The 60,948-nt window shown below is 40.4% G+C and overlaps 1 protein-coding gene across 2 annotated transcripts; it reads left to right on the top strand.

Moving 5' to 3' along the window:
- Window positions 1–252: 252 nt before the first annotated feature.
- On the top strand, window positions 253–53,084 carry tacr1a (tachykinin receptor 1a). Of its 2 annotated transcripts, XM_076890648.1 has the most exons (6): window positions 657–783; window positions 866–1,031; window positions 20,416–20,610; window positions 41,734–41,884; window positions 44,611–44,807; window positions 47,640–53,084. In XM_076890648.1, the coding sequence occupies exons 2-6, from the start codon at window positions 883–885 to the stop codon at window positions 47,983–47,985; spliced, it is 1,038 nt and encodes a 345-aa protein (XP_076746763.1). In that variant the 5' UTR covers window positions 657–783; window positions 866–882; the 3' UTR covers window positions 47,986–53,084. The 2 variants fall into 2 exon arrangements, with proteins under 2 accessions (XP_024660253.1, XP_076746763.1); XM_024804485.2 differs by having other exon boundaries at window positions 253–1,031.
- The last annotated feature ends 7,864 nt before the right edge of the window (window positions 53,085–60,948 follow it).

The raw sequence follows: 60,948 nt of genomic DNA, 5'->3' as shown, positions 1-60,948 counted from the left end.
GTCTTTTATTTTTAAATTGCACCAACAATGCCAAAAAAGATTGTATATATTATTATTTTGTACATCATAACTGTAACTGTCCATGAAGGAATTATAGTAAAATTACATTAAATTAAGTATTTAGGCGTAGTAATCAAGTCACCTGGATTCATCCGTAATCATAATTACACAGCCAGCATGTTGGACGGGAGCGCAGAAGCTCTCTTCAAAAGCTGGTGTGCAGCCGCTCAGTCAGAGTAGAGGAGCAGCAGGAGGACAGCACACAGACACGGAGAGAGACACAGACGGAGCTGAGCTGTTACCATTGCCAGACTCGTTCTGGTGCGCGTAAAAGACGCCTTTCTGTTTTTACGCACAGCAAAAAAAAGGGAAAAAAAAGAAAAAAGGGGGGAAACGTGCAAAGATTGATATGGAAGTTTCGACATCAAATACTTTTTCTGGTTCGTTGACTTTATTATTTGTAGGAGAGCGGACTCTCCGCAGACTACAACTGTACACTTAGAAACGAGCGTGACGCTTTCGGAAACTTTCCAACATTCACTTGCGTTTGGAATCGTTAACTTAGTCGTGTAATTAATTGGGGTTATCGCGGCCGGTTTAGTGACATTTTCGCTTCTAAACAGTAAAATGGATCCTTTATTCAGTGCTACCAATGCGCCAAATTGGACCAGCAGCTCCAATGATACCAATAACGGGACCATTTACAGGAACCAGTTTGTGCAGCCGGTCTGGAAAATCGTCCTCTGGGCCATTGCCTACAGCTGTATAGTTATCGTGTCCGTTGTAGGTAACATCACAGTCATCTGGATTATTGTGGCGCACAAACGCATGAGGACTGTCACCAATTATTTTCTCCTGAACCTAGCGTTCGCCGAAGCGTCCATGTCTGCATTCAACACGGTGATCAACTTCACCTACGGGATGCACAACGAGTGGTACTTTGGACTCGACTACTGCCGCTTCCACAACTTCTTTCCGATCGCGGCTGTGTTTGCCAGCATCTATTCAATGACTGCCATCGCTCTGGACAGGTAAGCTTCTGTTTTCACAGCCAGCCTGCTTTCAGAATACACGAGAAATGATCAGTGTGCCCCAAGTGTTTGGTATTGGAAAACACCCGTAAACACCCGAGACCATCTAATGTAATTTGCCCATTCACGGTACAGTTTATGTTTCAAAATTCCACGAAAGCTTAGAGTACATCCATACATATCGATCATTATGAAAACAGACTACTATTGGTTTCTAAGAGCGTATAGGTGTGGTTAAAAAAAGAGGTGCAAATGCTTTCACATTGTTTTTGTTTGGTTAAATATTACTGACTCTTTGGGGAAAAAAGGTTTTAAATTACATAAGAAACTTCATTCACTAGTTGGTGTAAAAGCACTATTGACAGTATTTGTTTTCCTTCGCTGCCTCCTTTGTTTGCATGTGGCGAAACAACGCGTGACGCACAGGAAGCGCAATAAACAGTTAATGGTTAATGGTTCATTGCCTTCTGGCTCAAACCCTTGTCAAATAAGAAAAAAAGGAAAGCAAGCTGTTGTTAAAAGTTTTGTGCATTCATTTTATGTCTTCATGTATACTCCTGTTACTGAAAATATAGCATTTGGGGGAAAATATTTCTTCATTTCTAAGTCTTTGCTCACTCTTAATGAGCAACCTTGTGTAGGAACACACACACAGCATAATAATCCTGAATGAAAATGAATGCATAGAAAGCCCTGCTCTATTAGAGTAGGTGTTTGTGTGAGTGATAAATGTGTGTTGTTGTCCTTGTGTGTTGTGTTGTATATATAAATCTGTGAAGTATCTATCAATATTTCCATGTAGGTAAATATCTCTGTGTGCAGGAAGGAGTGTGTGAAGATATGTGCATTGCTCAGTTCGAAACACATTTATATGTGTTATGTGTAAGTGTGGGTGGATGTGGGTGGGTGTACATTTGAGACATTCATTTTCCTGCTTAACCACATGAAGCTGTGTTTGCAGCTCTGTATTTTCTGCATCTCAGGACATGTTAGCCACTAATTGTCTCACTGTGGAACACCATTAATCTGAACTTTCCAAGATTAAGTGAGAGATTTGGTTATAGCTGAACAGAGCACAAAAGGGAAGCGACAACACATGCTACATTCAGTCTGCTCACTGAAAACATACTGTTATGAGAGTTTGCCAATCAGGGGATATATAATCTAGCTATCCACGTGCATCCACACAACACAACCATGATATTAAAATCCCTGTAAAGGAACATTAACTTTACCTTGACAGCCCCATATGTATGCAGCCAGGAAAAGATAGTATTTCAGAATATTTCAGAGATGTGGATGATTAAGCTGGAGGTAGACACCCACTGTGACCCATCATTCACAAACAGCAGTACCTTCACAGTTAACATTTCATCTCTTAATGACATAGATATAAAATAATTTCTGTCTGTTGATCGTATGTTTGATGAATGTGTTAAATAGGGGAGGTAGCGCAGTGTTGCTGTAGCTGATAAGACGTTCCTTTTCTTATCTCCATCCTTTTCCTCATCATTTCTGGGGTGCTCTTGCACTGCACTGCCCACAGATCAGCAGTACAGCTGCGTGCTGAGATCAGTGTGCTGCTCCAATGCTGACTGTATTGAGGTAATTGGTAAAAAACAAAACAAACTCAGCTGTAGAAAAATCTACTGGGGCCGTATGTGGATTCATTGGGTCCTTTATAAAATGGAGTTTTCAATTTCTTTCGCCCTGGATTGTGGGTAGAGGGAATTAAGAGAATTTGTCAAAGTGGCAAAGCAGTACAAATCTAAAACCTCTGATTACTGTAGTGGGAAAAAGACTATAACACATGAATTGATTCTTCAGTATTTTGATGATTACATTTGATCAAAATTCATGGTTAGCACTGTTGCCGCACAGCAAGAAGGTCCTGAGTTCAAGTCCACCATCAGGCTAGGGTCTTTCTGTGTGTAATTTGCATGTTCTCCCCGTGTTTGTGTGGGTTCTCTCTGGGTACTCTGGCTTCCTCCCACATTCCAAAGACATGCAGTTAATGGGGATAGGTTAATTGGTAATTCTAAATTGCCCATAGGTGTGAATGTGAGTGCGAATGGTTATCTGTCTCTATGTGTTAGACTGGTGACCTACCCAGGGTGTACCCTGCCTCTCTCCCTAAGACAGCTGACCCTGAAAAGAATAAGTTGAAGAGAATGGATGGATGGCATTTCACTGGCGATGGTGGTGCAGTGGTTAGCACTGTTGCCTTTAACCAAGAAGGTTGTATATTTGAATCCATAGGTGAGCTTGGGGGCTAGCTGTGTGACGTTTGGACACTCTGGCTTCCTCCCATAGTCCAAAATAAAGCTTGTTCAGTTCATATTCTAACTAGTAGGTGTTAATGTGAGCATGAATTGTTGTCTGTCTGTGACTGGTGACCTCTGCAGGTTGTACTCCACCTCTCCCCATTTGACATTAGATAAACTGAAGAAAACTGTCTTGTGTACTAAACTTTTGAAGTCTTATATTTGGGAATCATTTGTATTTTATTATAATAATAATAATAATAATAATTATTATTATTATTAAGTTAGTAATGGGTAGCTGACATAGTTATGTAAACTGTATATAAAAGATAGATGGTCTTAAAAGTAAAGTTTATAAAGTGGATTCCTACAAAATTTATGCGTTAGTTGAGTTTCACCTGTGACATCCTGGAGCCTACTCAAAGGAGGAGGGTTTCCCCTGGTATGGCAACTCTTTGAGCTGATCTCTCCCAATAAAGTGTAATCCTGTAAATAATGAAATATGTTACTACTATAATATTCAAGTCTGTGTTTTGTTTTTAATTCCCTGGTGTGGTTTTTGTTGTGTGTCTAGCAACTTGGATACAAAAACACCTGATATATCGTGGATAAGTGGATATATAGGAGCCTTTACGGGGTTGCTGTGAGATACTCATAGATCCGTGCCTCTTCAGTACCCCATGACAGGGTTTTCTCCAAAGGCGGAGAGGTTGATACCAAAAATAGAAACCAACTGAGCAAAGTAAAGTGGAAAAAAATATTTCCCAATAAAAATGAAGTTACCATCACCCCAGTATTCACAAGTACAATCACTGTCTCATCATTTGAAAACACTGCAACAGTTTTAACATAAACGTCTCATGTCCTGTTGGATTTATTTAAACACTGACAAGGTTTTTTTGTTTTGTCATCTATAGACTTCTGTTACCATTACTCACACATTAATAATAAAAAGAAAATCAGATTAAGCTATTTTTATTTCTATTCTAGCCAGTGATTATTCCCATGCTGACGCTTACAAATAGTTGAAATGGCAACAAAGGTTTTGACCAGCAGAGGGGGGGTTTGTGTGCACATGAATCCTCAAGAAATGAATTTTTTTGTAGAACCGATCGGATGGAAAGCTCCCATCTTTTATGCACCAGGTGTGATCATATGTTGATAATTTCTTTGAATAGAAAGGTGTGGTTAGGAAGTAGAAACCCTTCTAAATAAACTGCAATGGAAACACTATATTTGTGTGGGTCTCTGTGTTTATGTGAAAGCTCAGCCTCTTAAACTCAAAACTCTCCATTCATCAAGATTAGTTACTATATAAAGCAACACAGTGCACAGTGTTTTTCCAGGATGGATGATGGATTGATATTATTAAGTATCCACATTCTGAGTGTGCAAGATTATAGATACGATGCTCTCCAAAAGGCTGTAATGGGATAAAATGTACTTCCTGCTTACTGCAAACAAACAAAATGCAACAGGCCACATTTTACAAAGTGCCAAAAACATCAGTTTTTCAACAACAGTTGATGGTGATGATGAAAAAGTATAAGAAGTCTTTGTAATCAGCTCTGTAATTCACTATTGGAGATTTCAAATAATTGAGAGTTTAAAGCAATATTTTACGATACTTATAAAACAGATGTCCTTAACTTCATCTGATTAAATTTATGTGTTTATATAAAAACAAATATGCAGAATGTACTGGCCTTTCAACAGCCACTTTGCATAAGGCATCAAGGAATATACTCCAGCTTGCAGAGGTTAGAGAGTGCAGAAAATCCATTGCTGAATATTGTTCAATAGTATTCAGTGTACTTATAATCACTGTGCTCACTGCAGCATGGAGGTGGTGACAGAAAATTCTTATTGTCTCTATCAGCCATATTTCTCTTCCATTTTGTTTCTGTCGTCGCAGATAGCTGTTTCGTCTTGTTTCACTCCCTGATGATAATTTTCCCTCATGTTCATTCTTAAGAGCTGCTGGTATGTAGTAATGAGTGGTTTACTCTGAGTCGATAGGTTGCAATTATGAACATCAAGGATTTTGAATCAGCCAGTGTGGAGGCATAAGTATGCATGTTCAAGTGCCCATTAGTCTAAAGAAACTCTTAATCTACTGATTGGACAGAATGAGCCAGACAGACACTATATGCCAATTAGCTTCATGTATATGCATTAAAGGGAAATTAGCCTAATATTTTCTAAGCTATTAATGGATCAGCCAAAAGTTATTTAACGAAACTAAGGAACCTCTTAACCTTACCTAAGAGCAAGGCCAGATTTGACGTCATTATGGGAACAGGAGCTGAAATGAAATAAGATGTAGTTCAGTTGGCCCTGCAGGGTAATGCTTCAGTTAGTTTACCTGAACAGGCAGCAGCATTCCTGAAGAAGAAAGAATTTGCTCTCTAAGGCATCAGACTGTAGCTCCTCTTTAAAGTGCTTTCTGTTTGGTCAGTAGCATTAACAACTGACTTTCAAGAGATTTCGGTGATGGTAAAGTTTTACATGCTGCAGTTTTGCCTGGAAAATAAAGGGATATTTATTGCTGAGGAAAAGTAGAGAATTAAAACGTTTTTACAATTACAAACTCAAAGCCATTAAACAGCCAACTTTGATATTCCCGTCTAAATCAGAGCGTCTTAGGATATTTCAGCTTATTCATTTTATTCAGCTCTCAGATTCAGCAAAACACTTCTAAACTCCTCACATAATTATGAAATTATGTGATGGTCATCAATAAACATGCTATCCATCAGATCAGCGACTACTGCTTACAGACAACAAATGAATAGTCCAATATGATGTTGTACTGAATTTTAGTTTATGGTTTTCACTTTTAGTGTTTGCCAAAATGTTTCCATTTCATGCCAGCTTTTTGGCTTTTCTACAACTTGTTCTTTGAAAAATGTAATCTCAAAGTGGCTCATTGAACATGACACTGTTCAATGTAATCAAATGGCCTACACTGTTACCAGATCTCAGTCTTGGCCACAGAGAATTAAAACAGCTCTTTAGGCAAAACGGGGTTTAACCCAGTACTAGCAAGGTGTGACCAATGAGTGTACTTGTATCTGTTCTACAGAACACTAAGAAATTGTAAATCTGTTATTAGTAATCAATTACAGCTACCAGCTGGAGCACATTAGGTGCCAAATTAGAAAATGATGCCAAGAATAGCAGCACAACAGTAACAATGGCTCCCACTTCTCTTCTTACAGGTTCCAGTTATTTCTCTGCTGAGAGCAGAGAAACAACTGGTGATACAAAATAGGCGATACAAAATAATATGTAGGTTTCCTGCGAATGGAGCCTTAGCTTGACGCTCCGCTTAGTCCCTCTTTCCATATCCAAAAAAAACAACAGTCCTTGATAGTTTCTCAATATTTACTTCAAAAGTCCAATGAGGTACACAGCAACAAAATTCCAAATTATGAAAACTTATAAAGCTCAATTCAAAATGGATGAAGAGAGATTGCGAGGTCAAAAAACCATGTGGCTCCACTCTCCTCTCACCCAACTTCCTGCCCTCTCTGCACCATCAAAATAAAAGCATACATTTCAAATTAAACTGCATGTAGGCTCCTACATAATATAAAACCAAACTGGGAAGTCATAAAGGAACTGACTCACAAGGAAACACACGGAGGGGCACACAGTCATGAGGGAGAACGCGACACTGAACTGAGGGGGACGTGGACATAAATACACAGAGAGTTAACAAGGGAAGTGGGAGCACACGGGGAACACAGCTGACACAGATAATCGTAATGACACAGGGCAGTAGTGAACACAACATGACGCATACTGACGAGAGACTGTCAAAGTAAAACAGGAAGTACACAGAGGTTCAGCCAGGAGGAGAGAGAGCACGGGGAGAGCACAGACATAATGGGCTGGGGAAAACATGGAATAAAACACAAGGAGGGGAAACGAGGGCTCACAGATACACAGAGGGCCACACAGGGGGTAATCAAATAAGGAACATCTTAACAGAACAACCTAGGAACCACGGCATAAATAAAGAACAAAATACAAAAGACACGAAAACTAAGAATACTGGGCCAACATGGCCCAGGACCATGACAGATTGGGACCTGATGAATGTAAAAACAAAGAATTAGCAAAATTTATATTTATTTATTTTTTACCTAATTTTTGTTTCTAAGAAAAATGAGAGCCACATATGAGGATATTCATTTAAAATTTCGATAGAACAGTAGCAGTATAATGTCCTCATAAGTGGATATCAGGCCCTTGTAGAGCAAAATTGAGTATTTTGGTCTAAATAACCCAAAATGTGATGTCCAGGTCCTAGGAGGTTAAAGACATGAGTTTGACGATTTGACCATTGTTTTTGTTTATATGTTTGTTTGTTTTTTAAATTTTATTATAATAAATTATAATAAAATTATAATTTTATTATGTTACTCATTTATTTAATTATTTTATTTGGTAGAAATAGGGTGACCATATTTTGATTTCCAAAAAAGAGGACACTTGGCACAGTCATGGGGAATTTTAATAATACTGTTTGCTTAAATAAAATTTTAACATATTAAAATAATGCCTTCTCTGTGCGGTAAATGAATGGTGAAATTAAAAAATGTCTTAAAGGTTCTTACAAGTCAACAAGTGCAAAAAAATATTTTAAAAACCTCTAGAATTAAATAACGTTACAGAAATAATGTCTCATTTGTATAAGAAAAATGACCAGTGAGGTATGGTTTCTGCTGTCTCATTTCGCGTTTCTAACCTCAATTAATTTTTTTTGCATGCCACCATTCTTCCAGTCAAAGTATGATTGGGAATATATTCTCTGGTAAGTCTGAGAAATGCCACAGTACTGGATTTTATTAAGAGCTCAAAGAGTGACTTCAACTGAATGTAGCACTATGACACCATTGACAATAGCTTCAGTCTTGGTGCAGGCACTTTTTTGCTTTGTTAAAATCTGGAAACGCTTCTTTTTTTTTTTAGCAACACACAAGTGCAATCCATGGATCTGTAGCTATTGTGACGCTTCATAGTATGAAATGCCAGTGCACCTTCTGCTGCAGACACAACAACATCCTCGTTTTTCCCAGGTGTAACAAAGAACTCAGTCAACTTACTAGATGAATTTTCGCCTCGCACAGCCTTTATATACAGGGTGCATAAGTGGTCCGCAGGTGCGCAATCGCTGTCAAAATAAAAGGCGCGCACCAGATAAGAAGTTGCAACGCACGTTTGCGTACATAAGATTTTCTGGAGGAAGACAGACATTTGTTTAGAACTCTTAAAGATGTCGAAGAAGCAAGCTCCTTTAAGCAATTACTTTGGTGTTCCTCCACCTCCAAAGAAATGTCAGAAGGAGTCCGAACCTCGTATTCACGTATTCTCGGAAAAGTGGTTGCAGGAGGTGAGCTGGCTTCAAACAAATGATGAACGCACAAAGATTTGGTGCAGAATATGCCGTGAAAATCCCACTCTAGCGAACAAAAACAGTGCCTTTTATATGTACGCGAACGCGCGTTGCAACTTCTTATCTGGTGCGCGTCTTTTATTTTGACAGCGAATGCGCACCTGCGGACCACTTATATGCACCACTGTTTATACGTTTTTAAACCTTTGTTAGACACACAAATGTATTTACCACCTCTGCACACAGTGCACTCCGCCTCCCATTTATTCTGAGGGATGGTACAAGGGAAATTTGTTTTGCAGTTTGTCTGAAAAGATGCACTTGCGCTTTGGCATCTTGTAGCATCTTTTCAGCGCGCCACTGCGCACTCTGTCCCGTCTGTGAGCGCGGAACAACCACTTACAACGCAGCAGTTCGGGGACGAAGTTGCACATATGGGTCCTCTGTAAGCCTATAGGAAAACCTTTTTCATCCATCTCGAAAATCCCCCCGGACAGAACGTGAAAAGTGGAAATGTCCGGAGAAAAGAGGACGGTTGGTCACCCTAGTAGAAACAGTAGAGCTGGTTATTTGTCAGCTAATACTAAAGACAGCTAGCTAGCATGGTTAGCTAGGTGCTTGCAAAAACTCATTGTGATGTTATTATTAACTGGTAATGTTGGCTGGTAAAGAACAGGATTAAAACTAAGCTGTTGTACCAGAACAAAGTAAAGAGCTACTCTTTAGAGTGCCTTTTAGTAGATGACAGAAAAGCACTTACATCATTTAACTTCACCTTTAAAACTATTTAAACAATAAAAATCTTCCCACTCCCACCAGCTGTCATGAAAAATAAGGCATAGCTCTTTCTCTTAGACCAGAGTTAAATACATTCATTTCTGCTGTAACATTGAGCCTTAGGGAGATCTATGACAACTGATGGGTTTTTGTAACTTGAAGTGGCCATTGAAGGAACTGCAGTTTTTACACTTGTGTGGCAGTTTCATTTTTCAACCCAGAATTGACAAGCATCAACTTCTAGGAGGTACTTCAATAGTTGCTGAATGATATGAATCTGAATCAAACAAACTGTACATTTTAAAGTTGTAACAATTTCTGTTGCCATCCACGTGTTGTGATAATGCCACGTTCTTTCATAAAGGAATCCTTTAAGGGTGCCACTTAATCAACAATCAATATGACTGAGGAGTAAACAAAGAAATGAAAAATCACCAGCTGAGACTGGATCAAAGGAGATGAAGTACTTTTTATATTTACCTACTATAGCTGGAGGACAGCTTACACCAGGAAAAGCAGGTCTTAGGAGGGGTTTATTTGCTGCTAACCCACTACAGCTTAATGTGTTCTCCTCTCCATCTCATGTCCTTCCTCCAATTTCCACATCTTCCCTTCCTGTTCTGTCTGCTATATCCAGAGGGACCATCAAGGGAAGTTATTCTGGCTTCTTCCTCCCTTCTGCTTCTCCATGATTCATGCCTTGTACATAAAAAATGGGAAGAAAGGGATCACTCCTCACGAGAGGATTCTCTGACGTGACTAATCAGGAAAAATGCTGACAGAGCATTGCTTTGCTTTGCAAATTAGCATGAATATTAGCACAGAATTTTCATTTGATGCTATTAAGTTTTTCCCCATTTGAGTTCCCAAACTATGCACAAATTTAATCCAATTTGTTTTATTTGTTAAAATAATATGCAAAACCACAATCTAATTCAATATCCAATTAGGCACTCCACAAAATTGAAACATCAAGTTCATTTTATTAATCAGGGTAAGTAAGAATAATGCTGATACAACAACAAACTGGGAGATTAAAACAGAATAGTGAAACAAGCTGATGAAATAAACATGCTAAATAGCCATGCTAGTGAAACCTAGAAACCTGCTATATTATGTTTATTGAGGCAGATATGGACTGCACCTCTAATGCACAAAGAGAACTCGGGGTACAGCAGCGTTACAGGGAACGGTAAAAATGCTTTATCACTTTATCCTACAGTTAGGTACAAGTACTGTACCTCTGAATATGGTATGCCTGTAGTAAGAATAGCTCTGTGCAATTAGTGACCAAAAAATATACCTTCATTTATTCACTCTCACATTCACACAATGGTGGAGGCAAGCTACAGTTGTAGTCACAGCTGCCCTGGGGCAGACTGACAGAAATGAGGTCGCCATATCGTGCCATCGGCCCCTCTGGCCAACACCAGTAGGCGGTAGGTGAAGTGTCTTGCCCAAGGACACAACGACCAAGACAGACAGAGCAGGGCATCGAACCGATAACTATCCGGTTACAAGATGAGCTTCCCAACACCCTGAACCACAGTCGCTCCAAATTGCAGAGCAAAGTACAGACCCTTGTGTTTTTCCCATTTAAATATATGGCTATATGTTTTTAGTAGACAACAATGGCCGTAAGAAACACAATTTTCACTTATTATGATTACTTTGACTATCATATAAATCTATTTGTCACAGCTGGGGCAGCAGTCGTGTGGTGTATTGAGAAAAGGAGCCAAAATGCAGGTACTGGCTGGGGTGCGAGTGAGTGTTTATTTACAGAAGTGACAAAAACAATCAATCAAGGCTTTATTCGCCACATGCATGTTGCCCTGCAGTGAAATAAGACCCCCCCCCCCGACCTTACACACACACACACACACACACGTCGGAGATCGGTAACGTTACAGAAAAAGAAACAAAACAAAAAACAAAACAAAAAAAACAACACTGAAATATACACTGCAATGGGAAAGTACAAGAGGAAAAAAAAGAGACCTCTACTCATGCTGGGTTCCTGTGGGAGGACAGCATGAGAACAGGAAACAAAAAAACTCCTCTGCACAAAAGAGCACATAAATGTCCACAGCACAACATTATGGAACACGTGACAAGCCACAGGGTCGGGTGGGGGTTGAGGAGTAATCCGAAGCGAACACAGCAGCCATCCTGCCCAGCGCTACCATTCCAGCGCGGGCCATACCATTCCGGGCTCAGACCCGCCTTGTTCCCAGGAGGGAACAAGCATCGAAGGCATTTGGAAAGGGAGGGGGGATGAGTGTGTGGATATCAGTGTGTATGTATGTATGTATCCAGAGTTCAGCTGAGACAGTGTCCTTCGCCCTGCCAGGCTAAGTAAACAGTCTTCCAGCCAACCCAGGTGCCCTTGCATGGAATGGGAAGGAACAGACTAAACACAGTCGTTATCAGGGTGTTTTTGTTCGGCTCCAGCCTTGCGACCGCAGCTGGCGCCGAAAGGGTATCCGCATGAAGGGATGGTGCTTTTTACTTTAGTGTGAACAGCTCATATGAATTTCAAAGCTGTTCTAACAGTCCAACACTGGTCTCTCAATCTCCCGTTGGAGAGCCGTGAGCTTCTCCATGATGTTATCAAACTTGCGCTCTGTGATGTTGTCATTCTTGTGCTCAAAGAGCCGATTCTGAGAACTCACGACCACAGCGAGCCTCCCCAAGATGTAATCCAATTTGCGCTCAGAGATGTTATTCCGAGCGAGCCCCTCCAAGATGTATCCAGTCTGCACTCAGAGATCTTATTCTGACTATTCACGGCAGCCGTGCGTTCTCCAAGATCTTATCCGTGCTGCACTCAATGAGCCCATTTTGAGAAACTCACGCCTTGTCCCATCGTTTCAATCCCAGCGGGCAGCCTTGTGGGGGTTTGAACAGCCGGTTCCGCTTTCTTAATTCTTCGATAAGTCAGGGCCAAGCCAGCTCCGATCGGCAAGAACCCTGTTACCATGGTTCCGAATAGGTAGATATCTTCAGCACTCAGGCTCACCCAAGCCCAAACTTCTCGTTGAGAAAGGGGTGTCAATTGCATTTAGGGACCAGTTGATCAAATCCATAATTCCTCTTTTAGGTTTTAGAGAAAAGACTGTGAGAGAGTGTTCCAGGGAAAAGTAATACAAAAACACGAGACTAGACAAGGACATAAGACTAACCTGAAACCAAACACTCACAGGAGGAGGAGCAAAATGCACAGAGAAAGATGGCAGAGAGATGCAGAAAGAACACCGGGTTACACAGCGTAATGCAGGGTTACACAGAGTAACGCAGACGACACGACAGAGAGCACAGGAATACACAGGGCTCATATACACAGGGCGGTGATCAGGAAATGGGCAACAGGAGGGAGACACAGCTGGGAGAAACTAGGCTAACGAGGGGAAAAGTACAACTGAACACATTGACATCAGGCATGAACATGAACCTTCAAAGTAAAACACTTTACTAAGACACGGACTAGACAGAGTGAGACAGACTTGACACGGAACTAAACCTACAAAAATAATAACCATAATCAAAACAGTATCACTAAATAATCAGAACATAAATCATAATCAGAAACACACCAAAACATAAGAAACAGAAAAAGCTGGGTCAAAATAACCCAGAACCATGACACTATTGACCTTGAAAGAGAGGTCAGAGTTCAAATTACATAATATTTTAAATCTTTATACAGTTTCTTCTAAATGCTGTCAATACACAAACACACTTGTAAGGATAGTTTCTAAGTTGGTCGATTTTCAACCAATAAATCATTTTGCTGACTTTGGTGGATATAAGCCAAATTTTAACAAACTGTTAACATGACCCCACTCTACACCGTTACAAAGTTTTATCAGAAATCATTCAAAGCTTTTTAAGCTTCTATGTTTGCAAACAGAATGATGACATACGCGCACACACACATGCAAACACTACCAAAAACATAACCTTGTTAGCAACATTCAGTATTCTAACTGATGATTTGGTTATGGTAGTGGCTTATCTCATGCCATGGTACTGACAGCGTGCCTCACTCTGTTTATTAGGTAGGGTATGCTTTGCAGTTATGCAGTTGTTAAAACATCAACCTGTTGATGCTTATCCTAAGCTTGAATTGTCATATGGCTCTTCAAAAAACCAAGGAAACTGTAGGGTCTACTAGTTGTTGTGATCAAGCTAATCGTTAAATATGATTATAGCTGATCGATCAGGAAGTTGCAACAAGATGTAGCTAAGCTGATTTGTTTAGCTAAATTAAATTTCATTCTTCCCAACAACAGTCATCCACACCTCATGATGAGAGCACTAGGAGGAAAGCAGGAAGAGCATGTTTTGTCCTTTCCTATCAGAGATACAGTAAAATGTGTGGTCATGTTTTAGTCACCAGTAATCAGACATTGCTAACGTACAAGGACTCGCACAAATGTAGCAAAGTGCTGTTTGAGCTGCTGATTTGCTGTTAAACGCTGATATGAAGTGTTACTATGGTTACTCGTTTGAGAAGTCAAGGGCATGTCGGCCACAAAACACCTAATATAGAAGAATATAGAAATATAGAAGAGTTATATCATTATAATTAATTAGTGGTGAGAGGAGATACCATCATATACGTTCGCAAACATGATCTCATTGAAACAAAAAAAACATTGTTATTTTATGTGCTGCAAATATTTCAAAAGACAAGTCGCTCTCAGATCTTCGGTAAATGCACATGCATCATTTAGTCTCAGACGTTTAGATAATTTTGAAAAGGTGCCACAGAGCCATGTCACCTCTGAGCAAAAAAAAAAAAAAAAATACTGATTTTAACACTTGTCATTTCCTGTCACTGAACAAAATCTACTCAGGTTAGAGCTTGGAAAAAACAGCCATGAGACTGGATGTGTCTAATTGAGGGCACTTAGCTGACTGGTGGCTGCTGTTATTAATGTTATTATTTAATTTGGTGTCTGTATAGGAAGTTAAAAAAAAAAAAAGCTACAAGATAATTGAGTGTGGTGGTGCTGAAGTAATTTAAATTACTAGCTTAACTTTGGCTCCATTATTATAAGGCCACATAGGACTGCAAATTTTGACAGTATTTAGTTTTTCTTATACAGGGAGTGCAGAATTATTAGGCAAGTTGTATTTTTGAGGAATAATTTCATTATTGAACAACAACCATGTTCTCAATGAAGCCAAAAAACTCAATATCAAAGCTGAATGTTTTTGGAAGTAGTTTTTAGTTTGCTTTTAGTTTTAGCTATTTTAGGGGGATATCTGTGTGTGCAGGTGACTATTACTGTGCATAATTAGTAGGCAACTTAACAAAAAACAAATATATACCCATTTCAATTTTTTTTTTACCAGTGACACCAATATAACATCTCCACATTCACAAATATACATTTCTGACATTCAAAAACAAAACAAAAACAAATCAGCGACCAATATAGCCACCTTTCTTTGCAAGGACACTCAAAAGCCTGCCATCCATGGATTCTGTCAGTGTTTTGATCTGTTCACCATCAACATTGCGTGCAGCAGCAACCACAGCCTCCCAGACACTGTTCAGAGAGGTGTACTGTTTTCCCACCTTGTAAATCTCACATTTGATGATGGACCACAGGTTCTCAATGGGGTTCAGATCAGGTGAACAAGGTGGCCATGTCATTAGTTTTTCTTCTTTTATACCCTTTCTTGCCAGCCACGCTGTGGAGTACTTGGACGCGTGTGATGGAGCATTGTCCTGCATGAAAATCATGTTTTTCTTGAAGGATGCAGACTTCTTCCTGTACCACTGCGTGAAGAAGGTGTCTTCCAGAAACTGGCAGTAGGACTGGGAGTTGAGCTTGACTCCATCCTCAACCCGAAAAGGCCCCACAAGCTCATCTTTGATGATACCAGCCCAAACCAGTACTCCACCTCCACCTTGCTGGCGTCTGAGTTGGACTGGAGCTCTCTGCCCTTTACCAATCCAGCCACGGGCCCATCCATCTGGCCCATCAAGACTCACTCTCATGTCATCAGTCCATAAAACCTTAGAAAAACCAGTCTTGAGATATTTCTTGGCCCAGTCTTGACGTTTCAGCTTGTGTGTCTTGTTCAGTGGTGGTCGTTTTTCAGCCATTCTTACCTTGGCCATGTCTCTGAGTATTGCACATCTTGTGCTTTTGGGCACTCCAGTGATGTTGCAGCTCTGAAATATGGGCAAACTGGTGGCAAGTGGCATCTTGGCAGGTGCACGCTTGACTTTTCTCAGTTCATGGGCAGTTATTTTGCGCCTTGGTTTTTCCACACGCTTCTTGTGACCCTGTTGACTATTTTGAATGAAACGCTTGATTGTTTCGAGCCTATACAGCTTGGAGTAAGACAACATGCATGAAGAGGATGATGTGGACAAAATACTCATTTGCCTAATAATTCTGCACTCCCTGTAAATGTAAAACACAGGGAAGGGACAGTGAACTAGGAACTATAAATATGACACAAGCAGAAAACAATAAAAAGAACCAAACCCATGACAAACAATAAATCAAAGAATATAACTTAAACCAGAATTACACAAACTGGGTCACAACTAGATGTCATCTATGTAGATGAGGAGGCTAATTTTTCTCCATTTTGAGGGGATTCGTGCCTATGCATAGCAATATATGGGACAGGGCATCTCCTTGGTAAATCCAACACTTAACCTTCTAGGACCTGGCGTCCACATATGTGGACATCACATTGTGCGTTATTTAGACCAAAATACTCAATTTTGCTCTACAAGGGCCTGATATCTACTTACGAGGACATTATACTGCTACTGTTCTATCAAAATTTAAATGAATACCTTCATATGTGGCTCTGATTTTTCATAAAAACAAAAATAAGGTAAAATGCATGTCGTGGAAGAGTTCGGGTCTTAGGAGGTTAATGGTGACTTGCGTAATTGGTTTGAAGTTGGCCTTTAGTGTTGCCACGTCCCTGAAATCCTCATCAATCCTCATTTGCCATTTCTGCGATTTCGCATCTCATCCAGTAGCAGCTGGTTCATTTGTGCTGTCGTGCTCATTGAGTGCAGTTCGTTTCTTTAGCCAGTAAGTGTGAATGGTGCTGTCCAACTCATCATACTTGAGACACTTTCTTGGATGTCTGCTGCTGGGATGGTAACTGGTTTCTATTCAGGGAAGTCCCTGTGGACTGCTCCTATTGGTTTTGCATGAGTGAGTGGTGGCTGAAGGATTTACAGGTATGCAAAGAGTCTATAATGGCAACAACAGATGCAATACTTCAAATTACATCTCACAAACACAATGAACTCTCACATACAGAAACACACACAAGCTTTGCTACCATCATCCAGCTTCCAGCTACAGATGGAAATTTACGTAATTTGCTGCAAAAAGAAATAGTAAACCAAAAAAAGATGAAGGACCACAAGAAATAGATTAACAATACAATTACCACCGCCTACATTCAAATACAATTTCTGAAAAAAATAAAATAAATAATTAATCAATCACCTTTACTGTCTCATTCTTAATCACTTACATTACAGGAAAACTCTGCAGCAGGTTCATGGTGTTTATATTGAACCACTGCATTGCCATTGCAGTTTTAGGTTCAATTTGTGGATAACTGGAGGTGTATGTCAGACATGACATCCAGTATTTACTGCCCAAGCTACCTGCTACCTTGTGAGAGGGAATCCTATTGAGAGGAATCAGATATTGCCTACAGACAGATGTTTGAAGTACAAAGTCTCAAGGGTGTGTTTACCAAGATATGAATGAAGGGGAGGGAAACACAGGGGTGCTAAGATCTCTACCAGAAAATCCATGAAAATGAAATTACTTTCAGGTAAAGAAGTGTGTCTGTGTCTGAATGTGTTTTTTATTTATTTATTTTTTGTAACTGCAGGAGAAGATTAATCTAACAGAACCAGGCCCCAGGTGCAGGCTGTGTGAAGATGCCCCTGAGACAATACAGCACATAAAAGCAGGGTGCAAGATGCTAGCAGGCAAAGCATACATGGAACGCCATAACCAAGTGGCTGACATAGTGTACAAGAACATCTGTACGGAGTGTGGCCTAAGTCCCAAGGTCAATATGAGACACACTCCCCCTAGGGTGGTTGAGAGTGACCAAGCTAAGATCCTGTGGGACTTCCAAATACAGTAAGACCCACTGGTGATGGCTTACCAACCAGAAATGATAGTGGTAGACAAGCAGAGGAAGATGGTTGTAGTAATAAATGTAGCTATACTGAATTGGGGCAACATCAGGAGGAAGGAACATGAAAAGCTCAAGAAAAACCAAGGGCCGAGAGAAGAACTCGAGAACATGCGGAGGGTGAAGGCAAGTGTAGTTTGGTGTCCAGTTTGCATGCCAGTAGGGATAATAATGGTGATTTGGGCTTTTGGGCAAGCGGACCACTGTTCTCTGCAGGTGTGTGTTTGAATCTGACATCACCAGCTTAAATATGACTCACCTACATGAAGGAAAAGCCACATGGCTGCCAGAGCCTTTTGAAGTAGAGCTAAGGTAAAGCCGAGGTACTGATCTCCCGCTTTCAGTGGACTGCAGGGAGCATTTGATTTTAAAAGCCTGCTCTTGTGCTTGATATAATTAGAGTGAGAATATCCATTTAGCAGATTCATTTGGGTTATTAGTGGGATTAAGCCTTTAATTAGACCTCTTTGGCTCAGGATGGCATTTGGCTGGAGAGCTTTTCTGAAAAGAGACGAAAATTAGTAACAGTATACTGTGTACAACAAAAATATCAACATTATAGGCTTTTCACATAGTGTGGGAATTTAGTAATTGAAACTGAAAATCCTTGAGAAATGACTTCCATAAAGAAAACACTTCACCAGATAAGCATACCTTCAAGATTATGGAGCTAGCAGGAAAAACATGAATTAAAGTGCAACTCAGTCAATACAACCAAATCTCTAATAAATGTAAGTCAAAAATCTATACAGAGGTTTAAAATAAGAACTGATGGGGAGTTGATAATTATTTCTTTCTCTCCCTGAAGTATTGTATTTTCAATGAGGAGAAATGAGATCCAACAGAAAAATGACTTTAGATGGACTTTGTAATGAAGCTCAGTGTCAATGATGTGCAAGGTCATTTTAAGTGATTCCTGCACCTCTTCGTCTCTGATGAGGAGCATGAACATGGCAGTGTGAAATCACTACGGAAACGTCGAGGGAGCCTGATGGGAATCCTTCACACATTTTATGAAACACTTTTATGTTGTAATTCCAGTGTCTCTCTAGTAGTGCTGCCACAAACGATTATTTTGATAGTCGACTAGTCAACGATTATTTTTGCGATTAGTCGACTAATCAGATCATGCATCCATTGGACGTAAAACGTACAGCTTATTGCACCAGCATGCATCTGCTCTTATATAACTATCATTAGCTTACAGCTTTAAGTGTTTAAGGTATGTGCTAACTAAAAATAAAGGCAAGATGATAGTTTAGTTGAGGGGCAATCGTGGCTCAAGAGTTGGGAGTTCGCCTTGTAATCGGAAGGTTGCCGGTTCGACCCCCGGCTTGGACAGTCTCGTTGTTGTGTCCTTGGGCAAGACACTTCACCCGTTGCCTACTGGTGGTGGTCAGAGGGCCCGGTGCCTCTGTCAGTGCGCCCCAAGGTGGCTACAATGTAGCTTGCCATCACCTGTGTGTGAATGGGTAGATGACTGGATATGGCTGGATATGTAAAGCGTTTTGGGGTCCTTAGGGACTAGTAAAGCGCTATATAAATACAGGCCATTTACCATTTTATTAAATTTTAATGAAATTTGCAGATTGTTTCGGTGAAGTTTAATAAACTCCTTGCTATCTAAAATATAACAGGACACCGGAGTATATTCTCCAGCATCTCACACTTCTGATAATCAGTTGTCTGCTTGACGTTTATTTAGCTGTGTAAAAACTATAACTTTAATCTCAGCCAAACAGATTTACTCAGGAATAAATAAAATACTAAAAAAAAGCCAAACAATAAAATTTTTAAGTTATCTAAGTGACTTATATATGTTTAACCTGAGTAGCGAAAGACAGCGGTGGGTTTGAAAACGATTTGCCCGGAGTCCGGGGTTCTCACCGGCTCTAGTGAGCTTTGCCCCCGGCTAGCTATCGAGCTAGTGGGTAACAGATGTTGGAGCGCTTTTGAAAATATGTGGTGTCTTGATAAACTGAGCAGATATTTGAGGTTTACACAGCTACATTCTTGCTTGAAAATATGTTAAACTTTATTTTGTGAACCAGAAAGAATAATAAGAGTAACATTAAAACTAACCAGCTGCCGCCATTATTGGAAACTGAGCTGGGCTGCGCTATGAATTCTGGGACAGAGCTACTTCTTCTTCTTCGGGGTTTAACGGCAGCTGGCATCCTTGTACGTGCAGTGCTGCCATCTTCTGTTTCAGTCCGTTATTACACTCTTAAATCCTACTACTTATTCATGCGTCTTTTGTGATCTTACAAAGCTTCAATCGACGCGTCGACTATAAAATGAGTCGTCAATGATTTTGATTGTCGACGTAATCGTGACTAGACCACTAATCGTAGCAGCCCTACTCTCTAGGGAGCATAGTTTCACGATCCCGTGCAGAAAAAAATCATCTTCAAAGTCTAAATAATTTTTGAACAAATGAAAACGTCATGTGATTTTCAACCTGTAAATATGAAAGAAAAAAGGTCATGTTTTTACTGGTGCTGAGTGGGCAAGTACGTGTGAATATTCACATCCCAGAGGTCATGTTCAAGTTACTCTCAAGAAACTCTATTTCTGTGAGTGTTTTTACTCTTTGCCCACGTCAAGGACTTAAATAACTTGTGATCCCATGCTAAAAAAAAAAAAAATCTTCTATCTGTAAAGCTCTTTATTCTGTCCTATATTCTTCTTTCATGTAAACCATGAAGCATTTGTGTCCCTGCAGGTACATGGCCATCATCCACCCTCTGCAGCAGCGCATGTCCTCCACAGAGACCAAGGTGGTGGTGGGTGTGATCTGGGTTCTGGCTCTGCTCCTGGCTTTTCCTCAGTACTACTATTCCAACACGGCTGAGGTCCCTGGCCGTGTGGTGTGTTACATCGACTGGCCAGAATACACTGTGTTTGACTTCAAAAAGATGTGAGTGAGTCTCTCTGGCAAGCAGCTATTCAAGTCAACAAGCCTAGCTAATTATTTTCCCATCAACAACAAATTTGGGAGGTTTGTGAAATTTGTGTGTATTCAGTGAAAATGATTAAAGCTTTCAAAGTAAGTCAAGTGACGGCACTCAGACAAACCGCCTGTGGGACAACAAAAAAGAAGAGCTGACTCAAAAGCCTAATGTAAACAGAACCTACGGCCTCATTTGGCTGTTTATTAAACCACAGAAGACTGACTGCATGTGGTGCATTTTGGACAAGTGCCCTTGCTGAGCTATTGATTCCAGCTTGTCTAAAAGCCAGCCTCAATTCTATAAATGAAAGAGCCTGTTCAGTCATCAACTTAAGTAGCCAAATGTGGACTTGATTTATTTTTTATTTTGTTATCTGAAATGCGACAGATTAAGAGAGTTAAGCCAGAGGGTCACACAGAATTCAAAATAGAGTTATTACCAGCATTCAAGGAAATTTTACTCCTGAGGTTTCTAATTCAGTCATGTGGAGTCAAAGTCTTCTCTCTTATACTGCTGAATATTCAGTAGCTCATTTTCTTCTTTTCAGCACTTTGCTGTGATTTTTATTTAAAAGTGGTCATTGTCTCTCATGCAGCAAAAACACCTTTTCATTAATGTTCTCTTTACTGGGGAACATTTGGAAGAAACATCTGCCTGGCAGACACTACACATTTACACATTTAACCAGTTTTAATGCACTGCTACAGCCTATTACTGTCACATTTTTATAAACCAGGCTGCTTTTAGGTTTTATGACAATTGGCAAAAAGAGGAATAGGTATTTTACTCAATAATACAATAACAAACATGAAGTTATTGTCATGATTCGTTGTGTGGCAGGCAGGAGAAGGACCCAAGATGCAGACTCACAGACACGGGGATAAACTTACAGATCACAGTTTTAATGCTGGCTTAATGGTGAAACACAAAACAGTACTGAACTAAACTGGAAAAACTAAACATGAGATGTACCAGGAACCACGGGGAGAATAACACACAACATGAGGGAGAACGCGACGCCGAACAGAGGGAGACGCAGACAGAAATACACAGAGGGTTAACGAGGAAAGTGGGAACACACGGGGAACACAGCTGACACAGATAACCATAACGAGACAGGGCGGGGTGAACATAACACTGACGGGAGACGGGCAGAGTCAAACAGGAAGTACAGAGGTTCAGACAGGAGGAGAGAGCACGGGGAGAACACAGACATAACAGGCTGGGGAAAACATGGAATAAAACACGAAAGGGGACAAGGGCTCATGAATACATAGAGGGGCACACAGGGGGTGAGAGTCACAAAGGGAAAGCACACAGGGAACAACATAACAGGGAAACTCAGGAAACAGAACCTAAACAGGGAACTGAATACAAAAATACAAGAGAACTAAGAATACTGGGCCAACACGGCCCAGGACCATGACAGTTATGATTTAATGGCTAATTTAAAATACTAATAAATGCAAAAATCAAGAATATCACTTCAAATGTGTAGGTCAGAAACTTTGGAGTTTTTGTTAGTTAAATGGTGGAAACTAATTAGTTAGTTGAATATCTTTTAATTACTTAAGTCTGTCTTATGGAGAAGTTTGATGGAAGCAACTATTGTTTTCTGCTGAAGTTTTCACATCCTAATCATACTGTTGGAAGTCCGGGCTACCGACTGGCTCCCTAAATTATCTGTATTTTCCAGTTTAGGCTGATTTCAAAGAGCCTTTAGTGCCAAAATCTTTTAGCATCAGACTGTGTTTATTCTTCTGAAGACAGAAGGCAAAACCCAAACAACACACCCTTAGAGAAGTAGATGTGGACCTTAAGTGAAACAGCATTTAAACAGAAAAATAATATCACTAAAAGCTGCAAAAACCTAGTAGTAAACAGAGTACTAAATGATATTAAGTCAGAAAAACATGAAAGGAGGAGCTGGGGTGGATTTGTGTTTCAGAGTGGATCGCAGATGGGCAGCAACAACTGTGGGCAGGGTGCAGCAGCTTAAATATTGTGCCCTATCTGAGATTTGGATTGGATGGACCCACCGGCCAATGGCTTGGTGTTGAGATGAGCTCACCTGTTGAGATTGGTGCTGTGCTTGACTTTGTGGTCTGCTTGAACTAATGCCTGATGTTATCCACTGGCAGATTTGAGTACTCTCATCATGTATTATATGAAACTGTGTGAGTGCTGCAGAGGTTTGACAAGATGTGTGGCAGATATTTGGATGAGAGATGCTGCAAGTTAAAGAAGGTTAAAACAGGCTCTTCAAATGGTTTACTACTACTATGTGAGCCTGGTCAGGCAGTTCATTCAGGCATGACCAGTCAGCACCCTTTCCTCCAATTATCATGTTTCCTCTGGTTGCTAAAATAGGACCAAAGAGCTTTCATATCAAGGCAGTGAGTGAACATTAACATGAATCATTTTAACACCATATTTATGCATTGCCTGAGCAGAGGAAACAGCAAAAGCTGTCACTTCTGTCGAAGTGCTCCAAATGCATTTCCCCTCACCCCGTGATCTGAGATCAAAGAAAAGGCAAAGAAATGTATTGTTGTGCAAATGCGCCTGTTAATCTTCTCTCTGCACACACGGACACCTTGCTGTGTTATACAAACTTCAGAAGGTGCTTTAGCCAAAGCTGGATAAACACAGCATATCTAAAAAGGACGAATCCCCACTTTACACCACCCCAGTGACCTGCAGTTTCTCCTGCTTGTCTTCTTGTAATCCTAGTGGGATGACTGTCCAATACCACATATGATGCCAATAACACAGGTAGATTCTACAAATGTTAACACAGAAAAACACCCACACAATGACACACAAACACAGGCTGATCGCAGCCCCACTGATGGCACCCTCTCAGCTCATCAGCAGCGATGTTTACTCTGCTTCGGTGCCAGTCTGCCACTGCCGTCCCCATATTCTCCCACATTTCTCCATGGAAATATAGCTTATTATGAACATCACAACAGCAATTTCATTGTTCATGATGGGGTGCCTGCTACACTTATTATTTTTTTTAATGAAACCATAATCAGTGACATGCCGGAGCTGAGTGAGAAAACAGTTACTAAGCTGAGCTAACAAGACTGTAAATGACACTTGTGATTAAAGCCCAACGCTTTGACTTTGCAGTCAGTGGGAATTAGTATGCAAGGTCTCATAGGTGGGTATTAATAGATGTTACTGCATGCTTTCACTGACAGCTTACAAACTATTCCCCCTTAACATGCTACAGCATGTTTTGGGCATTGTAAAATTGCACGACATGAGCCTGTCATTAGTGACAGTGAAGCAGTCTGGAGTTGTCCTCCTGTTACCTCCAGTAATCTTTTGCCTCTGTTAGCAAGAAAAGTCAAAAAACAGCTGACCTTCCTTCCATATATATCTATAAAGTTATCTATCTATATATCTATATATAGATATATTTATTTATGTATTTATATTTATATTTATATGAACGCTACTATTGAACAACAGGCATGCATCCATTTGTTCCCATGTGTTAAAAATGTATTCCATATTCATTAATTATTATGCATTTAAAGACACACATGCACACACACACATTAACCTGTATATATAAATTACTGTGTGTAATTTGTCAGTGCAGCTGTGACCTCCACTGAGTAAGGTTTTATTGATTTTGCTTGTATGTCAGTTAGGTGATATATTGCAGCTTCCTTTCCCTAAAGCGTCATTCATCACTTAGAAATAAGAGCCTGCTCGGGCCCTCTGAGCAGAATGACTCTGTCAAGGAGTCGATCTGGTAAGTGTCATGTCGCAGCTCCAGTAGAAATCTAGACATAACATCCTGTGTTACTCGACCACTCTTTCTAGAAAGGCCTGTTCCACAGTGTGAACCAAATCTCAGTGAGGAAGTCTGTTAATATCAACAAAAGAAGTTCCATAATCAATCGTGAACTTCTGCAGCAGGAAATGTGATCAAATGAGTCTCTAACTAAGCTTCTAAACTACTACAAAAAGAACATTTTACTAACCACACAGCTACTAAGTGCTCTATATATTCAATGTATTTTATTTTATTTTTTTACAAATATCAACAAAACTAACAAGTCGGAGAAACTCAAATACACCCAAATACGAGGCCATAACAACCATTATGAACTGTAAAACGTGCTGGCATTGGAAATGCTCCTCCTTTAGGAATGTGGTCAACTCAGGTGGAGGAAAACAGCTGCGAGCAAGAAACAAACCTCCAGCTTTTTTTTTTTCAGAACTACGACTGTGCTCATTAATCTGATTTGTGGAGATGGCTTTCATCTCAGTGAAGCTGTATTTTAATGGCATTTGAGTTTGTAGGAAGTGTAGAATTTTAGAGTAATGCTACAAAACTGCCAGCCGAGACTGATTATACACGAATGTTAGTGACTGGAGAGCTGCTTTGTCAACAAAACAGGAGCTTAAATAACTGGATATTTGAAATCATATTTGGAAACACTGGCACACAAGCACAGACTCACATACAGTACAAAGCAAGAACCTATAAGAAGTTTCACAGAGAATACAAATGACAACAAAAGTACCAAATACTGAGAAGAGAAAAACCACAGATAATCTGTCAAAGAAGGAAAAGACTATAGCGATGATTGGGAAATGAGAAACGGGTAGAAACATTCAGGGAATTGCAGAAGCCGAAAAATAAATGAAATAGTCAAAAAAAAAAGATGTGTTTAGTCCATAGGTTCTCACAAGGTCAAAGTAAAAAAGATTTCATATTTATTTCTAGATTATTTGTTCGTCGTATCTTCTTTCCTTCTCTACCTTCATGTAGAGATGATCCAGTGTAAATCCTGCCATTTATTTGGGCTTTTTGTGACTAAAGTTGAACTTGATTAATGATCATGCTTAATGATTAATGAAGCTATGGCTATTATTGTAAACTTTTCATATGTAGATCAGCAAATTATAATATTAGTCAAAGATACCCAAGTAAATTCAAAGTGCAGTTTTTAAAGGATCATTTCAGGTTTTAAAGGAAATCCTAAAAGGTTGATCATTAATATGCAAATCAACGAGTGTCCACTCGCCTGTAGGTGTAAATAGACTGCAGAGTCCTGGCCTGACGAGATAGCTCTTCTGTGTTGTGCCATCCATTTAGCCAGAGGTTATTTGGTTTCCCTGATGTCTAATTATCAAGTATCATTGTGCAATCTACTGTTTATAAGGTTGGGGAAACGTGCAATCAGCTGAGACTGAAGAAGTCACTTGGATGAGTGATGAAACGTTTCTCCCACTGAAAACGCTACGTCCAGATGAACAGAATCAACCTTTTAGGATTTACTTACCTGGATGATTGAGCATGCATCAAGACTTTTTAAAGAAAAGCGGCTATTCAAACCTACCTCACCCTGTGAAATAGCCCCAGTCTTGTTAAATTATGAGTTAACTGTGACCAACCACAATTATGCTTGGAAATTCTCAGTCTCAGTTAGACTGAGTGTTCACTGGACAAAAATGGTATCCATGAGATAAAAAGAACAAAAAAGCTTGTCTCACATTTGCTGATCATCTTGAGGAACCCCAAGACTTTGGGGAAAATAGTTGGCAAAAAGTTGAACTTTTTGGAAGGTTTGAGTCTCGTTACATCTGGCATAAAACTAACATAGCATTTCATAAAAAGGAGATCATACCAACAGTCAAACATGGTGGTGTGATGGTCTGGGTCTGCTTTGCTGCTTCAGGATAACCTGCTGAGATTAAGAGTTCTTCTTTCTACCACAACATCCTGAGGGAGAATGTCTGACAGCTCAAGTACATGTAGTACACCAAAACACATGAATGGCTAAAAAAAATAAAACAAAATTCATCTTTTGGAGTGGTCTAGTCAAAGTCCGGAGTTATATCCAATTAAGATGCTTTGGTGTAACTTTAAACGGTTTATTCCTGCTTGAAAACCAGTGTGACTTAAAAGAAATGTGCAAAGAAAAGTGGGCCATAGTTCCTTCACAGTCAGAGGAAAGACTCACTGACAGTTATCATAAACGCTTGACTGAAGCCCAACCAATTATTAGGTTTAGGGAGCAACTGCTTTTTCAAATTTTTCAATGTTCAAGGTACACCTGTGGGTTTAATGTTACCTGCTGCTGAAGGTTCAAAACCTCAGCGGCAGAGTGGCACGACTTGCAACACTTTTTGTGATTTACTGTTGAGTATTAATTGATGTTATGAATTGTGGGACTGCATTACCTCCTTCATGTTCATAAGAGATGCTTCAGTGTGTCCTCCGCAACAAGAGATAATAAATGAAGCACTAAATCACCTTTCCTGAGTCATGTTACTGCAAATATACACAGTTCTGGGGTTGCTGCTTACAGTTCCTCAACCACAAAGACAGAAGGTAAAACAACCAAAGATCAGGGGGAACAGAAACAAAGAAAAACCAAAATACAAAATCTGGCAACACAGAGAGAACCAGGCCTGTTAAATATTTTACTGACCCGATAAAGGAGCATATGCACTGAGTGTATATCAGACATTTCCATTATGTGTGTAATGCTGCTTAATCTTGGCGGCTTTCTGCTATAAGACTCTCCTCAGAACCCACAACATTTATCTATTACTGCTGCTGCTGAAATACTAAGTCGATAATGCCCAGATAACTGCAATATATAAACAGCAACAGCACACATAGATAGTAGCTGGTGTTTGTGAGCACCAGCACAAGCTTTCACACCTTTAGAGAATATGTGTGTCAAGAAATGATGTCACAGACAGATTTTTTCCTTCCTGTCTGCAGCAAAAAACCAGCCAACAATGAGCATTTAAGCCACACAAATGATTTTATTTCTGGAATATCGACACCGATTTTCTTTTGTGATTTGTCGGCAGCCATTGCAATGAACACAATCTTGACCGTGGCTCAAGATTTGGCAGTTCGTCTTGTAATCAGAAGGTTGCCCGAAGGTTGCCGGGTTCGAGCCCCGGTTTGGACAGTCTCGGTTATTTACTTCACCCGTTGCCTACTGGTGGTGGTCAGAGGGCCCGGTGGCGCCAGTGTCCGGCCTCTGTCAGTGCACCCCAGGGTGGATGTGGCTACAATGTAGCTTGCCATCACCAGTGTGTGAATGCGTGCGTGAATGGGTGGATGACTGAATGTGTAAAGCGCTTTGGGGTCCTTAGGGACCAAGTAAAGCGCTATACAAATACAGGCCATTTACCATTCTGTAACTGAGTGAAAAGAAATCTAAAATGGGGGAAAATACCACAACATATTAACACGTGGGGAGGTTTTAAACGCTGACCCACAGTTGGTTCACCTGCCAGAATTACACAACTATTAACCAGATAATTACTTCTGCTCTGAGCACTGGACATAAATATCAAACTGTAAGTTAATTTTCTAAAATCTTGTGGTGTATTTATCAAAGCCAAAATGGTGCAGAATGACAGAACCATGCAACGTGTGGATTCGTGAGTCTATATATCAGCTACTGAGTATTCACTGTTTTCTTTAATATAAAATGGACAAAATCATTAAAATTACATTTGCAGCTTTCTAAAGCTAATGTAGCCTCCATGTTAGGCCCCAGTTTGACAGAAAATATAAATGTAAAAGAATGAATATTATGAAGTTAGTTACACAATTCCAACATGTCCAGATATAAAGAAGATTGTTTAATTAAAGTAACCTTTTAACACTTTTCCCTAACACCAGTAGGACAGACTAGAGATGTAAAAGCTGAACTGTGTTCAAATTGTGGAAGCCATAAATTTCAATGATAGAAATAGTTCTCGCATAGTAGTTCACTTCAGTCCTCTGTCTTAAAGTGTTTTAGTGTTTTGAAAGAGGGTGTGATAAATTGAGGGTGGCTCTTCACTGTGAAACCAAAGGACACTCCACACTGAGACAGTACAAAACTAACATTGCCATCTCTTTTGACTCTGAAGATCCAAACATTATCCACTAAGACTTTAACCTAGCAATAATAATCAGAAAAGGTTTAACTGGGGCTAAGGATCAAGTAAGCCAAATGGTAAATTCCCATAAACCATCTGCACAGTCGGTCTTCTTTTCTAACAGGTACATCTCTGTTTAGACATAATTCAGTTATAAGGCACTTATGCTTTAGCTTTATTCTCCATATTCTTATGTTTTCTTTTGTACATAGTCTGTAGTAGCTATTTAAGCTAGTTTTAAGCATGTTATGACTTTATTTCTTACCTTCAGTTTGGAAGCTAACAGGAAAAAAACCTAGTCACATAGGCCTGAAGACCAGCTAGCAACCCCATGGTGACCTCCAGAAAAAAATACTCACTTAAACAATCTCTAGGTCCCTATTACTGAGTCTTTAGCTGTCGATTTCACATCGACTGCCAGACGTCTTGAGCAACCACATGCAATCGTTTCGGGAAATATTCCTTGTGCTAAAAGCTGTTGGTTAACAGGGTATCGCCAGCCAGTGTCACTGGAACAGTAATAGCTAGGGATTCAACAAGAATCATGACCATAATCATAAGCATACAAGAAATGAGAATGTTTGAATGTGGTGATGAGGGAAAATCATCATAGTGAAAAAAGACCAAACATTTTAAAAAATGAAAACTAAGAAGTTCAAAAATAAACAGAAAAGTAAAATCAGCTTTAATGGATAAACCTGACTTTGTGTAGCTACTTTGTTAGTTTTGGGTATCTAAATTATGTCTCTGTGGACTCTCATTTATTAAATGGTTAAAAAAAAGGCCTGTATTTGTATAGCGCTTTACTTAGTCTCTATGGACCCCAAAGCGCTTTACACTACATTCAGTCATCCACCCATTCACACACACATTCACACACTGGCTACACTGTAGCCGCAGCTGCCCTAGAGCACACTGACTGAGGCGAGGCTGCCGGACACTGGCGCCACCGGGCCCTCCGACCACCACATTTGACATTAACATTAGTGGATTGCTTGAGTCATTTTATTTCATTGAGTAATTTCATTACATTTCACTACACTGGTTATTTACACAATGTAGAGCCAAAATGTAAGCATAGGAAGCTTTTTTTTCTGTGAAGCTGGATGTAGTAATAAATTTAAAGCCATTTCAAGTATGCTAATCTGAAGCTTAAGTGAGTGATTCAGTCAGATCCTTGCTTGCTTTACATGTCTGCATCATAATTCATTGTCTAGAGAGGGGAGACCGTATGAAGGACCGCTTCAGAATGAGTGCATATGCCATATGCATCTGGTGCCATTTTTGGCAATGATGTAAAGTCTCTGAAGGCTCTTTGAATAAAAAAGCACCACATGAAGACAGTTTTGAAACACAATGGGAGGCCATTTACGTCTGTGAGTCAGAAAGCTCACCTTGACATCTTTACCCAGGGTGGCACTGACAAGTCTTACTGACGTGAATGCTTATGACATTAAAGCTAAAGAGAGGCTGTAAATTTTAATATGTGAATTTTAATTGAATTTTGCCTTGTTCAAACAGATATGTAAAGATAGTTACCTTATGATTTAGAAATGATTATTACCTTTAACATGCATTTTCATTCAGGGATTTAGCAAGCTATTATGCTCAAAAAATCGAGAACTGACGCCAGACATAATAAGCAGAGGAAATATTTCATGTGTTTACGTCTATATTCACCAAAATATGATGGTATCTTGCACTATAAAGTACTTTGAGGCAACTGTTGCTGTGATTTGGCGCTATATACAGGGTGGGCCATTTATATGGCCCACCCTGTATTTTCTGGATACACTGTGCTTTTTCAGCATTCAAAGATTGATGACACCGTGTCAGAGCACTGGCTATGAATTTCAGAAGGATCAGGCCTTAACTTAACAGAAAAGTTAGCAACAGTTCTTTTCCTATTACAGCTACATCCACTTCTGTCGTGCCTAGGCTGCTCTCTAGGGCTGGGTATCATCACTGATTTCTATAATCCATTCGATTCTGGTTTTCAAAGTCCCGATTCAATTCAACTTAGCCTCAGACAGTCAGAAATATTATAATTCTGATCATTTATCAGTACTGACTTCTTCAGAATTGTGAACATCACAGCAGATGCCTTTGTGTGAAAGTAACTGAGAATAAAACACAGAAAAACATGAAGGAGATTTTCCTGGTCTGGCTTTTTATAGCAGATAACCTTAAAAATATTCTACAATGTTCTGCGTATAAAGTTTAAATTTCTTCAGTATTGAATAACAGAAAAAATAGGCTTTCTTGTCTGAGGTCATTTAAGTGAAAACAAGAAGAGAAAAAGACAGCAGCCACAGCGCTGTAAACAACGGTAGACTGGTGGGTAATAAGCGAATGAATAATACAGAAAACAGAGATTGGAGACGGGAATGTGTTCTTGAAGTACAGAGAGAGATAGAGCGAGAGCTAGCTGTGCATGAAATCGTGGAAGCAAAACAGCAAAATTCATGACGACATTGATCAAATGTGAAGCGCAGTTTGCTGCTTCTTTTGCTGTTGGCTCGGTAAATTTTGGTTGGAGAGAGACAAAACCTGCAGCTCAGAATCAGCGCAAAAAGACGTAAACACAGCGTGGACCGGACGCATCAGGATCGCTAAGCTCCGACTGTGTGTCCGTCTACAGGCCGTCGGGTGAGAAAGCCGAGAAAGACAAAGTTGCGTCTGTCCGTTCTGTCTTTACGTCTTTGTGTGGAATCCGTGTACCTGCTCTCATTTGCTGTTTGGTTGTTGTTGAAATGGTTTTGTGAGCTTTAATCTGAGAATCTGGCGTTTCTGGCAAAACACAGTTATATTTAAAAGTCGATTCAGGATTTAATGAATTGATATCGCTTTATTCAAGCTACTCACCTCCCACTTCCACCTGCACTTTCAACTGGACCACGGTCAATCAGAGAGGTCCCGCCTCTGACTATCTCTGATTGGTTTAGTCCACGATAGGGGCAAAATGTGTGTCTGTTGTTGACCACAGGGAAGGTTGCAGATTTTTTTTTTTTTTGCTATCCGAACAGTTGGTCGCACAGGTGCAACCAAATATTTTTTTTTAGTCGCACCACTGAAAAATTTGGTCGCATTTGCGACCAAATTGGTCGCACTCTAGAGCCTTGTACTGGGTGTGTTGCTAAGGCAAGCAAACAAACTATCTCGCTCTCTGTGATGCTATATGGCCACAGCCATAGCTGGACTGGCCATCGGGCATACCGGGCATTTGCCCGGTGGGCCGCTGGCAATTTTTTGTTTTTATGGGCCGATGGATTTTTTTTTTTTCAGGGTATATATAATGAAAGGTGTTGGATTGGCCAATTAGTCATGATCGACTCTGGGCTGGACCAATTACAGCCGAGGAGGCCGGATGCACCCTCCCGCTTGTTTAACAATCACGTGATTTTCACGCATTGCATGCCGGGAACTCGTGGCAAAACAATCCAACGACCGCATCAAATGCAAGCATTTGCAGCACCGCAAAACGTTCATTCTCCGGTTTCAATGCCTTCTTGTTTTTTCTTTGCCGCACAAAAAAGGAATGTACAAAACAAAAGGAGAACAATGCCGGTCCGTACAAAGACAGACTCGACGAAAAGACAAAGAAAAGATACGAGGAAAAAATCAAAGGAGTGAAAGGGTCAGACCCTTACGAGCACACAGAGTGGACCAAAGACGTTAGCGTGCTGCCCAACTTTCACCACGCTCAGATTTATAATTATATGGTTCTTGGAGTGAGTGCATACACTCATGAAGTTTAGTAACTTCAGGTCACTGCAACAAGCCCAGGTACAGTTTACCGACGGATGGGTACAGGACCTTGAAATGCACCGTGTAGAATGAAAGACCATCGTACGAACAAAGGTACGTTTACCAGTCTCACAAATCGTCGTCATAAATACACATTCGTTAACCGTTTATTAATATAACCTTTGAGCTCAACCGCAATTAATTAGTAATGGAAATAATTTCTGGTAGCATTACAGAAATGTAGCAGTGACAATAATATTGTATGCTGTAATCGTACTGGACAATTAGTGATACAAAACAACTGTTTTATCCTGTGAATAAAAGTATATGTTTTTGTCAATGTACCATGGTAATAACAGAAGCAAAACGCAATATTGTGTCAGGACAATTCACTAATTATGCACAATAAATAAAGGAGCATAGCGCGACAATTTCTGTTCAGCGCCAGACTTGCTTGTAACCTATATCACCAATTATGTTTAAAAAATGACGTATTAACTACAACAGAAGACTGACCTCTGTGGAAATGCTTGGAGCAGACTAACATGTGAGCTGGAGTGTTCTGAGACGTTATATTTGGTATATCCAGACCATCCGTCGGCTCTTACTTCGGAAACATGGCTTAAAAAATTTCTCTTCAACGACGTAATCCGATAAAAAAAAACGATCTCTTTACCCGTCGGCTTCCCGTGGCTGTCATGCGACCGGCTATTGCAGTTAATAACACAACAGCTTCTTGCCATTTTTTGGGTTTCTTTTTATCGCTGTGTAACTGAGCTCAATTGAAAGCCTGCGTGCGCTAGTACCGCTTGCCACAAGTTCCCAGAATCCTTTGCGGTTTTACCCCTGAATGACGTCACATTTTCAATCTTTATCCTGGTGGGCCGGTCTCTAGTCAAAATGCCCGGGCCGATTTTTTGTCCCAGTCCAGCCTTGGCCACAGCCCAGAAGAATGTGTAGACAGTGGCATCACAAGCATAATAATTGGTCTTCTTGTTTATGTGAGCAGTTGTGTTCATAAACTGCCACCAGTAGTTGGTTGAAAACCCATGTGGGTACTGGGTGTGGTTTGCTCTGTCCCAGTGGCGGGGCGATCGTGGCTCAAGATTTGGGAGTTCACCTTGTAATCGGAAGGTTGCCGGTTCGAGCCCTGGCTTGGACAGTCTTGGTCGTTGTGTCCTTGGGCAAGACACTTCACCCGTTGCCTACTGGTGGTGGTCAGAGGGCCCGGTGGCGCCAGTGTCCGGCAGCCTCGCCTCTGTCAGTGCGCCCCAGGGTGGCTGTGGCTACAATGTAGCTTGCCATCACCAGTGTGTGAATGGGTGGATGACTGGATATGTAAAGCGCTTTGGGGTCCTTAGGGACTAGTAAAGCGCTATATAAATACAGGCCATTTACCATTTACCAGTGCGCTCCTGTTAATCCACTCAGGGTCAACAGGCTCAAGAAGGTGCACAGCACATTCCTTTTCTATCGTCACTACTGAAAACTGGAGCCCTAAATAGTCTACCATATATAATCTCAAAGAGTGTCAGACCGTTCTATGTTGGAGTAATCCTCATGCACATCTTAACTAATTCTATACAGTCTAACCATGTCCTGCCTGTCTCTTCCATTGTTTCCCTAAGTCTTAGCTTTACTATCCCATTAGTTCTCTCTAACAACCCTGCACTTTGTGGGTGATATGAACAATGATGTTTTAGATGCTGTGTCATTAACCCAATCATTTCATTTACAAAGTGTGGGCCATTATCACTATAAATAGTCTCTGGAATCCCATGTCCCGGGACGATATTCTTACATATTGCTTTTGGCAACCGGAATGGCATCTGCTTCCCTTTCCCACTTTGAAAAAGGGCACACTATCACTAGACAGTACTTACAGTTATTACAGTTGGACAGCTCTATAAAGTCCTTGTGAATAACTTGAAATGGGTGACTGGGTCTGGGGAATTTCCCTCTCTTAGGTCTCAAATTACCCTGAGAATTGTGCTTGCAACATATCATACATGACCTGCAATTTTTTTTAAAGCATTAAATCCTAGAATATGAAAATGTTGCTCTACTTCTCCCATCATCCCTCCTGTTGGGACATGGCACGGCCCATGGCTCAAAATAGAAGCAGTCCTATATAAATTCTTAGGCAGTATTGGTTTATCACACAGATAATAAACATCATCCTGCAAGCTGGTGGGCCTGCAGTGGGCCTGCATGTCTGCCAATGCATCTCGTATAATAGGCAATGTCTGCCGGTGTTGCACTGCAAAAATGTGAACGCCATGTGCTCCTAAAACTGTCTCTTTTGCAATCTTATCTGCAAAAGCATTCCCTAATGCAACTGGATCTTTCCCTCATGTGTGTGCTGCACAATTACAAATGGCAATTCTACTGGGCAATATTATTGCTTCCAGCAGATTTTGCAAGAATTTGGCATGTTCTAGGCTGTCATACCTTGTCTTGCCCACTGCGCTGCAAAGAAATGTAATGTAGCAAATGCATATTGGCTATCAGTGTATATTGTCACAATTTGTCTCTCTGCAGCTTTAAACGCTTCTGTAAAAATTACTATTTCTGCTGCTTGAGCAGATATGAAACATGCTAATTGTCCTGCACAGATAACTTTCTCACTGTCTACCAGAGGTGGGACCAAGTCATTGTTTTGCAAGTCTCAAGTAAGTCTCAAGTCTTTATCCTCAAGTCTCAAGTCAAGTCTCAAGTAATGTCAGGCAAGTCAGAATCGAGTCTCAAGTCACTGGTGTAAAAGTCCGAGTCAAGTCACAAGTCTGAAACTTTGAATTTCAAGTCCTTTCGAGTCTTTAAAAAAAAAAAAACGAAAAAATAATGTTGCAGTTATATGCTAAATGTAAATATTAGACAGTGTAATTTTAAAATCTGTGTTTTTCTCAACACATGACAAAATAGTGAACTTAGAAAATATACACAAATTGTGAAATTGCACCTCTTTAAAATGCAGCTCAATTAAACCTAGCTCCAAGAATAATTTTCACCGACAGTTCTGAGATAAGCTGCATGTTATTCTTGGATGCGGTTGTAGGACCAGCTTTAAAATCGCATGACAAAAATATCATACACATTAAAAAAAACTGTATCACCAACGTAGCCTGGACAACATTTGCTAGTTAGATGAAGTCAGCTATCTCATCTTAGCATATTTATATGCATATTTATAATCATACGGTTCTTGGAGTGAGTGCATACACTCATGAAGTTTAGTAACTTCAGGTCACTGCAACAAGCCCAGGTACAGTTTACCGACGGATGGGTACAGGACCTTGAAATGCACCGTGTAGAACGAAAGACCATCGTACGTATCATAAGTTTACCAGTCTCACAAATTGTCGTCATAAATACACATTCCTTAACCGTTTATTAATAGGACCTTTGAGCTCAACGGTAATTAATTAGTAGTGGAAATAATTTCTGGTAGCATCACAGAAATGTAGCAGTGACAATAATACTGTATGCTGTAATCGTACTGGGCAATTAGTGATACAAAAAACCTGTTTTATCCTGTGAATAAAAGTATATGTTTTTGTCAGTGTACCATAATAACAGAAGCGAAACACAATATTGTGTCAGGATAATTTACTATTTATGCACAATAAACAAAGAAGCATAGCGCGACAATTTCTGTTCAGCGCCAGACTTGCTTGTAACCTATATCACCAATTATGCTAAGAAAAATGACGTATTAACTACTAAAAAACACTGACCTTCGTGTAAATGCTTGGAGGAGACTAACCTGTGAGCTGGAGTGTTCTGGGACGTTATATTTGGTCTTTGAATGGCTGCAATCCAGTCGCGTCTTTGTTACTTCGGAAACATGGCTTGAACAATTTCTCTTCAACGACGTAATCCGATAACAACCGATCTCTTTACCCGTCGGCTTCTCGTGGCTGTCATGCGACCGGCTATTGCAGTTAATAATACAACAGCTTCTTGACATTTTTGTGTTTCTTTTTATCGCTGTATAACTGATTTTAATTGAAAGCCTGCGCTAGTACCGCTTGCCACGAGTTCCCAGAATCCTTTGCGGTTCTACCCGTGAATGACGTCACATTTTCAATCTCTATATAATATGCATGTTAAATTTTATATTTGGGGTAAAATATCAAGTCTTTTCAAGTAAACCGGTTCAAGTCCAATTCAAGTCCCAAGTCATTGGTGTAAAAGTCCAAGTCAAGTCACAAGTCTTAGAACATTTTTTCAAGTCAAGTCTAAAGTCATAAAATTAATGACTCGAGTCTGACTCGAGTCCAAGTCATGTGACTCGAGTCCACACCTCTGCTGTCTACTACAATAAAACCTATTTTAGCCTGTCACTCTGCTGTTGTAAAGCTCAAACCATCAACAAACCAAACCTTTCCCTCAACAAGTGGCACATCTATTAAGTCATTTCTTGGCTTACACTCCGTCTCCACGTGCTCTCTACACTCATGAGAAGTGCCCTCTTCCTTCGTTGGCAAAAGGGTTGACGGATTCAGAATTGTGCACCGCTTTATGGTTATGTGCGGTTGTAAGAGTAGCAGTAACATTAAAGACAAGTGTCTTGCAGCTGACAGAAATGTAATTTTAGTCTGCAGTAGTAGACATCTACTTCGTGTAGAACTAACAGTGTCAAAAGGGTAAAATAAAACTATTTTCCAGAACATTGTACAGCTTGAGCTGTTGCACATACTGATCTCACACACGGAGGTAAAGCATAAGCAACTAGAGCTAATCTTTTAGGATAGTAAGTTACTGGCTTCATTTTTGGGAAAAGTGCTGTTAGTTATTTCACAGTCACCGGCATTTGTGCTGTTCACAGAACCACAAGTCCATCGCTGGACCTCCTCTGCGCTGTCACTTTTGGAGCTTGGCACACTCCCTTCATCCCTCAGTTTCTCATGTTCCAACTCCGCGGATGATTTAAGGCAGAGTACGTCGTACACCTTAGTTATCTTCCTCAACGTCAACGTCGAATCTCTTTCATTTTATTTAAAGTTTTTCTGTTTCAAAACATTAGTCAGTGGTTAAATGTTAAACTTATTTAACTCCCAGCTCCACCCGGAGCCTGTATCCTAGAAGACAAAGTCTTTAAGTTAAAACAAACTTCACATTTGCAACCAACTGTAGCTCATAAGTGTAATAAAGTATTCAGCATCACAGAGACAAGTATCATTGCAGGTTTATTCTAAACTCATTAAACCCCTACTTTTTCCATAATTTGCTCCAAATCATTGTAATCTCAACGTCATTCCACATTGTAATCAGTGACTTTCCTTAAGTTTGTCACTCACCATAAGTTCAATAGTGGTCAGATAATGAGCCCCATGTAACTATTCTGTAACCACTGCACATCTGTTCAATTATCACTTGTCTGTCTGTGCTGAATCCTTTACAAGCGCTCTTAAAGGAAAAACAAACATTAGAACAACAAAAACAAACAACATTATACTGGTGGTCAGGCGTAGGCCATCCAGATTCCAGAGGTACTGTAAAAGGTCATAAAGTTAACACTCTGCTGTAAAAAGAAGTAACACTGGTTTTAAACACAGTATGTGTCACACTGTATTCACTTCTCCCCTGTAACATTCACAACATTTTCTCAACAACACAGTGTAATTTCATCACCAACAAATAGCCTGTAACCACAGTTTTCTTCACACAAAAACTCAGTAATCCTGTAGTAGAAAAACATTAAGTTGCGTGTCCTGCTGTAAATCACATGATCAAATCACATGATTAATCCTCTACTGTAGAAAAGAAATGTAAATGTTATCGCTGCGCAGGTGTATACACTCTTTCTCACAGTGAGCTCTGTGAGCAACACAAGGTGGTGAATAACACCCTTGATAAATTCAAAAACCCAGAAAAATTACAACTAAAAAGGTTAAATTTGCAGAGTTCACATAGTCATGTGACCCAGGTTTCCTCCTGTGGTCTCCTATTGCTCCTGCAATAAGAGACACACACAGAGATACATCCACACCTTTGTCACATCAGCGTGGGGGTTAAGTTCACATAGTGGTGTTAAGTCAGTCAATTCTTGTCAGCTTTTGTCAGCTTTTATCAGTCAGTCAGTTCCCCATCTTTTTTATTTTCACTCATCATTAATTCATTAATTCTTTCTTTGCTGATAGCGGAATCTATCGTCGCATTTCGTTTCCACCTTCAGCAAAATGACGACCTTTCGAAAAGAAAAAAATTTATACTGGATTTCCTCGTTGAATCCTTATAGAAAAAGGGACTCGCTTCCTAATTGTCCCAAATAAGTGGCTTTCTCCTGAGCCCATTTTAATTTTGGAGAAACTCACTTTGCAACCGTTCGCAACAACATGTAGTAGTTCTTCCTATTCAATGTTCAGATCTGCTTAGATGACAGAGAAATTAAACAAAACTTTCAGTGCACTATGAAAGTAACAAAATAAAAACAATAAAAGAAAGAAAAGAAAAGACAGGAAAAGAAAGGAAAGGCCTTGTTAAATCATGACACGTGTTCTTCATCTCGGGAGGGGGGGAATCATACCAATCCTAATTCATCAACCAGTTTAATCTCAAACATTCATCCAATCAGCCACACACAACATACAGCATAACCCTGTTGTCTCATCACATAATAAGTTTCTTCTCATGTAACCAAATGTGCGCCATGTTAAAACTTCTTCACACACCAGAAACTCAACAATCAGCTCACTCAGCTCACTCATTCAAGACCCCTCATGAGCATTCTGATTTCTCCCTATGTGGTGCAAACATCTGTGCTCCTATAATATTCAGTCCACTACTCTATGTATCATTTTCATCTTACTAGTGACTTGGACAAGATGACAAACAGAATCTCATGCTTAAGATGCTGTCTGGTCTTCATGAGTTTCATTGTATATATACATGCATGTAGGGTTAGTATGGTTAATGCATTTTCTGTTTGTGTGTGTTTTATGTACCTCTCACATCATGTTTTCATTATTCTCATCACTGTTTAAACAACACACATCTCTGTCTTTCTTTTTTTTTAAACTATCCTTCCTTAAAAACAGAAAGTAGCATTGCAGTTGCTTCAGGCTGAGAAACACCAAACACTCTTCATGTTATCATTCATATTTCATCAACACAACTATTTTATTTCTTTTGTCCACTGGGCAGGTGACCTGCAGAATCATGTCTGCCCCAGCTGGATACCGCTTCACTCACATACTTTCACACCTCTCTGTAACTCACACACACCAGGACGTCAGACACAATCACCTGCTTTTCGCCAAAACAAAAATATGATGCTGATGTTACAAAAGTCTCACACACATGAATCAGGATGCAGAAAAGCTGTTGCCCATATGAGGTGCGAAGAAGAAACTGAACTCACGGATAGCTGCATGCTCGAGATATAATGGCTAAATAAATGTTGGGTCTGTGTTTCCATATGCCCCGCTAGTTTAGAGACTTATTCCTCATGAAGAACACAAGACATAACAGAACATCTTCAACCGGTCTTTAACTCACTAACGAGGGAAGCCTTGGTCAGAACCAGGCGGTGGAGCATAATGCTCATCACCTGCCTCTAGCCCAAATCCTTCACATGGGATGTGCTTGTAATAAAACACTACAGCCTCCCCCCAGAACATCGAGAGGCTGGGGAGGGGGACAAAGGAATGCCTTGATCACAGAGTTTGAAACAATGTAGAGGTGGTAAGCATAAAAATGACAACATTTAACAATTCACTTTAACAGCAGCTGCGTACCAGTTTCATGATAAATTAAAGAACATTTAAGGAAAGACAGGTGGTGCATGAAGGCAGGATTTCATTAAAAGATATATTTGTAACATCAACTCCTGACTCTTGCAAACCAAAGGAGGTAACTTAAGCTGTGAAACAGGACCTATTATACATTATCTTGTTTCCTGTTAAATGTATGTATAAACTGGGAGAAACAAGTTGTTTCAGCTGCTGTTGCCTTCTTATCTGGCCATTCGTCTCCAGGCTCTAACACCAACAAGGCATTTTCACCCAGGGAGCTATTTCCTCTTTTTCAGACCAGTCTCTGTAAACTTTGGGATGATTTTGTGGAAAAGTCACAGTAGGTCAGCAGTTTCTGAAATATTCAGACCAGCTCGTCAGGCACCAACAACCATGCAGAGTCTAGAGTTATTTAAGTCACCTTTCTTCCCCAATCTGATGCTCAGTTTGAACTTCAGCAGGTTGACAGTTATAGCCATTACTTTGGCTGATGAGAAGTGGGCGATTGCATCTCTATGTCTGTACTCCTCAATCTCTGGTCCTCTACTAGAGGCCTGGGAGTTTGAGGCTACTGAGCAGCATCTTAGGTGTTCCTTGAGCTGCACTCTTATGGACTCTTATAACCTTTTTTTTTTTTTAAGGGAAATTATTTTAATTCACCAACAGTAGTAATGGGTTCACTTCAAGCCTCACTCTGGAACAATGCACAAATTGAGCACTACTTTGTCTGTTGATACAAATAAAGCTTTCGAGTCCATTCCAAGAACAGAGCTGCCAGCTTCAAACTCTTTAGGCAAGGACAGCACAAAGAATTGGTCTGAATAAGTGCATCCAAAAGGTACACTTATGTGACTCTGCACCCGCATGCCAGAGTCTAGGACTAAGTCAGATTACAAAATCCAGTTCTTTCACTTTTTGATCCAACAGGTACCAGGGCAGGTTAGTTATGCAGCATAAGATGAAGTTCTTGCTCCAAATCCTACTTCAAAGTGCAAGTTTCTGGAGTATTGACTGCTGTTGACTCTATGTATTATTCTAGGGCAGGGGTGTCAAACTCAAATACACAGTGGGCCAAAACTGGAACAAAGTCGTGGGCTAACATTAATATTTATTGAAAAAAAAAATCTTCCTCCAGATATAAGAATGAATATTTTCTTATGGACTCAAATACGTTTTGCTGGAAACCTGAATATGGAACAAGCAAAGCTTAATACTAAACAATATATATATTAGCTGTATAATACCAGTAGGCCAGCTCTAATAGTAATTTGGTATGGCTTCGCGGGCCAAATGTAATTAGGCTGCGGGCCAAATTTGGCCCGCGGGCCAGAGTTTGACACCTATGTTCTAGGGTCTAACCTACAATATAAAACACCTTGACACGACTGTTGTTGTGTTTTGGCTCTGTATAAATAAAATTTAATTGAACTGAAATTGAATTGTTGACTGATTGATAAAACATATGAGTTCAGCATATGGTATCACATCTTGTGCCTTGTCTTGACTAATTTGTGCTGGAGTGGCTGGGAGTCAGTTAGTCATACTTTAATCCTGGCTGCTCTACAGTTTTTCCATTTACCATGCAATACATGCCAATGTGTCTGCTTTTACAAATGCATTTACTTATTGACTTTATTTGAATAGATAAATATTTTTGTAATAATATAGAATATGTGTTTGTAGGTACTACGTGTGTGTGGTCATCCTCATATATTCATTTCCACTGCTGCTGATGGGTTGTGCTTACCTGGTGGTGGGACTGACACTCTGGGCCAGTGAGATCCCTGGGGACTCCTCTGACCGCTACAAGGAGCAGCTGACTGCCAAACGCAAGGTAACCTGCCTACTGGATTTCACCACTAATGTAATCAGAATATTTTTGTGCTCTGCAGCCCTGAGCAGGATGTGACTGATGTCTCCTCGTGTAATAAAAAAAATCATCATAGCATCACACACCTGAATCTGAGTTCTCAGTCCTTTCTTCTATCTTAGACTGTTTTTTTTTTCAGACCACTTTTTGCTAATTTAACCAACTGCAGTCTCTTAATCCACTCTTTTCACCATTAGCTCTTCTTCTTGCTCATTAGGTGTAGAAAACCACGACTCCTCCGCGGTAAATTCTTTTGTCACTTTGGTGAGCCACCGTCTTTAACAGCAAATATGAGATCACTTTCATTTCTCCAAAACCTGCTGAGCTAATTGCATTCTCAATAACTACACCCTCAGGAGTTCTTTGTGGTCAGTGCCAACTTCTGCTAAAGTTTAGCATGCTAGCAGTGCATATGCTAGAGTTGGCATTTTTTAAAATAGAGAGTGATTAATGTGTCAAATTATCATCTGTTTATTCTCTCTTAAATGCCAGTGAGCACTGTCTGTCTTGGCAGCGCTGACCGTGTCTCATGATCTATTATATTTTTATTTTGCCCCAGAAAGATTTCAAAGTAGCTCAGAATTTTCTGCACAAACAGATTTGTTGGCTCTGCTGGCCAATGTCTTGTTAAAATGACATTGGTGAATGCTGAGTTCTCAGTGGAAACAATCGATGCAGTGCAGTTTGTAATCTCATCATTAAGAGATAACAAATGAAGCCGGAAACTGACAATACCTGCTGTAACACTGTTGTGAGTACTGGTTTTCTGAGACATGTTTTACTGGCTCACTCTCTTATTTGGGGAACTGCTCTTGCTAATCATGGGGAGCCTCAATGGGGGTGTCTGTGTGGATTTCCTCTGGGTGTTAGACAGCATATTGAGTTCATCTATGACTCTATAAACTCAAAATTCTCAAAAGTTACTACACTGTGTAAAATATCGATAAAATCAGAATGTGGCGATTTGCTAATCGCAAAAACTCAAATTTAATTCACACTAGAACATATAAAATGTATTAAATGTGCAAGCTTTCAATGTCATAGGGCAGGGGTCAGCAACCTTTAACACCCAAAGAGCCATTTGGACCCGGTTTCCACGCAAAAGAAAACACTCGGAGCCGCAAATACTTTACTATACTACATCTAAAATGAAGATAACACTGTATATATTGTTTTTTACCTTTATGCTTTGTGTGAACAACTAAGGTGTGTTGCTTATGAAATCCATGAAGTGCTACAGAGAAAATTACATTTTATTTATGTAATTAACACATTTTGAACTCTTAAAGAAATATAACAAAAGGAAAGACACCCAGCTGAACTAAAATGATCCATGTAGCAAACAAAAACTGTTGTGAGCCGCCACCCTTATATCGCCTTTGGGCTTTTGGAGCCTTGACCTGACTTTTAAAAAATAATTGGAAAAAAAAAGCACTATGCTGCTGAAAAATGAAAAATAGATATTTGCAAAATTCTGCCTAAATATGTATTTTAATTGGTTAATGTGTGTGGCGAGGTGTGGTCTGCAACACCGCTGCAGGGGAGGCGGACGCACCTGAGCGGCAATCACGCCTCGCTGCCTTAACGTCTGTGCTCTCTCTGCTGTTGTGTTGGTATGTGTCGGGCTGTGAGCTGAAAAGCTACAGCCGGCTGTGTGCGTACAGCAACCGTGTGAAAAGTGGTCAGTAAAGAGATGCTGAAAAGCATGTTCATGGAAACATCGTCGGGTCTGCCGTGATATGTTTGCAATGGGACTTCTGCTCCTGAATCTCTGCGCACAGCGTCTGCAAATCGGGGCTGTACGAAGTCACTTTCATCTTTACGCAGGACTGTAAGCTGTCATCTGTGAGGCGTGAGTGGCGTTTGTTTTTAACATAGTTCACGGTGGAGAACAGCTGCTGACATAATGTGGATCCGAAGCTCCATAATTGGCCTACCTGGGGTTGAAAGTCTCGATAAATGCACGGCGTTTCGGCGGGTAAACCGGCTTTCGCGAGTGTGACGCTTATTTTGAGCGATGAAAAAAATAATAGAATATAATTTTATTTTTATATTTCAATATCACAATAATCTTCCAATTTAGAACTACAAGTTAAAAATGAACTAACATAAATAAAATACACTTCAGCTAAATGCTTCTAATTTATTTTCCCAAACCACGCAGAGCCGCACTATAAGGACTAAAGAGCTGCATGCGGCTCGGGAGCCGCAGGTTGCCGACCCCTGTCATAGGGACTTATGTACCCTCATACCATCAGAAATATAGGCTTTTGAATAGAGACCACGTCAGATGGTTCCTCTCACAGGCATTTTTCCAAAAATGAATGTTGAATTTTGATTCTTCTGTCCACAGACAAATTTTCTGCTCTATCTTAAATGAGCTTTGGCCCAAAGAACATCTATCAATTGGGAGGTTAATGGAATGATCTCTGGCTCCTCCATTCCTTTGTGTCATTGAACAAGAAAATGAACCCCAAGTTACTCATGATACATTCATCGTGAGTAACCTGGGGTTCCTTTTTAGATGAATGGATGATTTTTGCTGAAATCTTATTTTAATAATAATGACCTTAAGGCTCCTTAAGGATACCAATTTGTAATTGGTCTGACATTAATCTTTATCTGACTGAGAATCATGTTCACACTGGAGAAATCTACAAAACATAATTGCGTAATCATGTATTCAACAGGTGGTGAAGATGATGATTGTGGTGGTATGTACTTTTGCCATCTGCTGGCTGCCCTACCATGTCTACTTCCTGCTGCACCAGTTCTTCCCCGAAATGTTTGAGGAAACATACATCCAGCAGGTCTACCTTGGTATCATGTGGTTGGCCATGAGCTCTACCATGTACAACCCCATTATCTACTGCTGCTTAAATGACAGGTTAGTTAGCACCTCCAAACCATTATGCATGCAACTACTTCACCAACAGGGCATCTTATTAGTTCCACATCTGTGGTCATGAAGTCATTTGAGCGCCTAGTTCTCTCCCATCTCAAGACCCTCACGGCCCCCCTCCTGGATCCCCTACAGTTTGCATATAGAGCCAACAGGTCTGTAGACGACGCCATTAACATGGCCCTACACTTCATCCTTCAGCATCTGGACTCCCCAGGAACCTACGCCAGGATCCTGTTTGTGGACTTCAGCTCTGCCTTCAACACCATCCTTCCAGACCATCTCCGAGGCAAGCTTTACCAGATGAATGTGCCTGATCCCATCTGCCGGTGGATCACTGACTTCCTGACGGACAGGAAGCAGCATGTGAGGCTGGGAAAGAATGTCTCAGACTCCCGGACCATCAGCACCGGCTCCCCTCAGGGCTGTGTTCTTTCTCCTCTGCTCTTCTCCCTGTACACCAACTGCTGCACCTCCACCCACCAGTCTGTCAAGCTAATCAAGTTTGCAGATGACACCACCGTTATTGGACTCATCTCGGACGGGGATGAGTCTGCCTACAGGAGAGAGGTTGAACGTCTGGTGTCCTGGTGCAGCCACAACAACCTGGTGCTGAATGCCCAGAAGACAGTGGAGATTATTGTGGACTTCAGGAAGCACACAGCCCCACTCCCCCCCATCATCCTGACTGACACCCCCATCACCTCTGTGGACTCATTCCGCTTCCTGGGTACCACCATCACCCAGGACCTGAAGTGGGAGCACACCATCACCTCCGTCATCAAGAAAGCCCAGCAGAGGATGTACTTCCTGAGGCAGCTGAAGAAATTCAACCTGCCAACACGGACGATGATGCAATTCTACACTGCTATCATCGAGTCCATCGTCACCTCCTCCATCACCGTGTGGTACGCTGGAGCCACTATCAGGGACAAACAGAGACTGCAGCGTGTTGTGCGCTCTGCTGAGAAGGTGATTGGCTGCAGACTCCCATCTCTGCAGGACCTGTACACCTCCAGGACATTGCGGCGTGCAGCTCGGATCTCAGCTGACCCTTCTCACCCTGGACACAGTCTGTTTGACCTGCTCCCCTCAGGCAGGAGGCTCCGGTCCATTCGCACCAGAACCTCTCGCCATAAGAACAGTTTCTTCCCCTCTGCTGTTGGACACATGAACAATAACCATATGACTGTCCCCGCCACTATCACATGACCCTACGCTGTGTCACTGCATCATTCCATGTTTGGCACTGATCACCACCTGCACTCATGTATATATCTTTCTATGTAGCACTTTTAATTCTTATTCTTATTTTTATATTTTTATGACACTATGTTTGCACTGAAGCACCGCAGCAATTTCCTAATGTTTTTAAACCTGCTCAACATTTGGCAATAAACCCCTTTCTGATTCTCTGATTCTGATTTAGTCACTGGTGGTTTTTGTCTCCCTGAGCTCATATGCATAACCAATGTGAGTGTTTTTTTATCAGTCTCTTTCTTATCGCTCGCTCTCAGCGACAGACATGTTGCCTTTCCCTTCATTCTTCTCTCTCTGTCTTGGCTTCACATTTGGTTGTGTTTGTCTACTGAAGATGTTTCATGTCAGGCTTTTCTCATCTAAATTGCAAAATACTTCCATCGTGTCTTCTGTCAGTGTTTTGATTTATTTTTAGTCTTTTTTGTAACACCTGCAAATGTGTTAATGAACAGTAACATTTGGACGTTCACTGCGCATGTGTGTTAAACTGTTACAGTTTTACATCTGCTGTTAGCTTCATGCCCGAAGTGCCATTGACAGATGATCTTTTGTTTGTACACACACATGATGTTCTAGTGTCTTTGGCATACAATTGCACCACAGATATAATGTTAATAACTCAGATTTACAGTTTCCTTTACATTTAAAATATCTAGAGCATATGGGTTTCATGGATGGATGTTATTGTTGTACTGTAGTTTACCAGTAAGAAGATGAGGAAAAAATGAACCAGCTGTGTCCTTTAAACCTGCATTAAATGACTTTTTGTTTACTTGGAGGCTGTACAACAAGCTACACAAATTTCATTATAAAGTTGGAATGAGTAATGTGTCACCGTTCTGTTTACACAACCAGAATCCACAGAGAGCTTCATTAGCTTCTATTTAGAGCTGTTTCTCAGTCCATCTGACCAATTTAGGTCTAATATTCACTCTCTAACCAACTCCTGTGTGGAAATATCTCTTTAGCTGCTAAATGCTTCACTGAGTTTTTACTGGGGCTTCACAGAGAGGTAACGTTGAATAGTTACAACACCAGTTTGACTCTGAGTGTCTCAGTTATAACACCACCCTGCTTACTGTGCTGCCACTGCCTGGCACTGTACTCCTGGCTTCATCCACACACAGGGATCAAACAAAACCAGGCCATTTGCAAACAGTTAGCTGAAGATGAAAAAACTCTGCAGAGCTAAACTGGTGATAGTTTTGTATGTTTGTCATCTTCTTTTGTAACTTTCCCAAGTTGTCACTCCTGGTCAGACATTAAAACAAAATAGCAGATAATAGATTTCAGGGTTTTGATTTGTTATTTTTTTCACATTAACATGTTTTAGATTATTAAACAAATTTTAATATTAGGCAGAGATCACCAGAGTAAAGAATGCAGTTTGTAAATGATGATTTTATTTATGAGGGGATGATAGATGTCAATAAGGGAAAGGGGGCTATCCAGGTTTGAACCCAGGGTTCTCTTGGGGTGAAGCAACAGTGTAAACCTCTGAGTCATCGTGCAGCCAAATCACAGGAGAACAGATTTATTTGTGTATTTCCTCCACAGGTTTCGAGCTGGTTTTAAACAAGCATTCCACTGCTGCCCCTGCGTCCCTCAAGGCTCCTATGAAGGCCTCGAACTCAAGTCCACCCGCTATCTTCAGACCCAGACAAGTGTTTACAAGGCCAGCAGGATGGAGACCACCGTGTCTACTATTCTACAGGTTGGGGACGATGTAGAGCAGCCCAAGGTGAAAGTTATAGGAGGCCCAGGGCCTGGCGGGGCTGTGGTTGAGGCCAGACCACACAGCTCCTCCCTGGACCTCACCTCAAATGGTTCATCATCCTGGAGTGTCTCCAAAACAGTATCAGAGATGTCGAGTTTCTACTCCAGTAGCAACCTGGAGGAATAGACTTCAAGTGCAGGCAGCATTTTGCTGGACAGCAGGAAAAGAATGTAAGTTGAGCGATCACGTTGCTGCTTTTGCCTGCATGTGTTTATGAAAAGTACAGCAGGAATATGTGAGTTTGTCTGCTGGTGAATGTGAGTTTTTAATGAACACATTTCCATTTCCATTTTGCTGGAATGCAATGCTGGGAAATATTGTCCCTGTTCACAGAACTGTAGTTTCACTTAGTTATCCAATTCAGAGCTAATGGTCAGCTGGCATTCGTAGGATTTGTCAGGTGCCAGAATGGCTCGAGCTTCAACAACAAGAGCACATGTCAGTTTCAAAAAGCTAAACTGAAGCCGACGCTAGCGCCTCCATTGCTCACAGCTTCTGCATGTCACCCCAGTCATCTCAGGTTCACACATGCTCGATCACGCAGGCTGTGTGACTTCTCACAGTCTATTTTAGAGTGAAGCTGTCACACGATGCCAATACACTGCTGTAAAAACGGCGGCTTCTCCTTTTAACAGAGGGGTTTTCTCCGAAGAGACAAAGTTTTGAAAAAAGTGAAGGCAACCTGTTTTACACAGGAGTTCTCTAACAGACACTGAAACACAGGCAGATGTGGGATTTTAGTTCAAAGGGTCTCCCACAAGGGGAGATAAAAACTGTAAACAACAAAGGAAAATCTACTCTGAACTTGCCAGCTCTGTCTCACTGAGCAGGACTTCATGAGCAGTTCAACATGCAGAGCAAGCGCCTGTCTGATTGAAGAAGTGCTCAAAAGATCCTCTGCAGGTGTTGCTGAAAAGTTCTGGCAATCAGCATAAACACCAGCAGTGTAGGACTCCCCCGTCATCAGGCTACGCATTCACTTCAGCAGCTGGCAGCACCATTTCTGAAAAACAGAGGCGCTTCAGATGCTAAAGAGGCTGCTGTTTCAAGAGAAGGCAAACATTTAGCTAAAAACCCCACATGCCCAATATGAACCCTTAAATGATGTGAGCCCACCATTAAATCTGTTCAACACAATCTGGAAAAGAAATGATCGAGTGTTCTGCAGAACCAGTACATTATTTTAGTCTGTTTAACATGCTCCTCCTCCATCAGATACATAACGATTCATTGGTGAACTGAAAGACAGGCACTGCTTTCAGAGTGTAAAACATTTTTTAAAAAACTTTTTTGTAGCTGGCACCAACATAAAATGATCTTTTCAAGCAATTGTTCACCTTAAAATCAGATTTATTGGGCTTTCAGTTCTGGACATTCCCTGGGGTAATCCAGCAAACCACTTTAGTTTCACTTTGTCTGTTATGGTCTTTTATTTTCTTGTATTTCTATGTTAGCTTTATCGTTTTCTCCCTACACTGTTTTGGGCTGAATCTGGTACATTATATGGGTAGGCTCCATTGTTAAGATGGGCGAAGTGAACTTTAACTTCCTTTGCATGAGGTGTCACTGGACAGTTGTTTCAAATACTGTTTAAGCTGTCAGTCCAAAATGTAATCCAGCTACAACAGGACACAAGTTAGTATCAGGTTTAAAGTTCTTTGCAGACTTTTTGTCCTTGGATGTGCAGCTTGTTACCTGTGGCTCTTTAATGTGCAGTGATGTGCCTTGCTGCTTTTCATAATGTCTGAAACAAAACAAAAAGACACACACACTAAACAAAACCCAAAAAGACATAAAAACAAAATTTTCCTTTTCGATAAAGCATATAGTTAGGGCTCGATCAGGTACATTACGTGGGTTTTGCACATTCAATCACCTTCTCCACTCACTATGTGTTTATACATCTCTCTGCATTTAATTATTAGTTATTATTCATCTCTGGCTCTCTTTGTCGTGTCTTCCCCCCTGACCTCTAATAATCGCGACAGACGGCCACTCTTCCAGGAGACAGATTCTGCTAGAGGTTTCTTCCTGTTAAAAGGTTTTTCCTTTTTCCTTCCAAATAATGGGAAGTGGTCAGGGTTTTCTTTTTTTCTTTTCTTTTCTTTTGTATTATTGTAGGGTCATTACCTTATAATAAAAAGCGCCTTGAGGGAACTGTTGTTGTGATGTGTCACTATATAAATAAAATTGAAATGAAAAGCCCACAGGGACAAACTGTCATTACCTCCTACAGTAGTAAACACTCAAATGTCTATAAACAACTGCTGTAATAACAAATTGCAGTGAGGTGCAAACCTATGGTGACACTGTTCTCACAGTAGAAAAACTGTAAATACTTTTAACAACTGTAATGAAATTTTAAGATGTTTTCTTGCTGCTATATCTGTGAAAGAGTTCACACTGCAGGATATTTGTATACAGATATTCTGCAGTGTGCTTAACAGCTAAATTCACAACAATTTACATATTTGCTGGATGCAGAGCGAACACACAGCCTCAGATACGCACATCCACAGCACTGCAGAGCTATCGCTTATCAGACAAGAACACACAAAGCAAGAAAGACTGAATCCATTTGAAGTATTTCAGTGATTTTTTTAAAAACTGAAAGTAAGTAAACCGTTATTGGCATTTTTTTTTTTACTTGCTTTGCACTGAGAATCAATTCACTGCTATCACATACTGAACACAGTATGCAGCAGCCCTTGGTTAAATATAGTTCCAAGATGGATATTGTTTTCAGTGTGTGCACACAACACGTGCACACATGACAAGAGAGTGATCACCTGCTGACACCCATCAATGATTTTCGTACAGACGCACATACCGCTCATATGCTCCCCCCTGATTGTTGGTCTATTCTCGGCACACAAGGCCTGTTGTTATAAATTCCAGTGTCAGCTGACATGAAAGTGAGAAGCAGTTGTGAAGCAACATAACTACATTAGATTCAATAAATTCTATCGCAATTTCAGTGCATTGTCTTGTTGACAGTGAACCATACAGCATTTAACATGGACACTGTGCACGAATAACAGAAGGTCACATTCAGTGCGGGGAGGGAAAATGAAAGGCAAATACCAGACGTGTCATCACCCGAGTTAACATTCCAATGTTTCACCGTGGCAATGCAGCTAGTAATAAACGCAACATAGCTAGACAGGTGCATCGGTTGAGTGATAAGACCATCAGAATAATAGCTTTGAGATTTCATATACACATACCGGACAGCCATGTTGAGTGACAGTCTAGTAAATCTACTCAAAAGAAAGAAAATTCAAAGAAGGATAGCTTTCCATTAAATTATCGTGCTTGTCCAGCCACTGGTGAGGTACTCACATTCACACCGACACGCCATTTAGAATCACCAGTTACCCTAACAAGGATAAATTTAGACTGTGGTGGTGGTGATGGGGTTCAACACAGGTGCAGGATGTATTATTCTTATTTTATAAAAGTACAATGGCAGGTGCTGTTGTACCATTCAAAGATGGTGCAATAATACAACCGACCGCCAGCACTGACAGCAGATATGTAACCAAGCAACAGAAACCAGGTGTGACCATATTCTGCACTGAATAGGAGGGTTAGGACGGAAGAAACCCAGGCTGCGGCCGCTAGCACTGCTAGGGTTAGCCAAACTAATCTGAGCCTGTGTGTGCTCAAGTCAAGTCAAAGTACATTTCAGTGACATTTGAAACACGATTTCACATTGTTCCTAAAATACAGACAAAATATTTGTTTGGCCAATTATTAACTTCCTAGATTTAAAATGTGCCCAGTTTCCTGTATTTTAGACTAGGCATCATTTCTCTCATTTAAATAACTGTTTATTTAGTTGCTAGGAACATTTCTACTGCTAACTGCTTCATCGTGCTGCCCAAAGATGGATCATCTCTAATACGTGAAAGAATTCATTATAAAACTTATACATTTACATGTCATTGTTACTCACAGCTTGCCATATACAGTGGCTTGCAAAAGTATTCGGCCCCCTCGAACTTTTCCACATTTTGTCACATTACAGCCACAAACATGAATCAATTTTATTGGAATTCCACGTGAAAGACCAATACAAAGTGGGGTACATGTGAGAAGTGGAACGAAAATCATACATGATTCCAAACATTTTTTACAAATAAATAACTGCAAAGTGGGGTGTGCATAATTATTCTGCCCCCTGAGTCTTTGTAGAACCACCTTTTGCTGCAATTACAGCTGCCAGTCTTTTAGGGTCTGTCTCTACCAGCTTTGCACATCTAGAGACTGAAATTCTTGCCCATTCTTCTTTGCAAAACAGCTCCAGCTCAGTCAGATTAGATGGACAGCGTTTGTGAACAGCAGTTTTCAGATCTTGCCACAGATTCTCGATTGGATTTAGATCTGGACTTTGACTGGGCCATTCGAACACATGGATATGTTTTGTTTTAAACCGTTCCATTGTTGCCCTGGCTTTATGTTTAGGGTCGTTGTCCTGCTGGAAGTTGAAGCTCCGCCCCAGTCTCAAGTCTTTTGCAGACTCCAAGAGGTTTTCTTCCAGGATTGCCCTGTATTTGGCTCCATCCATCTTCCCATCAACTCTGACCAGCTTCCCTGTCCCTGCTGAAGAGAAGCACCTGCTGAAGAGATGCTGCTGCCACCACCATATTTGACAGTGGGGATGGTGTGTTCAGAGTGATGTGCAGTGTTACTTTTCCACCACACATAGCGTTTTGCATTTTGGCCAAAAAGTTCCATTTTGGTCTCATCTGACCAGAGCACCTTCTTCCACATGTTTGCTGTGTCCCCCACATTGCTTGTGGCAAACTGCAAACAGGACTTGTGGTTTTTTGTTAACAATGGCTTTCTTCTTGCCACTCTTCCATAAAGGCCAACTTTGTGCAGTGCACGACTAATAGTTGTCCTATGGACAGATTCACCATGGGCCTCTTGGCTGCATTTCTGATCAGCGCTCTCCTTGTTCGGCCTGTGAGTTTAGGCGGACGGCCTTGTCTTGGTAGGTTTACAGTTGTGCCATACTCCTTCCATTTCTGAAGGATCGCTTGAACAGTGCTCCGTGGGATGTTCAAGGCTTGGGAAATCTTTTTGTAGCCTAAGCCTGCTTTAAATTTCTCAATAACTTTATCCCTGACCTGTCTGGTGTCTAAATCCAATCGAGAATCTGTGGCAAGATCTGAAAACTGCTGTTCACAAACGCTGTCCATCTAATCTGACTGAGCTGGAGCTGTTTTGCAAAGAAGAATGTGCAAGGATTTCAGTCTCTATATGTGCAAAGCTGGTAGAGACATACCCTAAAAGACTGGCAGCTGTAATTGCAGCAAAAGGTGGTTCTACAAAGTATTGACTTAGGGGGCTGAATAATTACGCACACCTCACTTTGCAGTTATTTATTTGTAGAAAATGTTTGGAATCATGTATGATTTTCGTTCCACTTCTCACGTGTACACCACTTTGTGTTGGTCTTTCACGTGGAATTCCAATAAAATTGATTCATGTTTGTGGCTGTAATGTGACAAAATGTGGAAAAGTTCAAGAGGGCCAAATACTTTATCAAGCCACTGTATTTACAGAATCAACACGGAGTGTCTACATCTGATCAGTACAGGCACAGTTATTTCTCACTAAAGAAAATGTCATGTGATAAACTTGCAATGTTTAGACTGAAAGAAATGTAAATCCAAATGATGACACGCTTGTATTATCATAGTCTTTTTCTTACGATATAAAGGGCTTTGAGGTGACTGTTAAAGGGATTTGGCACAATAGAAAAAAAAAATTCAATTGAATTTTAAGAAATAATGGCCAATTTTAGTCACCATGCCTAAATATCTGAAATATCTAAATATCTGTCTCAACATTATATCAGTTGACTAATTGGCCTCAGTCTGCCATGTCTGAGTGAAAAAGAACTGGAAATCACTCTGGAAATTGATATAACTACAATTTGCAGCTGCAAGTATTGTGTTTCTCTGTTGAGTCAACTAAAGTAACGAATTCATTTCATTTCAATTCAGTTCAGTTTTATTTATGTAGCAACCTCCGACAGCCATCTGCTGCATCTAGTTGGGGGGAGGAAAGGAAGACAGGACAAAAGAGAATTGGAAAGCTGTGTAAAATGTCAAATATATTCAATAGTTTAAACACTTATTTTACTTGCCTTTATTGCCTGAAAATTTGTTTTGAATTTGATGACAGCAACATATTTTTTTTAAATACAGTTGGGATGATGGCAACAAAAGGTTGAAAAGATAAGCAGTGTGAAAATCAGCTGGAGGAATATTTTGCAACTAATTAGGTTAATTGACAGCAAGTCAGTAACATGACTTCAGAGTTCCTCAGAAGTAAAGATGCACACAGGTTCACCAGTCTGCAAAACAACTGTGAAACAATTTCAGAATAATGTTTGTCAATGTAAAGCTGTGAAGACTTTGATTATCTCATCATCTACAGTACATAATATCATCAACAGAGTCTGAGAATCTGAAGAAATATCTGTGTGCATGGTCAAGGCCAGAAATCAGCGTTATATGATCTCTGGGACTTTTCTTATGCAAAATAGAACATGATCCCTGCTGTTCTCATAGACAGCAGTCTGTGTCATTTAAATTGGCCAAGCATAAAACTTCAATATATTGAAATGTCTCACATGTAACTGGCTTTCCTTACATTATCAGATACTAGCAGCTGCAAAATAAATTCACCTTGAGAATTAAAGTGTTTCAAGTTTAAAGAATGATGTAGTCCAGCACAAGACATATATACATACAGTGTCTAGTGTGTCTAGTATGTTAAAGAGTGCACTACAGCAGCGGTCCCCAACCCCCCGGGCCACCATCCGGTATTGGTCTGTGAGTCGTAAATTATCGTGCTTGTCCAGCCACTGGTGAGGTACTCACATTCACACCGACACGCCATTTAGAATCACCAGTTACCCTAACAAGGATAAATTTAGACTGTGGTGGTGGTGATGGGGTTCAACACAGGTGCAGGATGTATTATTCTTATTTTATAAAAGTACAATGGCAGGTGCTGTTGTACCATTCAAAGATGGTGCAATAATACAACCGACCGCCAGCACTGACAGCAGATATGTAACCAAGCAACAGAAACCAGGTGTGACCATATTCTGCACTGAATAGGAGGGTTAGGACGGAAGAAACCCAGGCTGCGGCCACTAGCACTGCTAGGGTTAGCCAAACTAATCTGAGCCTGTGTGTGCTCAAGTCAAGTCAAAGTACATTTCAGTGACATTTGAAACACGATTTCACATTGTTCCTAAAATACAGACAAAATATTTGTTTGGCCAATTATTAACTTCCTAGATTTAAAATGTGCCCAGTTTCCTGTATTTTAGACTAGGCATCATTTCTCTCATTTAAATAACTGTTTATTTAGTTGCTAGGAACATTTCTACTGCTAACTGCTTCATCGTGCTGCCCAAAGATGGATCATCTCTAATACGTGAAAGAATTCATTATAAAACTTATACATTTACATGTCATTGTTACTCACAGCTTGCCATATACAGTGGCTTGCAAAAGTATTCGGCCCCCTCGAACTTTTCCACATTTTGTCACATTACAGCCACAAACATGAATCAATTTTATTGGAATTCCACGTGAAAGACCAATACAAAGTGGGGTACATGTGAGAAGTGGAACGAAAATCATACATGATTCCAAACATTTTTTACAAATAAATAACTGCAAAGTGGGGTGTGCATAATTATTCTGCCCCCTGAGTCTTTGTAGAACCACCTTTTGCTGCAATTACAGCTGCCAGTCTTTTAGGGTCTGTCTCTACCAGCTTTGCACATCTAGAGACTGAAATCCTTGCCCATTCTTCTTTGCAAAACAGCTCCAGCTCAGTCAGATTAGATGGACAGCGTTTGTGAACAGCAGTTTTCAGATCTTGCCACAGATTCTCCCGTGTTGTAGTTGTGTGTCTTATTTGAAAGAAATATTTATGCGTTACCATAGCGACCAGAGAGCATTAAGGGGCAGAGAGGAGGATGTTGCTCTCAGTGTTGTTGGTGCATTTCAGGAGGACGCTGCTAATAAAGTTACACAATTACACAGTGAATTCACATTTATTCTTATATCTGGTTGTATCTTTTCATTTTGTTGTATTTATCCGCGACACCTTAAAGGCCGGTCCGTGAAAATATTGTCTAACATTAAACCGGTATGTGGCGCAAAAAAGGTTGGGGACCGCTGCACTACAGCACTGCTAACATGTAGGCAACATCTGATGACATGAGATTCACAGTGAACAGGGAAATCTTTATTCATTCATCTTCTGCACAGAGGTTCATAACGTCATATTTTCACACTCATCAGCACCAACATCTGAGGTGAACATGTGGAAAATGTAAAGCAAATTTTAAAAAACTTGTGAAATAACCACAAATGCCACATGCTATCATAAAAGTTTAATGAAATATGTGTTTTAGTATTCTGGTAGCAGTGGTGTATTGTCAATCCAAAGAGCATAGTTACATTTTGGGAGAAGAACCTCAAACAGACTTAGCCAGGAGTGAATGAGAGCATGATGGCTGATGTTATTTGATGAAAGTAACCTGATTACCTTATAAACAAGACCTACACCCTTGATGTGTGCTGCCCTGGTTGGATGATTTGGAGTGAGTGAAGTGAGCAGAAAATGTTCCTTAGCTAAAATACTGGAAGCAAATGAGCTCATTCAGTAAGTGATCAAGTCTGCAACTCAGATTCTTACTCTGTTTACAAATGAGGACCATCTCAAGGACATATTACCCATAACCAGCCTGTGCTGTGGGTTTTTTGTTCTGCAATGGGGATCATTCAGTGTTATGAGGAGGGTTTAGTTTATTAGATCCTGCTAAAAACATATTTTTAAAGCCGTTAGAGTGGAATAGATACTCCATCAATATTAATATGTATATCAGTATTTTTGCTAAATATTGGGCATGATAAGACATCACATGTTGGTTTTATGTAGTGGTAGATGCACATAGCCATACCAAGGGGTACTTAGACTGGTTAGCAAAATCCCAGAGACTGCAGGTTTCACCTCTCAGACATGGAGTCTACTTACATCTTTCATATACAGTCTACAGAGGTGCACCACTTGCACAAAGTGGTTACAGCCTGTGGCTACAGTTAGCCTGTCCCTACTGGAGTCTCACTATTGGGAAAATAAACCAATTAGCAACAGTTGCTCATAACCTTTAATACAAACTGACCCCCTGTGACTCGTCTGTGAGCTGCGGGCAGTTCGTTTCAAGAGTGATTTGTGAGGCTATTTTGTTTTATCCGAAGAGGCAAAACAACACAGAGTAAAAGTCCCGAGCAGAGAATGTGTCCTTTATGTGTAACAGAAGTGTGCTTGTTTATTTATTAGTTTAATTTTCCTGCAACCGCCTTGTGATCTTTTAATCTTTTGTCTCCCTTGCAAGGGGACCGAAACGTGAAGAGGTAATCTCCGCATGCTCCTGCTGAAATTTGATTTTCTAATAGAGACGGCCTTCTCCAGAGGAGTTTCAAAGATAAGTTAGATTCAGTTTGTTGGTGCTAGGCGTTTCAGGCTATAATTGCAAGATCCTCACGAGGACAGTGCTGCAAACATTTGGAAGGATTGTCTGAGGTCCATTTGATTTGGCTGTTTACTGAATTACTATCCAATATTTTTTTTCCCTTTTGTTTTTTAGTGCAGAGAACTGTCTCAGTTGTAGGCAGAGGATCCCATTCAGTTGTGCAAACTTGGTTTAACTAACGATGTAAAAATGAAAACTAAATTAAAATCCCAAGTAAGCCTTCCAAACACAATTATGGGGCAAATCACAAATCTAACAGGATGCAAGAAATCCATAGTATCCATTATAATGTGGCATTAGCTGTCTGAGCCAGAGAGGCATGCAGGAGTGAGCACTGGGAGGCTGCACTTCAAAACCCATCTTATCATCTCATCATCATCATCATCATCATCTTTTATTTATTTATATTTCATGTGACTGCGGTGCCCTAATCATAAGCACAGAGCCAGAAATAATCCACAGTGTGTCCTGAATGCAGAGTACGCTCCCTGATCCGCCTCTCACTTGGACAGGTCAAGTGGAGTGGGTGAACGAGAGGCCGGGGCTTTAATGAATGTGTAATCAACTTTGTTCAGCGAGCGCTCCTTAAACGAGCGCGCCGCAGTGTCTCTCTCAACACACACTCAGAGCTCTCACGCGGCCATTGCTGATGAGAGCTGTAGCGATGGAGACAAAAAGATGCCTGCTTGTTGCTGAGGAGAGGCGCCTGGCAGGCTACACGGTAGGGTGAATGTCCTCATCAGCACCATCTCTACCTGTGTTTCTAACCATCCCTCACTCTCCAATCATGCTAATTACAGCTACTATCTAAACACACACACAGACACACATACTTTACAATGCAAATGCTTGTGGGACTCCTCACTTAATGGGGGGAATAAAATAAAAAGAGTGACATTTGTGTATGCTCAAGTGTGTTTGCTCATGAAGGTGGGAGCAGATTAGTGTACTTATCGGTGATCAAGTGGTTTGGGGGGGTTTACATACAAGAAGCCTTACATTTACATATATATATTAATCACAGTGCACTTCATTATGATGAATCTTATCTATAAGAATGTTTGCACAACCAGGGGAAATTAGATCATAGTGGCAGATGTGCCTGAATAAAAGAAGAAATCATCACATCTGGAAGTAAAACTTCAGTGACCGCCTCTGCAGTGTCAGTGTTGAGACGTTTATTGCTGCTTTGAATTTAAGCGTTTTTCTCATATTGTACAAATGCCAACCTCTCCAGTGGTCTCTTTTGTGAATCTCCTTTTCAATGTGACACTTTGAGTACAAGCTGTAAAGAGAACTCACCTTGAACCATGGCATAGTGATGTCTGTGTGTGTGTTGTGTTGTAAAGTCATTTAACACACCACAAAATGTACAGCGGAGCATTACAGCCGCATATGTTGTTGAACTGTGTCCGTGGAGGAGATGTGACTCTGGGGAAAGATGTGCTCTGTGTGTTACAGAACCAGTGCCTGTTACAATATAAATGGTCACATATCTTTCCCGTGGTAAAAAAAAAGAGAAGCCAGGCTGTGTCTGAGAACTTATATCACCACTTTTGTGTAGCTACCACATTGGTGAAATTTTGTTGATGAAGCCTGCATGAGCCTTGTGCTGCTAAGTGTTCAGAGAGAGACAGACAACCATGCACATCGGATCCACATCTACACCAAATTCAGAGCCTCATTTTAAAAGTTAAAAGTTAAACTGTACATTGTTTTTTACCAGTTTTTCCAGCATTTATTTTTTCTGACAAACAAAAGAGTTTGAGGCTAGCCACGTGTCCCGCACAGCATGGCAAAGAAGGATTAACACATTGTTGATGATGGCCCTTTTCTGATGAGCTGACATGACGAAAAATATAGCATAGCATCATGCTTTAAACTCCTGACTCAGTTTTACTTTGAGGGCAATTACATTCACATCCAATCGACTGAGAACTTTTGGCTTTTAGCTATTTGAATCACCCTCACCCTAAAGGGTACAAAACTACAATGTCTACTGCTACCCAGGGTTTTTCTTTTAGTCTTCAAATTGTCTTAAAGCTGAAGGTCAGCGTTTTAGCATTAAATATAGAGCTAACTGCAGTGTGTGTGGAAAAAATACCTGATCCGGTATTTTTGGTCATATGTGACTGAAAATTGCACTTTTAACTGAGAAATGCATTTGAAAAGTACAGTAAGTAGTGATATAGCACTTTTCAGACACAGCCACACTGTGTTGGTGTTTCCATCATGGTTTCGCTACTAAAAAAGACAGAAAACAAGTGTTTATCTTTTGTATGTGTTTTCAGTGCGAGTACTGATAAGGTGACTGTGTATCTGTTACTACCTAGTTTTAACTACCTTATGTTTGGTTACATTTAATGTGTAATGTACAGTAGGTGTTTTAAATCTGTGCTTTTGCCTAAATTTTGGTGTAAATTTTGATGTAAAGGGATAATTAAAGAATAATTTACAAGTCATCGGGAATTTGTGCTTATTTCAAGCAGAACAATGTGTAACTATATGTGTGTGTGTGTGTGTGTGTGTGTGTGTCTTGACCTGCACTATGACAGCTTACAGATAAGACAGAGAGAGGAGGACAAAGAAGAAGAATGAGAAGCAGCAGAAACAGCAGGCTCAGTGTGCTGTTGATGTCAGATAAAAACATGTCAGGTGCTGCACTGGATCTTTAGCAAGAGCACACTGCAGCTGAACTTTTGACCAGTAGCACTACCAATGCTAATAATAACAGCATCAAGAGATTCCCTGTCATGCATGTGAGGCTGCAACATTAAATCTTATTACATAGTACGTAAGAAACCAATCCAGGGGGATTTCCATAGGTTTTATGGCTTTCCCTACTGATAAAGACCTTTCCTCCAGGCCTTCATATTAATTGGAGATTATGTATCGGAATTTGGGAGCGGGACCACGCCTCCAAACACGCTCATTCCGGTCGTCATCTATATAGGTCCCCCAGTTCTGCAAGCTGTTCATTCTCGTTTACGTGCCCCTCCCTCCCTCCTTCTTCTTAATTCTTTAACGTCTTCATTTCTATTTAGTGCATGGGGATCTGCCAGGCCCGGGAGCCGTCTCCAGTCCCCTTCCAGGCCTTCCCCAAACCGCAGCTCAATTCATGTCAAAGCATTCACTTTTACCTACTAAAATGCTGTCAAACCTAAAATGAGGACGTGGGCCCAGCTAGTGAGTACAAGTATTAGATAAATGACAGAAATTTTATTCTTTTTTTAAAATTTACATTACAATTTTTTTTTAAAAAGAAATGGGACATTTTCTGTGAATTAACAAGAACCTAGACAATGATGTGGAAGTTTACGAACTTCCACATCAAACTTCCTGTGAAGTTTACGAACTCAGCCACTCATTTCACACTAGATCAAATAAAAAAATATTTCTATTTTGTAAATCTTGGCTTGTTATGTTTCAAAGTGGAGGTTTATCCAAGGTTTGCTCATTGGTTATTGACACAGGCAAGTCTCTAGCCAGCAAGTAAGCAAGCAGCTTCACAG

Source organism: Maylandia zebra, linkage group LG12, assembly GCF_041146795.1.
Source record: "Maylandia zebra isolate NMK-2024a linkage group LG12, Mzebra_GT3a, whole genome shotgun sequence".
Lineage (NCBI taxonomy): Eukaryota > Metazoa > Chordata > Actinopteri > Cichliformes > Cichlidae > Maylandia > Maylandia zebra.
The sequence above is the reverse complement of the archived record's forward strand: the minus strand, read 5'-3'. Positions and strand labels throughout refer to the sequence as shown.

Bases quoted from the DNA above. Each gene is read 5' to 3' on its own strand.
- tacr1a (XM_024804485.2), top strand. From the start codon at position 628: ATGGATCCTTTATTCAGTGCTACCAATGCGCCAAATTGGACCAGCAGC. The intron at 1,032-20,415 runs GTAAGCTTCTGT...GTGTCCCTGCAG, and splicing joins ACTGCCATCGCTCTGGACAG to GTACATGGCCATCATCCACC. The intron at 20,611-41,733 runs GTGAGTGAGTCT...ATGTGTTTGTAG, and splicing joins GTGTTTGACTTCAAAAAGAT to GTACTACGTGTGTGTGGTCA.